Here is a 72,089-nt window from a genome sequence, read left to right as displayed (position 1 = left end):
AATGACACAACCTATCAAAACCACTGGGGGATACATCTAAGGCAGTTCTAAGAGGAAAGTTCATAGTGCTAAATGCCTACATCAAAAAGTTTGCAAGAGCACAGACAATCTAAGGTCACACCTCAAGGGACTAGAGAAACAAGAACAAACCAAACCCAAGCCCAGCAGAAGAAAGGAAATAACCAAGATCAGAGCAGAACTAAATGAAATTAAAACAAATTAAAAAATACAAAAGATAAATGAAACAAAAAGCTGGTTCTTTGAAAAGAAAAATAAAATTGATAGAACATTAGCAAGATTAACCAAGAAAAGAAGAGAGAAAATCCAAGTAACCTCATTAAGAAACAAAATAGGAGATATTACAACTGATACCACTGAAATACAAAAGATTATTCAAGGTTACTATGAACACCTTTATGCAAATAAACTAGAAAACCTAGAAGAGATGGATAAATTCCTGGAAAAATACAACTCTCCTACCTTAAATCCGGAAGAATTAGATACCCAGAACAGACGAATAACAAGCAGAGAGATTGAAATGGTAATTAAAAAATTACAACAAGAAAAAGTCCAGGGCTAGATGGATTCACAGCAGAATTCTATCAGACATTCAAAGAAGAATTGGTATCAATCCTTTTGACACTATTCCACACAAGAGAGAAAGAGGGAACTCTCTCTAATTCATTCTATAAAGCCTGCATCACCCTAATATCAAAATCAGGAAAGGATACAACCAAAAAGGAAAACCACAGACCAATATCCTTGATGAACATAGATGCTAAAATCCTTAACAAAATACTAGCTAACTGAATCCAGCAACATATCAAAAAGATAATCCACCATGATCAACCAGAGATGCAGGGATGGTTTAACATATGCAAGTCAATAAATGTGATACACCACATAAACAGAATTAAAAACAAAAATCACATGATCATCTCAATAGATGCAGAAAAAGCATTCAACAAAATGCAGTATTCCTTTATTATTAAAACTCTCAGCAAAACTGGCATACGAGGGACATACCCCAATGTAATTAAAGCCATCTATGACAAACCCACAGCCAACATAATACTAAATGGGGAAAAGTTGAAAGCATTCCGTCTGAGAACTAGAACAAGACAAGACACCCACTCTCACCACTCTTCAACATAGTAATAGAAGTCCTAGCCAGAGCAGGCAAGAGAAAGAGATAAAAGGCATCAAAATCGGTAAACAGGAAGTCAAACTGTCACTGTTTGCTGACGATGTGATTACCTTAAAACCCTAAGGACTCCTTCAATAAGCTCCTAGAACTGATCAAATAATTCAGCAAAGTTTCCGAATGTAAGATTAATGTACACAAATCACTAGCTCTTCTATACACCAGCAGCAACCAAGCAGAGAATCAAATCAAGAACCCAGTTTTACAATAGCTGCAAATAATAATAATAATAATAATAATAAAAAAATACTTAGAAATATACCTAACAAAGGAGGTGAAAGGCCTCTACAAGGAAAACTATAAAACACTGCTAAAAGAAATCATAGATGACATAAACAAATGAAAACACATCCCATGCTCATGGATGGGCAGACTCAATATTGTGAGAATAACCTTACTGCCAAAAGCAATCTACAAATTCAACATAATCCCATCAAAATACCACCATCATTCTTCATAGAGTCAGAAAAAACAATTCTAAAATTCACATGGAACCAAAAAAAAAGCCTGCAGAGCCAAAGCAAGACTAAGTAAAAAGAACAAATCTGGAGGCATCACACTACCTGATTTCAAACTATACTGTAAGTCCATAGTCACCAAAACAACATAGTACTTGTATAAAAATAGGCACATAGACCAATGTAACAGAATAGCAAACCCAGAAATAAATCCAAACATTTACAGCCAATTGATCTTCAACAAAGCAAACACAAACATAAAGTGGGGAAAAGACACCCTTTTCAACAAATGGTGCTGGGATAATTGGCTAGCCACATTTAGGAGAATGAAACTGGATCCTCATTTCTCACTTTATACAACAATCAACTCAAGATGGATTAAATAATTAAACCTAAGTCCTGAAATTATAAAATTTCTAGACAATAACATTGGAAAAACCCTTCTAGACATTGGCTTAGGCAAAGATTCCATGACCAAGAACCGAAAAGCAAATACAACAAAAACAAAGATAAATAGCTGGGACCTAATTAAACTAAAGAGCTTTTGTACAGCAAAAGGAACAGTCAGCAGAATAAACAGACAACAACAGAGTGGGAGAAAATCTTCACAATCTATACATCTGACAAAGGACCAATATCCAGAATCTACAATGAACTGAAACAAATCAGTAGGACGAAATCAAACAATTCCAGCAAAAAGTGGGCTAAGGACATAAATAGACAATTCTCAAAAGAAGATTTACAAATGGCCAATAAACATATGAAAAAATGCTCAACATCACTAATGATCAGGGAAATGCAAATCAAAACTACTATGCGATACCACCTCACTCCTGCAAGAATGGCCGTAATCAACAATTCAAAAAACAGTAGATGTTGGCATGGATGTGATGAACAGGCAACACTTCTACACTGCTGGTGGGAATGTAAACTAGTACAGCCACTATGGAAAACAGTGGGGAGATTCCTCAAAGAACTAAAAGTAGAACTACTATTTGATTCAGCAGTCCCACTCCTGGGTATCTACTCAGAGGAAAAGAAGTCATTATTCAAAAAAGATACTTGCACACACATGTTTACAGCAGCACAATTTACAATTGCAAAATCATGGAACCAACCCAAAAGCCCATCAATCAATGAGTGGATAAAGAATCTGTTATATATATTATATATATAATATATATTTATATATATATTTTATATATATATATAGTGGAATAATATGCAGTCATAAAAAGGAATGAATTAACAGCATTTGCAAACCTCAATGAGACCAGAGACTATTATTCTAAGGGAAGTAACTCAGGAATGGAAAACCAAACATTGTATGTTCTCACTGATATGTGGAAGCTAAGCTATGAGGATGCAAAGGCATAAGAATGATAAAATGGACTTTGAAGACTTGGGGGTAAGAGTGGTATTGGGGCGAGGGATAAAGGACTACAAATAGGGTACAGTGTTTGCTGCTCAGGTGATGGGTGCACCAAAATCTCACAAATCACTACTAAAGAACTTACTCATACAACCAAATACCACCTGTATCCCAATAACTTGTGCAAAAATAAAAAAATGTAAAAAATAAAGTATAATTCCAATTTCTTCTTCTTTTTTTTTTAATGTGGCTCTCCAGTTATCCCAGGACAATGTCACCCCTTTCAAAATCAATTGACCACAAATGTGGTGGCATATTTCTGGATTTTCAAGTCTATTTCATTGATATATTTGTCTCTTCTCATACCAGTACCACACTGGCTTGATTACTATAGCATTATAGTAAATGCTAAAATCAAAAAGTGTAAATCCTTCACATTTCTTTTTCTTTTTAAATACTGTTTTGGCTAAGCCCCTTGAATTTTCTTCTAAGCCCCTTGACTTTTCATGAGTTTTAGGATCAGCTTACCAATTTATTCAAAAACGGTAGCTGAGATTTTTTAAGGAACTGTGTTTTCTTGTAGTTTTATTACCATAGTCTCACACGGCAATTTAATCTACCTCTCATATGATACTTAACACAATTTGTTTTGAAGTATAGTTGTTTATATTATAGTGTTATCTCCTTTTCTAGATTGTAAACTTCATGACAGTGGAAGCTGTATCTTATTCTTTAATTTCCTGAAAAGTCTTAAAAAATATTTGCAAAAACCAGATACTTGAAAATACTTAGCTTGTAGAAAATTTTTAAACTAGAACAGGCTGAAATCTAGTTAATAAGATATTTTTGGTCTTCTTCAAAGTAGATTTACATATATCCATTGTCAATTTGATCAAGTATTGTCAAATAAGGACATGACCAGTTGGTTTTACAATGTATGTATGATAGACTTGGGAATACCATTCTCCACTTTCTATCTCTATGCTTGTAAGTTTCACTTTGAGTACCAGGCTTGTTCATAGCTGCTATTTTATTTTAATCATTTATTCAGTCTTTGCTTTCTGGCTGACTTGGCTTAACCATGCCCCTCCCAACCGAATAAAACAAAACAAAAAAACATGGAAGTACACATATTAGTTTTTTTTTTTTTCCAGGAGTTCACAGAAATTTCAGTAAATGAATATAAGCATAATTTAAAATGGTTTAAAAATAGAAATATGCTGGTGGGTCATGATTCATCAGCTATTCATAAACAGCAGGAAAATAATAGTTACTCTGTTCATGCCATCTTTTTGGCTAATGAAGAAAAAAAAAACACTTCTATGTGTAGCAATTTTCCAGCCAAAAATAAATGGGTATCACTTTTAGGTTTTAATTGCCACATCTGTTTTTCCATGTAGTCATGGCATTAACACAATGGGACATGACTTAATGATTAGTAGACATAATATGCATTATTTTCAGCTCACAGAAAAATCTTGCCAAGAGACTCCCACACATGGAATAAAGGTCCAGGGAGTTTTTCAAACTGTAACCAATGCTGGTTCATCTATACCACGGTTAACAATGAATTACTTGACACGTCTCTAATTAAAACTACCAGAGTGGTGTTTCTAGTCAATAGGAATCACACTGTGATCGGTGTGAACACATGCTTGCCAAGTTTCCGATTATTGTATGGCAATATACACCCAGCTGGTGTAGAGTTCTTTATATTTGATCCTCTGACACTTAAAATTGACACATGCCTGACTAGCTGTTCACTGTAGTAATGTATGCAATTCCCTGTTTTCTACTTGTATATTCCGAGCCACCTACTAAAAATTATTTTTTTGTAAGTTAAGCAATTATTCTGATCTGCATAATTGCATACTCTCCAAGTCCATTATCTACAAATCACATTCTATAGTTTTATATAAGTATGTCTCCAATTATTTACAAGTAAAAGATGATTTATAATGGGATATGCCAACAGGTGTGGCAAAATATACAAACAATCCAACTCAATTTGTAACCAATATACATTCAATAGTCACTGCATACTTCTTGACTTCTTGATAGAGACAGACATTATTTTTAGATCAGCGTTCAGTATTCATTGCCATTTATTAGTATAGTCTAAACTCCTCACTGATTATTTCAATATCCTCTCAGCCAGCCCTAGCTTTGTGATATTCTGCAGTTTTCCTTTTTTTCATATTATTTCTCTATTCTCCACTCAGACATATTAGACAGTGTCATTCTAAGGAATGAGTATAGGGACTGGAGACAGGAAGCCTTCACATCAGCCACCAATTGGTCCTGGGTCAAGTCTTCATTTGCATAGGGTGTAACCTTAGTTCAGCCTCCAATTGGTTGCAAGCCATCTTCATTTACATAGGGTGTAGCGAATAGAAAACCTCTGATGGGTACTTAAACTGCAGAAGATTTTGCAGCCGGTGCTCTTGAGCTGCTTGCTCCAGCCTTCTCCCACACTTTGGAGTGTACTTTCACTTCAATAAATCTGTGGTTTCATTGCTTCTTGTATTGTTTCTTTTGTTGTTCTGTTCTTTTGTTGCTTTGTGCATTTTGTCCAATTCTTTTTTCAAAATGCCAAGAACCTGGACAACTGGTAGTCAAGACCTTCCACCAGTAACAATTCCATCATTTTACTTACGTGATGTTGCAGTATGACATGCAATGCAAAACCAGTGATACTATGATCCCTCCAGTTCTTGTGTGGCCTTAGGCAGATCAGAGAAATTTCACAGAGTGTCTAGGCTTTCCTCACTAAATTTAAGACGACATTAACTTAGCTTGCAAAGTTTTTAGATTTAAGTAAAATAATGTAATTATAAGCATTTTACATATGTAGTTGATTCAGTTTATTTCTTTATCATCTGCCTTTATTTCTGAGGTTCCATTTAAAAATAGTCTGTTATTTATTACCCAGAATCTCACCTCCATTTTAGATTTAAATGTAAAGGTGTTTGAGCCACTGCAATGCCAAGTGAGCCCACTGGTTATCATTAAGAAGTTCCACAAAATTGTACTATATTTTCAAAAGCATACCAGGCCAGATTTTCAACTCAAAATTTGGTTTTGTCTGTCTCTTAGACCAGTTCAAACCTGAAGATCTTTATTCACTCTTAAGCAGCATACAATGGACTAGTGGAAAATGCTAGAGTTTTTATTCCATTTTCAGTGAAAAAAATAATTGTCAAGTGGCACAGATACTTATTTCTCTGACCATCATATTCTTTCTCTGTAGGAAGCCACATAGAAAGTAAAATTATAATCAGAGGATTGCTTGGTGATCCTGGAATCAGAGCAGAGCTTGCTGGATCTTTGATTGCAGGGCTTAATGGCCTCTTGTTTTGACAGGTGGATGTGCTGCATTTCCACAGATACACCTGCCTCCCAACTAGAGCAGGTTTGTTCCTGGGTCAAGCAGTGACAGGGCTGCCATAGAGCACAAAATTAGTAGGCACCATTCACATGCCAGTTTGTTTTCATTTTACCACCTGAAATTGTCTAACAGTGGTCATGGTTAAAAAAAAAAAGCCTTTTCCCTAAATGATTTTAATACACCCTTGCCAGTGTTATGTTTCCTTGACACTCTTTTCTTTCTTTCTTTCTTTCTTTCTTTCTTTCTTTCTTTCTTTCTTTCTTTCTTTCTTTCTGTTTTTACTTCCAATGATTGCCAATTCTCTTCATAATTGGCTCTTTTCTTTTTTCAAGTTTTGCATTGCATTACCTGTTTTTAAATTGTATCTTATTACTGTCAGAAAAGCCACCTTTGCAAATCCTTTAAAATGACTTTATAGGATAAACATTTTATTTAATGTGACATTTGGTTACATTTTAAAATTTTGATATGATTTGGAATGGAGCTTCCAAAAGAAGCAGTGACCAAGGCTATAAGGGTCTTTAAACATCCTTGCACCTTACAATCTGAACCTCCCTTAGCCAAATCCTCTTAAATTGCTTGCCAGGAAAAGAAAGCACTTTTTGTTCTAAGGGAAATAGAAGGTGAGTTACTAGACTCTACAGCACACAAAGAAATTTCCCCTAACTTTGCAACTAATTCTATAGTCAACAAAAGGTAAAAGCACTGTATTCTATCCCCTGCCATCTTATACTGTGGTGATGTATGTTAATGGTTTGAAAAAATTCTTCAGTAATAAAACTTGTTCACCTTTGTTTAATATAGGGTTTTCCTAAACTTCTATGATTCTGATTTTTTGGTAAGACATTAAAATTCTTTGCCACAGACTTTTAAAAACAGAGCGCTATTTTTTATTCATTTCTGCAGTGAACATTATTGACATCAGGTAGAGAAAGTACAAGGTAATAATTTTGAAAGAAAAATCATTATATCAGCTGTTTGTATGTTTTAAGATTCAACTTAGAAGGAGGCTTCCCAGGTTTTATGTTGCACTTACCCCTCACAGTCCCATGGGCCTGGCTTAATCTGGGCTAAGATGAACACTCAATGAACGGTCTGGAAGAGCTACAGATACTAGATGCTGAAAGCTTAAGGTTGCATCTTTTATCACTTCACAACAAAAATCAATCCACCAGGAATTAAATGCCTGTGCTGGTGGACATCTGCAATTGACTTCTCTCTACTATGGAACTCTTGTGTTTGGCACACAGTAACCAAGAGCTGATGGATTTCTGCTTTTCCAAGGCTCTCTCTCTTTCTCCCCTCCCAACCCCCTCCACACAAAGATGACAGATTTTTAAAACGGATTGAAAAGCATTATGACAAGAAAACTTTAATATATTCTTGTTATACATTTTCACAGATTTTTCTGTTATGAGAGCCTCATCTCCTTAGGAATTTTATGTCACTTTAAATAAAAATATCTCCAGAATCTTTTATGACAAGATTTTTCTACATGAATGCATCCACCCAAATGCTTCATTAATTTGTTTACCAAGACATATTGTATAACTTTCAGGTTTCCAGTTTAACAATCCAAGTATCTTATGGTATTGATTTGCCTAATTAACCAACTCAAATACTTTTTTTTTTCCTGAAAATACGATGCAATCCCTCTATCCTGCAGCATATGTGAGGGAAAAGATATATACTTTTTCTTATCAGTCTCTCTTTTTTAAAAATGAGGAATATTGAAGAAAAGGAAGAAGCCTATAATCTCAGAAATAAGCTGGTTTAAAATACACAGAAAAACTTTAAAATGTCAGGACCTCCAGAAAAGAAGTCATGGCTCTCCTACCATTTAAATGACTCTCAGTGCTACAACTCTATATAACAATAACATCCCTTAATACCATGTAGAGGTCAAAGTCTTTCAATATTCTCTCCTTTTCCTTTGGTCAGCATAAGATCCCTTTGCATTTTAATATAATAGTAATTGAAGCCATTTTTTACCAGGTGCAATGGAGCCATGTATCTGTAAAGGGAACTTGTAAAGTGTTATTGTAATGTGGTTTCTAAACAGACTTCCTATAAGATAAAAATCAAATTTTTGATAGTTAAAATAATAAAATTCCCTAAATTAGGGCTCCCCAAACAGAGCTAAGTATCAAAACATCCTAAGAATATCTTCACAAATTGGGACTTTGCTGAGTGCCTTAGTTTTTCAGGTGTAAAGTTATTGTGGTTCAACAGGCACTCAATGTTTAGTGGCTTCCAAGAGAGGAATTTGCTGTATCGGATAATGGCAAGAAGAGACCAGTGATTTATGTGCATGAAATTCACTCCAGGTTGGGCTACATATTCCCTTTATGTGCCTGCAATATCCTATATTGAGCTTTATCACTCATCTAACCACACTGCTTGGTAATGCTTGTTATTTTTTCATCTTCTGAGTAGACTATGAATTCCTTGTTAATCATATAATGGGCATCTTTGTATCCTAATGCCCAGTAAAATGTCCAGAACTCAATGAATGTTTTCTCAATTACTAACTATGGAACTTAACCACTGCCATCATCACCACCTCTACTAAAGCAAAAGATGTGGCACGCTCTTTCTCTTTTCTTTTATCTTCCAGGACATATCCTGATTGTTCCTTCAAATCTGATTTAAGGTCATGGAACTTAGCAGGATTTTGATATAATGAATATTTATTGAGACATCCAAGTAGCCATTGCTTTTTATGCATTATCCCCCCTAATCCTTACACAATGTAATTAAACAACGTAAGGCTCATTTTATAGATGATGAAACAAGTTCAAGACAAGTTTGAGTAGTTAACACTAGCAGAGTTCGGATTTGAACTGAATCTGTTGAACTCTAAAGGCTGGCATTTCCCCAGTATTCTGTGCTGCATCTTTTAGAAAAAAAAAACTCATTTTACAGACAAAAGAATTGAGGATTAAAAATACTTATTAATTGTCTGACTCTAGATGACTGAATAATGTTGTTCATTACTGAAATTTTAAATTCCAGACTGAAAATCCGATGGAATTTCTACTGAAAATAACATAAGAATAATGATTCCCATGGTCTCCACATTCTCTGTCTCACATTCTGTCATGGGCCTTATAATCAGGCCCAAAGACTAGAATTTTCAGCGTGATAATCTGGTATTTTTTTGTGGCAGAGGAGATAGTGATGGTAATAGCAATGATGCTGGTGATGGGAGGGTAGATGGTGGAAAATACTCATTCTCCCTGGTTCCTTTCAATGCAGCCCCGTCTTTCCCAGGATTTAAGATTTGCTCTGAAGGCAAAAGAATGATACAATGGACTTTGGGGACTTGGAGGAAAGGGTGGGAGGGGATGAGGGATAAAAGACTACCAATTGGGAATAGTGTATACTGCTCAGGTGATGGGTGCATCAAAATCTCAGAAATCACCATTAAAGAACTTACTCATGTAACCAAACACCACCTGTTCCCCAAAAACCTATGGAAATAAAAACATAAAAATTTTAAAAATCGCATTTGCTCTGATTCTCATCTTAGTTAACAGAGTTCCAAATGGAACTTTGATATCCATGGTCATTTCCAAGATGTACTGCTTGAGCTGTTTGTCTGTTTGTGAATGTATATGTGTGTTCTATGAGTGTATGTAAAAATAAGGGAAATACTGAAAATAAGAAAGAGTTTTTGGGGAAAGGGAGAGAGATTATATAAGGAAAAAAAAGCATAAGCATGGGAGTCACTATTCTAAGATATACTGTTCTACAACAAAATTCTTTCTGGTAAGTCAAGGTATAAAGTTAAATTCAGCTAACTCCTGTCGTGTAAAGTTTCATGCTTTGCAGTGTTTCATTAAACAAAAATCACCAGATGGAAAGAACTTTGGCTAAATCTATTATTTGAAATGCTAATGATTTTGATTTTCACTATTCAAAGGGACATCTTTAATCAACAGAGAAAATTGGTTCTGTTTCTGCAGATAGGAGGGAGAAGGCTTATTTTTAGTTCCTTTTATCATACAAAGATAAGCTGAATTTAAAATGGAGAGGTCTGCTCTTTCACTCAAGCCTTAGTTTTCTAACAGTGAAACAAAGGGACGAAGTTAGTCATTTCATCCCTGTGGTTAATTTTTGCCTTAAAAATTTCACCGCTATAAGTACAATATTTAAAAAATGTGAGGAGTATAGCAATAAAGGTTAAGATTGTAGCTTTGGCATCAAACAAACCTGATTCAAGTTCCAGTTCCACTCTCTCCTAGCTGAGGGAATTTGACATGTTATGTAATCTATGTAAGGCTCAGGTTAGTGGTGTCATAATCGCAATAGCATTTAGGCAATTGCTCAAAGTAGGAAACCAATTCTTAGCATGTCTTTCTTAAACCCTCCTCTCTTCAACACCCAATCCAATCCAAAACCCTGGCAATTCTGTATTTCAAATACATCTTGAATCTACCCTATGTTAGTTTTTTAAGGGTGCCATACCAAACTGCCTGAGTGAGTGGCTTAAGAAACAGAAATGTATCCTCACAGCTTCGGAGGCTAGAAGTCTGAAGTCAAGGTGTTGGTAGGCTTGGTTTCATTCTGCTGTCTTCTGTTTGGCTCGCAGATAGCCACATTTTCCCTTTGTCTTCATGTGGTCTTGCTGCTGTGCTTCTGTGTCCTAATCTCCACTTAAAAGTAGACCAGTTATATTGAATTAAGGCCACTCCTATGACTTCATATGACTTCAGCACCTCTTGAAAGACCTTATCCCAATTATAACCACATTCTAAGAAACTGGGGGTTAGAACTTCAATGTACAAGTTTTGGCCATGCTATTGACCTCATTCTTTAACTGACTGACTTCTTTCTTCATATGTTGGTTAAAATTTTGTAAAAATGAATACTGGGCCAGGTGTTGTGGCTCATGCCTGTAATCCCAATCCTTTGGGAGACCAAGGTGAGTGGATTGCTTGAGCCCAGGAGTTTGAGACCAGCCTAGGCAACACAGTAAACCCATCTCTACCAAAAAAAAAAAAAATTTCCAGATGTGGCGGTGCACACCTGCAGACCCAGCTACCCATAACGATGAGGCAGGAGGATAAAGCAGAAGGATTGCTTGAGCCCAGGAGGTCAAGGCTGCTTTGAGCTTTGATTGTGCAACTGCATTCCAGCCTGGGCAACAGAGCAAGACCCACGTTTTCAGACTCAGGTACACACCCAAGATCCTGATGCTGGTTGTTCACCTGGGTCATGACTGGAAATTGCCCTCCCCCTTGGACCTTTTGCAATTTTAGTACAGATGGGGTTTCATCATATTGGCCAGGCTGGTCTTGAACTCCCGACCTCATGATCTGCCCACCTCGGCCTCTCAAAGTGCTGCGAATACAGGCGTGAGTCACTGCACCCATTTCATTTCAATCCCCAAAGGACAAGCTACATTAAAACATCAACTTTTCCTTTCTTTTTACTTTCTTATGGTTAAACCAGTTAAATGTGGCTCATTTTCAATAATAGTCCAAATTTCATACAGAACATTTGTGAAAAATATCAACTCGATATTACCAAAAGTACCAACTTAATATGATAAGACAAAAAAAACTCAGTGGTATAATCTAACTAGCTAATAATGGTCTAAAATTCATAGTAATATGAAAAATGGCAGGTCTGGTTATGCTATTTTAAAGTTACCTTTACTTCAATGTCTTTATATGATTTGAAAAATAAAAAGGAAAATATACAATTGTATTCTCACCTTGTACAAATTTTTTTTTAAGTTTCATTGTTTTCTTCAACACTGAGAGTCATGACAAATTTCCCTGCAATTTCATTTTCTGAAAGAATGTAGAGAGGAACGCATTTTATTTATTTATTTATTTATTTATTTATTTATTTATTTTAACTTGCCAAACATTTATTATGGGAAGTGATAATGTTTCAAAATTTTTCTGCACTTTTATATTTTTTAATTCAGCATGATTTTGTTTTCCTGTTCTAGTTTTTCTACCTTTACTGGAATAATTTTTTACTTATTGTGCTTTTCTCTCTTTTTTTATTATTATACTTTAAGCGCTAGGGTACATGTGCACAATGTGCAGGTTGGTTACATATGTATACATGTGCCATGTTGGTGTGCTGCACTCATTAACTCGTCATTTACATTAGGTATATCTCCTAATGCGATCCCTCTCTGCTCCCCCCACCCCGCAACAGGCCCCGGTGTGTGATGTTCCCCTTCCTGTGTCCAAGTGCTCTCAGTGTTCAGTTCCCACCTATGAGTGAGAACATGTGGTGTTTGGTTTTTTGTCCTTGTGATGGTTTCCTGAGAATGATGGTTTCCAGCTTCATCCATGTCCCTACAAAGGACATGAACTCATCCTTTTTTATGGCTGCATAGTATTCCATGGTGTATATGTGCCACATTTTCTTTTTTTTTTGAGACGGAGTCTCGCTCTGTGGCCGAGGCTGGAGTGCAGTGGCGCAATCTAGGCTCACTGCAAGCTCCGCCTCCCGGGTTCACGCCATTCTCCTGCCTCAGCCTCTCCTAGTAGCTGGGACTACAGGCGCCCGCCACCACGCCTGGCTAATTTTTTTGTATTTTTAGTAGAGACGGGGTTTCACTGTGGTCTCAATCTCCTGACCTCGTGATCCACCCATCTCGGCCTCCCAAAGTGCTGGGATTACAAGCGTGAGCCACCGCGCCCAGCCTGCCACATTTTCTTTATCCAGTCTGTCACTGATGGACATTTGGGCTGGTTCCAAGTCTTTGCTATTGTGAATAGTGCCTCAATAAACATACGTGTGCATGTGTCTTTATAGCAGCATGATTTATAATCCTTTGGGTATATACCCAGTAATGGGATGGCTGGGTCAAATGGTATTTCTAGTTCTAGATCCTTGAGGAATCGCCACACTGTCTTCCACAATGGTTGAATTAGTTTACAGTTCCTTCAACAGTGTAAAAGTGGAAAGGAACACATTTTATATATGGCAGAATACACAGTTAAATTCAATCATTTGGTCAGAGATAATCACAAGGTTGTTAAGCATAAAGTAGCAGATACTATAATTATAAGGTGTCAGGAGAACTTAATTTAAAAGTTTAAAGCAGCAAACAGTTTTCAGGTTATTCTGATTCCATGAGGCTTTAAAATGTTTACTGATCACTCATGATGTGCAAAATTAAGTAAGGCAGGTGATGAAAAAAACAGTTAAACAAAATTTCTCCCATTGAAGGTTAGAATCGGAAAAGAGAGGATAGGATAAAATATATAGTACATTGTACATATGGCAGAAGATAATGCAATCCATAAAAAGGAGGCATGCAATAACTGTAAAGCAACTCTTAAAAAAGGGAGAGACCATATTCTGAAACAGAGTGGGAGACAGTGGCCCAGGACAGTCTGATGGAGACTGGGACATTTGAATTGGGACTGGAAGGAAGTACAATTTCAACAGAGTGGTAGAAACTCTTCAAAGAAGAGTAGCGTAAGACTAGAAGTAGACAAAGTCATGTTTAGACTAATAATGAACTGTACTTTTGTTCAGTTTAAGGCAAGATTGGGTGAGAATATTTCTTGGAAGTAAAGTATGGAGGCCTCTAAAGCCATATTAAAAATTTTAACTTAATTTCATAACCAATAAGGAGTTGCATGATTGAGGCTCTGCTTACGAAAACCAATCTGTCAATTGCAATTAGAAGTAATTGAAAGGGAGAAAAGTGTGGAAAAATAACAGTTGTTTAGTTTAAAGTAATAAGGGTCTGAGATAAACGTGTACACTGGAGTGTTAAGAGGTAACAAAGATGAGAACTATTGAAGAGGCAAAATTTACAGAACTTTCAATAATTCTGAAGTATAATATGCATGCCCCTAAGAGCCCATATCTTAAGTTTACTCTGAAGTATACATAAACTCACTTAATTTTCAAAAACTAACACCCAGATCAAGGAAACGAATATTACTAGTAGCCCCAAAAGACTCCTGCTTCTATTACTGCTTCCACCAATTATACTGACTTTTAACAGCATAGACTATTTTCAATTGCTTTGATACTTTATATAAGTAAAATTATCTATTAGGTCTGTCTTCTTTCACTCATTATCATCCTTGTGAATATTTATGCACATTTTTGTGTGTTGGGAGTCTCATTGCTGTGCAGTATTATACTATGTAGGCAAACAATAATTAATTAACCCATTCAAATGTGTGTGGGCATTAGAGTAGTTTCCAGTTTGCAGTAATAACATACAATGCTGCTATGAGCTTTTGTGTTCATGCATTTTGGTGAATATATCTAAAATTTCTGTTGGATATATACCTCAGGATGGAATCAATGGATCATGTACATATGCAGCTTCAGTAAATAATGACAGTTTTTTCTAAAGTATTTACCAATTATTTCTGAGGGCTCTGTTCTGTTCCATTGATCTATATCTCTGTTTTGGTACCAGTACCATGTTGTTTTGGTTACTGTAGCCTTGTAGTATAGTTTGAAATCAGGTAGCATGATGCCTCCAGCTTTGTTCCTTTGGGTTAAGATTGACTTGGTGATGTGGGATCTTTTTTAGTTCCATAAGAACTTTAAAGTAGTTTTTTCCAATTCTGTGAAGAATGTCATTGGTAGCTTGATGGGGATGGCATTGAATCTATAAATTACCTTGGGCAGTATGGCCTTTTCACGATATTGATTCTTCCAACCCATGAGCATGGAATGTTCTTCCATTTGTTTGTATCCTCTTTTATTTCATTGAGCAGTGGTTTGTAGTTCTCCTTGAAGAGGTCCATGATCAAGTGGGCTTCATCCCTGGGATGCAAGGCTGGTTCAACATATGCAAATCAATAAATGTAATCCAGCATATAAACAGAACCAAAGACAAAAACCACATGATTATCTCAATAGATGCAGAAAAGGCCTTTGACAAAATTCAACAACACTTCATGCTAAAAACTCTCAATAAATTAGGTATTGATGGGACGTATCTCAAAATAATAAGAGCTATCTATGACAAACCCACAGTCAATATCATACTGAATGGGCAAAAACTGGAAGCATTCCCTTTGAAAACTGGCACAAGGCAGGGATGCCCTCTCTCACCACTCCTATTCAACATAGTGCTGGAAGTTCTGGCCAGGGCAATCAGGCAGGAAAAGGAAATAAAGGGTATTCAATTAGGAAAAGAGGAAGTCAAATTGTCCCTGTTTGCAGATGACATGATTGTATATCTAGAGAACCCCATTTTCTCAGCCCAAAATCTCCTTAAGCTGATTAGCAACTTCAGCAAAGTCTCAGGATACAAAATCAATGTACAAAAATCACATGCATTCTTGTACACCAATCACAGACAAACAGAGATCCAAATCATGAGTGAACTCCCATTCACAATTGCTTCAAAGAGAATAAAATACTTAGGAATCCAGCTTACAAGGGATGTGGGGTACATAATTTTTAAATAAACTTTTTAGAATAGTTTTAATTTATAGAAAAATTATGAAAATAGTTTAAAGAGTTCCCATACACCCATATTCATTTTTTTCTATTATTAGTGTGATACATTTGTTACAATTAATGAATCAATATTGATTCATTTTTTATTAAGTTCTTACTTCATTCAGATTTCCTTTTTACATAATATCCTTTTTATTTTCCAGAATCTCACCCAGAATACAAATTACATTTAGTTGTTATAACTCCTCAAACTACTCTTGGATGTGACAGTTTCACAGATATTTCTTGTTTTGGGTGAACTTGATAATTCTGAGAAGTGTTGGGGAAATAATTTTAGAATGCCCCTGCTATGGTCTGATGTTTCTCCTCCTGCAATTCAAATGTTGAGACCAAATCCTTAATGCAATAATATTAAGCAGTGGCATCTCCAGGAGGTAATTAGGTCATGAGGGCTCCACCCCATAAATGGGTTTAGTGCCCTTGTAAAAGAGGCCTGAGGAAGCATGCTTGTGCCTTTGCCATGTGAAGATGAAGTAAGAAGGCTCCATCTGTGAAGCAAAGCAAGCCCTCACCAGACACCAGATCTACTGCTGCCTTGGTCTTGGACTTCTTAGCCTCCAACATTGTTAGAAATAAATTTCTGTTACATATAAACCACCAAATCTAAGGTATTTTGTGATATCAATCTGAATGGACTAAAACAGCCCCTCATTTGGGATTTGATACTTTTCTCATGATTAGATTGGGGTTATGGATTTGGAGGAGGAAGACCACAGAATAAAGTCCTCATTACAGTGACTCAAGAATACATACGATCAACATGACGAATCACTGTTGGTGATTGCCTTGATCACTTAGCTGAGCTAGTGTTTGTCAAATTTCTCCACTCCAAGTTTATTCCATTTTTCCCCCTTTCTGTACTGTCTCTTTTTAGAAGGGAGCTAATATTGTTCAGCCCACACTTAAGAGGCTGAGGGTTACCATTCACTTCCTTGAGTGTAGATACCTACATAAATTATTTGGAATTCTTCTGGACAGGAGATTTATCTATTCCTCTCCATTTATGTATATATTCAGTCATTTATGTCATTATGGATTAATGGATATTTACTTTTCATTTTTGTTTGTACTTTAATGTTACTTTATTTTGTTGTTCTAATGATTCTAGCTTTGGTCACTGGGAACTCTTTCTGTTGGCCCCTGTGACTCTTTTACATGGAGACACAATATCCATCATTGTGAGATTTTTTTCTTTTACCGTTTTCTTACTTTCTGGCACTAGCATATGCTCCAAGGACATTTTGTATATTTTCCATCCTAGTCTAAAGACCAGCCATTTCTGTAAGGAGTCTTTGTTCCCTTATTGGAGAATGGCATTAGAAATCAAGATTTGGGCATGGGGCATAACTGTTGCTTCTGCAGCATCATTGCTTCCAGGCTTTCTCAGCTGATGGGCAAGGAAATATGTGCATACTAATGTATTTATGCAAGTTACATTTTATATGTCACATGTGGGTTACCTCAAGCTAAACGTGAGTTCACATTTGATATCTTCAGTATATTTCCAAGTTTAATCCTTTATGACATGCATCATTCTAGCCTCCTTTCTTTGCTTATTTCTAATCTTCCATACCAAGAGTGAGAAACATTGCTCCCAATTAAGTAAATACATCCTCTGTGTATTTACTTAATTTCTCAATTCCAGTATACATATTTAGTGGTTTCAGAATTGTTAACCTATAGCTCTGTGAGAAACAACCTTATCTACTAGAGTATAATGCTTATGTTTTGTCTTTATTCCTACGGACCATATTCATATCCAAATTCAGAACCATTTTCTCCCACTGTAGTAATACAGTTAGATTCTTTTGTTGCATTCAGAGTTCCATTCTAAGATTCCTTGACCTCTTGAATGACTTTTAAACATTTTCATACAATAGAGTTAAGTATTTGTACTGTAAAATTCTATGGGTTTTGACAAATGCATAGTGTCAGCCAGTCACCATTATAGTATCATACAAAATGTTTTTCAACACCCTAAAAGCAATCCCTACGTTTCACTATTCAACTCTCCTCCTTCCAAATCCTTGGCAAAGACTGATTGGTTTTCCAAGTCCAAATTTTGCCTTTTTCAAAATGTAACGTAATTGGCATCCTATAGCACATAGCCTTTTCAGACTGGCTTTTTTTCATTTGGCAGCATGCATTTAAGATGCATCTGTATCTGTTTATACTTTGATAGCTCATTCCTGTTTTAGTGCTGAATAGCATTACATTATATGAATGTACTTGAATTTGTCTATTTACCTATGTAAAGACATCTTGGTTGTTTTCAGTTTGAGGCCATTATGAATAAAGCTGCTACATACATTTGTATATAGGTTTTGTATGAACATAAGTTTTCAAAGCACTTGGGCAGATATCTAAGTGTGCAGTTGCTAGATTATATGGCAAGACTGTGTTTAGCTTTGCAAGAAACCACCAGTCTTCCAAAATGGCTCCACCGTTTTTTATTCCCACCAGGAATTAATGAGAATTTGAGTTGCTCTGCATACTTGTCATCACTTGGTATTGTCAGCCTTTTTTGTGTGCTAAACAGTCTAATAGGTGTATAGTGGTATCTCATTGTTGCTTTAATTTGCATTTTCCTACTGACACACGATGTTAAATGTCTATTTGTATGCTTACTTCCTATCTGCATATCATCTTTGATGACATGTTTGTTCAGAACTTTTGCTCACTTTTTAATTGGGCTTTGTTTTTGTTGCTGAGTTTTAAAAGGTTTTTCTGGTATATTTTGGATATAAGTCCTTCATCATATATTTGTGTTGTACATATTTTCTCCCAGTCTATGAATTGTGTTATCGTTTTAAGAGTGTCTTTTGCAGAGCAGAAATTTTTAATTTTAATAAGGTTTTTTAGATTTTTATTTCATGGATCATGCTTTGGTGATGTATCTAAAAACTCATCAACAAACGCAAGGTCAATTAGATTTTCTCCCATGTTTCATCCTCCAGAAAATTTATTGTTTTGCATTTTAAATTTAGGTCTCTCTCTTAGTCCATCTGTGCTGCTATAACAAAATACTTGAGGCAGGGTAATTGAGAAAGAAGACAAATTTATTTCACACAGTTCTGGAGGTGAAGTCCAAGATCAAGGCATCAGAAGGTTTGATGTCTGGTAAGGGCTCCATCTTGGCTTCTAAGAAGTTGCCTTACTGCTGCATCCTCTGGAGGGGTGAAATGCTGTGTCCTCAATGGGTGTCATGAATGGCAGGGCTAGAAAGTAGCAAACTCCTTCTGTCAAGCCCTTTTATAAGGGCACCTTATCCTGTTTATGAGGGCAAGGACTTCATGACTCAGTTACCTCTTAAAGGCCACACTTCTTACTACTGTTGCATTAGGAATTAAGTTTCAACATAAATTTTGACAAAAGCATTCAAACTATAGCAGACTCTGATCCATTTTACATTAATTTTTGTGAAAGGCCTGTACATATCTGTTGTAGGAGTGTTTGCTTGTGTGGCTGCCTCACGTGGCAGCATTGGATCCTTCTCAATTTCTTTAAGCAGTGAAAAAGCTTAGATGTAGAGTTCTACTCTCTGTAATTTGCTGTAATTTAAACTTAAGCACAAAAACATTTTTTTCGGTGTAACTCTAGATTTTTTTCAGTGCGCATGTCTATGCTAAAATTTAGAGGCACTGGACATTTAAAAAGTTTCTCTATAACTTTACATAAAGTTTCTGGCTTTCTCAAACTAAGACTAGATACCTTGCAGAAAATGAAATAGAAAATTTGAAATATTCCATATCTTATTTAGAAATTTTCATTTTCCTTGAGCCATGTAAAATTATAAACCAATGTTTATAATTATTTGGGGTTTAATAAAAAAAGTTCATTGATCACATTTATAGTTCGTATTCTTAGTGATAAAGTGAGATCTTTCCAGATTTATTTAAGATTCTATTTTCAATTTTTTTAAACATTTCCAATTCCAGTTAACTTACACAATTTTTTAAGTAGAAAAAAAGTTTTACTGAATACAGTTAAGATAGTTGGAAGCTGGGATCCTAATTTCCTCCCCAATTTAGAAAATGAAAGAGATATTGGGGATACATTTAAGAGTGAGCCAGGAAAAATCCTCAGACTCTCACTTCTACCATAGCATTTTGAAGTAAGAAATCATACAGAAAACTGCTATAATATTGGCAACATGGAGTGAGATTATCAGTGAGGGAGGAAAACAGTAGTTTTTTTATCAATCAAGAGGAAGTCCCACATGTTCCCAAGTAACACTTTTCATCATACTCCTTTTAATAACCAGAGGATATACCTTTTAGTGCTGTGGTACCAACACAGCCCTTAGTAAGTGTGGAGCCTATGAATGTCAAGTAAAGAAAGCTGTCAAAATGAAATCAGAATCCTTTGAAAATATTCACCTTTGCAGTGATGTCATTCTAACTATGCAGTGCTTTTAACTTTTTAACATGTTTCTAAATATTAAGCATGCCAAGCTCTGAATTCTAAGATACAATACCTCAATAGATTCAAATCTTAGTGGATTGGACCTTGACCTGGATATAAGGCTTTCCCTTTTACTAAAACTGAATTTAGACATAAAAGCTTTTTTTCTCTTTCACTATGGAATAGGAAACTTGGCTTACCTAGTGTCTAGCATCAGCTATGACTTTAAGAAACATTTTCTTGCCAGGATTTTGATACCATTCATTACTGTCTGCTGACTGGTAGAGAATATATATGAGGGAGAAATGCTCAGAAGATTCTAGCTTGTGGTAAATCTGATAGGAAACAGGTCAAATATAAATCATAGCATTGACAAGGAAGACAACCCTAATTAGCATTTCTATTTATGCTTAATTTTTCAGCATGTTAAGAGAGGGAACATGAAGATGAAACTGTAACTGCTTGGTGGCAGAAATAATCTGTTTTCTGGCAATTTTTGAAAGCATCAACTAAAATAAGAAATTATTAAATATAGATATAAGTTATTTTACATCATACTTATGTAAGTATCAAATTTTGATTAAGGTCATCTTTAATCCATAAAAGAAAAAAACTAATACGAATGGGTCAAGAAGAATAATAAAATGATAGGGGAGACTCAGGAAAACAATGGATGTTATTATATAATAGTAAGAGAAATCACTGAGTTAGGATTCAGGAGGACTGAATGTTTGTTTTAGCTCAGCTGCTACATGGCTATCTGATTTTAGGCAAAGTGGTCACTTCATCTCTTGGATTCAATTTCTCCATGTTACATGGGGGTCACAGCATCTGAGATCTTTTCCATCTTTCAGTTTCTCTGAATACATAAGAAGAAATAACACAGGTGAAAACATTTTGAAAAATATAAAACTCTACACAAGAGCAAGATGTTACTGTCATTGGTGAAATTTCTTACCTAAAGACAACAGGGGCAGATTTCACAGCTGTTACTGACAAGTGGGGAGATTCTGCAGGTGGGTCATGTAGACATGCTGCTCCAGGCTGAGCCTTGCAGGAGTGAGGAATTTCACACCCAAATAACTGCTAAGAGGAACAGTGCCAGTGATGGCTTCCATGCCTGGGAGTCTTTACAGCAATGTACACAGGACTAGGAGGGCAACGTTGCAAAACCTCATAATCTTGTAGCCCCTTCTTGAAAGCAGAAATATAATAGGACAATTTCCATAGCAGAATTTTACTTCTTTTAGCATCCAAAAAGATCAAAGAATTCCCAGGCATCTCTACAGATTGGCCTTCTTCAACTGGCCTCTCTAGCCCTTTAAGAATCAGCATTCTCATGAACATAGGCTTCTTTATTCCTTAGAAAAAAAGATAAACAAAATGTGATTGGTTATTATTTACTAATGTTTACACACATACACTTCATCTGAGAAGTCTCAGCTCCAAATGCAGTTGATGAGGGCTGGAAAAGTGACAAAATGAACACTTGTTTCACTTCAAGTTTCCCTAGGCCCTTCTTTCCTACTGTCCCCACCCCCTTGCCCCCCACAGCTATTTAAAAGATGCCATTTTTATTTATTTATATACTCATTAAACAGGTAATAATTTACATGATCATCAAAATGCTATAAAAAATCTATTAAAAAGTTTGCCCTGTTGGATGTCCTCTCTCACCACTCCTATTCAACATAGTGTTGGAAGTTCTGGCCAGAGGAATCAGGCAGGAGAAGGAAATAAAGGGTATTCAGTTAAGAAAAGAGGAAGTCAAATTGTCCCTGTTTGCAGATGACATGATTGTATATTTAGAAAACCCCATCATCACAGCCTAAAATCTCCTTAAGCTGATAAGCAACTTCAGCAAAGTCTCAGGATACAAAATCAATGTGCAAAAATCACAAGCATTCTTATACACCAATAACAGACAAACAGCCAAATCATGAGTGAACTCCCATTCACAATTGCTTCAAAGAGAATAAAATACCTAGGAATCCAACTTAAAAGGGATGTGAACGACCTCTTCAAGGAGAACTACAAACCACTGCTCAATGAAATAAAAGAGGATACAAACAAATGGAAGAACATTCCATACACATGGGTAGGAAGAATAAATATCATGAAAATGGCCATACTGCCCAAGGTAATTTATAGATTCAATGCCATCCCCATCAAGCTAGCAATGACTTTCTTCACAGAATTGGAAAAAAAAAAACTACTTTAAAGTTCATATAGAACCAAAAAAGAGCCTACATTGCCAAGACAATTCTAAGCAAAAAGGACAAAGCTGGAGGCATCGTGCTACCTGACTTCAAACTATACTACAAGGCTACAGTAACCAAAACAGCGTGGTAGTGGTACCAAAACAGAGATATAGACCAATGGAACGGAACAGAGCCCTCAGAAATAACACCACACATCTACAACAATCTGATCTTTGACAAACCTGGCAAAAACAAGCAATGGGGAAAGTATTCCCTATTTAATAGATGGTGCTGGGAAAACTGGCTAGCCATATGTACAAAGCTGAAACTGGATTCCCTTCCTTACACCTTATACAAAAATTAATTCAAGATGGATTGAAGACTTAAATGTTAGACCTAAAACCATAAAAATGCGAGAAGAAAACCTAGGCAATACCATTCAGGACATAGGCATGGGCAAGGACTTCATGTCTAAAACAGCAAAAGCAATGGCATCAAAAGCCAAAGTTGACAAAGGGGATCTAATTAAACTAAAGAGCTTCTGCACAGCAAAAGAAACTACCGTCAGAGTGAACAGGCAACCTACAGAATGGGAGAAAATTTTTGCAGTCTACTCATCTGACAAAGGGCTAATGTCCAGAATCTACAAAGAACTCAAACAAATTTACAAGGAAAAAACAACCTCATCACAAAGTGGATGAAGGATATGAACAGACACTTCTCAAAAGAAGACATTTATGCAGCCAACAGACACACGAAAAAATGCTCATCATCACTGGCCATCAGAGAAATGCAAATCAAAACCACAATGAGATACCATCTCACACCAGTTAGAATGGCAATCATTAAAAAGTTAGGAAACAACAGGTGCTGGAGAGGATGTGGAGAAATAGGGACACTTTTACACTGTTGGTGGGACTGTAAACTAGTTCAACCATTGTGGAAGACAGTGTGGCAATTCCTCAAGGATCTAGAACTAGAAATACCATTTGACCCAGTCATCCCATTACTGGGTATATACTCAAAGGATTATAAAGGCACATGCACACATATGTTTATTGTGGCACTATTCACAATAGCAAAGACTTGGAACCAATCCAAATGTCCATCAATGATAGACTGGATTAAGAAAATGTGACATATATACACCATGGAATACTATACAGCCATAAAAAAGGATGAGTTCATGTCCTTTGTGGGGACATGGATGAAGCTGGAAACCATCATTCTCAGCAAACTATCCCAAGAACAAAAAACCAAAAACCGCATGTTCTCACTCATAGGTGGGAATTGAACAATGAGAACACTTAGACACAGGAAGGGGAACATCACACAGTGGGGCCTGTCATGGGGTTGGGGGAGTAGGGAGGGAAAGCATTAGGAGATATACCTAATGTAAATGATGAGTTAATGGGTGCAGCACACCAACATGGCACATGTATACATATGTAACAAACCTGCATGTTGTGCACATGTACCCTAGAACTTAAAGTATAAAAAAAAAATTGAAAAAAAAGTTTGCTCTGTGTGTCCAATTTATCTCCTGAGCCTTGCAATCAGCCTTTTTAGTTGCTTCTATATCTATTCAGTGTTTATGTATATCAACACAACTGTTTGCATGTCTTCTTATTTCTCTTCTTTATCACACAAAAAAGTTGTGTGCCAAATACAGTCTTGTGCTCCTTGTCCCCAAACTTTTCTAATATAGCCTGCCATTTATGCACTTTATAATGTAACGGTCACATGGTTCCATTTATAGTAAGCAGAAAAAGCCGAGTCTGATTCATTGAAAGGTTATTGCCCTTCTGAGGAAGAAATTAAAACTATGTAGCAATTCTAATTTTAAAGTAAATTGTGGTGCTGTGGCATAGCTGTGACCCTAAGCAACAATCTCATCTAACAGTCTTAGAACATTCTGCTGGCATTTGATGTCCTTAATAGCCCAAAGAAACCACATAAAAGTGCTTTAAAAAAAAGACTTGTTGAATTCAATTAAATTTAGAAGAAACTTGGCTGTTTTGCTTTTGTTTCACTTTTGATTCAGTTTAAAAACCGTGAGGATGAGGAAAGTAGCTTAGATGTTAAAACTTAAGTAATAAACAGAAGGGGAGAACACATAAGTGTGAAAAACTGTCAGTCTATCCATCCATTCATGCATGCAGCAAGAATTACTGAGCTCCTGCTATACTCCAGAAATGATTCCACACTCTGGGGATACAGTGGTAAAAATGCCAAGCTCTTAACAGCTTGATGCCTGTATTCTAGGCTCTAGCATATTCTATTACCCTGTACAAAGGCACTATGATCTGCCACCAAAATTACTGCTCTGCCTCCTATCTCATTTCCTCATTTCTATCCATCCATCCTTTGGTCTGCACTCATAACAGCAGTCAGACTTGTTCTGTTAAAAAACAAAGGCCAGATGATGGCATCCCTACTCAAAATCCCCTGATAGTTTCTCATCCCCTTTGAGTAAAAGCCAACGTTCTTTTAAGGCCTACACGATCTAGCTCTCTTACTGATCAGTGAAACTACATAATGATACATTTAGATATAAAACGTTATAAAGACTATGAAAAATGTAGAGTAATATATAACAGCATTTCTCTTTCCACTCAGCAATATTAAGTACTTAGTCTGTAGTGATTACTGATGCTACCTCTTGAGATTCCAGGTATGAGAATGGTTATGACTGAGCACTAAGTGCAGGCATTGGCTTAAGTAACCATAGATTTCCTTTCATAAAAGCATTGACATATTTAATGGAAGTGGTAGATAAACATTCATTATTTTTGCTGTACCATTGTCCTATCTATCCATTAAGCAAATACTCAAGAAAGCACAGCAGAAAAAAAAAAATTGGTTGAAAATAGTAGATTTAGGCAAGACTGAATTGAAGATCTTTAATTCTTTCCCTTGGAATTTCTCAGAGTTCAGAGACAGGCTCAATAAAAAAACAATTCAATGCCTTAAATCAAATATAAATCAATGCCTTAAAAAATACTGCTTTATTTTGCAAATGAATGAAAAGATCCCAACTTTATGTTTCCCAAAACACCAAAAAGAGGATTAAAAAGGTGGTTGGCTATATTTGTTTCCAAACAGAGTCAGATATTAAATATTACAGATAATTTTCAGCCAACTGACAGGAAGACTTTTAAACTATAATAGTTTTATATCCTTCCGTGTAACTTTTGGTAAAGTGGATTATACTGCTAGGATTTCCAGACAATATACTAAAAAGAAAACCACTCTCAATTCCTTGAAAGAAAATAGTTCATACTATTTACCACGGCTGCATTCTGAACTTTAAATGCAAATAGTATGGTTATGCAATAGACACTCAAAAAATCTATTGAATGAATTAATAAACAAATAGATCCAAATAAGTCTTTCTTGCATATTTATTAGTAGAAAGAAAACAAAGAACCAGGACCATCTAGGAGATTTACCTATATTTGGGATAGGAACCTCTCTTCCTCTGGAATTCCTTGCAGGGACATGCATTTAAGTTGTGCTTTAGATCCCATGAAGCAGCATGGGGGTGCAGAAAGAGAAGGCTGGTGGTGGTCAGAGACTCCTGAGCTCATATCATGGCATCCTGTTTGCTAGCTGACAAAACGATCTGATGTGTGTTAGTTCTGTGGTTCCATGTTGCTATCTATAAAATTAGCCTAACACTACCTCCCTTACAGAAGCATAGTGAGGATAAAGGAGGTAACACCTGTACAGATCTCATGGTCTTTTCATTTAGGTTCTCTCTCATTGAAATACTCTTTTCTCAACACATTGCTTAGCTATTTCCTTCTTTTCATATTTTTTCCATACGTTATTGGGATACAGGTGGTATTTGGTTACATGAGTATGTTCTTTAGTGGTGATTTGTGAGATTTTAGTGCACCCATCATCCAAACAGTATACATTGCACCCTATTTGTAGCCTTTTATCCCCCGCCCCTCTACCACTCTTCCCCCCAAGTCCCCAAAGTCCATTGTATCATTCTTATGCCTTTGCATCCTCATAGCTTAGCTCCCACATATCAGTGAGAACACATAATGTTTGGTTTTCCATTCCTGAGTCACTTCACTTAGAATAATAGTCTACAGTCTCACCCTGGTTGCTGCAAATGCTGTTAATTCATTCTTCTTTTCCTCTGGGTAGATACCCAGTAGTGGGATTGCTGGATCAAATGTTAGTTCTAATTTTAGTTCTTTAATGAATCTCCCCACTGTTTTCCATAGTGGCTGTACTAGTTTACATTCCCACCAGTAGTGTAGAAGTCCTCCCTGATCACTCCATCCACACCAACAGCTACTGTTTTTTTGATTTTTCTATTATGTCCATTCTTGCAGGAGTAAGGAGGTATTGCATTGTGGTTTTGATTTGCATTCCCCTGATAATTCGTGATGCAGAGGAGTTTTTCATGTTTTTTGGCCATTTGTATATCTTCTTTGAGAATTGTCTATTCAGGTCCTTAGCCCACTTTTTGATGGGATTGTTTGTTTTTTTTCTTACTAATTTGTTTGAGTTCATTGTAGATTCTGGATATTAGTCCTTTGTCAGATGTATAAATTGTGAAGATTTTCTCCCACTTTGTGGATTGCCTGTTTACTCTGCTGACTGTTCCTTTTGCTGTGCAAAAGGCTCTTTAGTTTAATTAAGTCCCAGCTATTTATCTTTGTTTTTATTGCATTTGCTTTTGGGTTCTTGCTCATGAAATCCTTGCCTAAGCCAATGTCTAAAAGGGTTTTTCCAATGTTATCTTCTAGAATTTTTATAGTTTCAGGTCTTAGATTTAAGCCCTTAATCCATCTTGAGTTGCTTTTTGTATAAGATGAGAGCTGAGGATCCAGTTTCATTCTCCTACTTGTAGCTAGCCAATTATCCCAGCACCATTTGTTGAAAATGGTGTCCTTTCCCCACTTACTGTTTTGGTTTGGTTTGTTGAAGATCAGCTGGCTGTAAGTATTTGGGTTTATTTCTTGGTTCACTATTCTAGTCCATTGGTCTATGTGCCTATTTTTGTACGAGTACCATGCTGTTTTGGTGACTATGGCCTTGTAGTATAGTTTAAAATCAGGTAGTGTGATGCATCCAGATTTGTTCTTTTTGCTTAGTCTTGCTTGGGCTATGTGGGTTCCTTTTGGTTCCATGTGAATTTTAGAATTGTTTTTTCTAACTCTATGAAGAATGATGGTGGTATTTTGATGGGGATAGCATTGAATCTGTAGATTGCTTTTGGCAGTATGGTCATTTTCACAATATTCATTCTACCAATCCATGAGTATGGGGTGTGTTTTCATTTGTTTGTGTCGTCTATATTTTCTTTCAGCAGTGTTTTGTAGCCTTTCACCTCCTTTGTTAGGTATATTTCTAAGTATTTTTATTTTTATTTTTGCAGCTATTTTAAAAGGAGTTGAGTTCTTGATTTGATTCCTACTTGGTCACTGATGGTATATAGAAGAGCTACTGATTTGTGTACAATAATGTTGTATCCAGAAACTTTGCTGAATTCTTTCATCAGTTCTAGGAGCTTTTTGGAGGAGTCTTTAGGGTTTTTGAGGTAAACAATTGTATCATCAGCAAACAGTGACAGTTTGACTTCCTCTTTACTGATTTTGATGCCCTTTATTTCTCTTGTCTGATTGCTGTGGTTAGGACTTCTGGTACTATGCTGATGAGGAGTGGTCTGAAAGTAAGCAGCCTTGTCTTGTTTCATTGCTCAGAGGGAATGTTTTCAAGTTTTCCCCATTCATTATTATGTTAGCTGTTGGTTTGTCATAGATGGCTTTAATTACATTGAGGTATGTCCCTCGTATGCCGATTTTGCTGAGAGTTTTAACCATAAAGCGATGCTGCATTTTGTCAAATGCTTTTTCTGCATCTATTGAGATGATCATATGATTTTTGTTTTAAATTCTGTTTGTGTGGTGTATCACATTTATTGACTTGAGTATGTTAAACCATCCCTGCATCCCTGGTATGAAATACACTTGATCATGGTGGATTCTCTTTTTGATATGCTGCTGGATTCAGTTAGCTAGTATTTTGTTAAGGATTTTAGCATCTGTTTTCATCGGGGATATTGGTCCGTAGTATTCTTTTTCGGTTACGTCATTTCCTGGTTTTGGTATTAGGGTGATGCTGGCTTCATAGAATGAATTAGGGAAGGTTCTCTCTTTATCTTGTGGAATAGTGTCAAAAGGATTTTTGCCACTTCTTTCAATGTCTGATAGAATTCTGCTGTGAATCCATATGGTCCTGGACTTTTTTTTGTTGCTATTTTTTAAATTACCATTTCAATCTCACTCCTTGTTATTGGTCTGTTCAGGGTATCTAATTCTTCCTGACTTAAGCTGGAAGGGTTGTCTTTCCAGGAACCTATCCATCTCCTAGTTTTTCTAGTTTATGTGCATAAAAGTGTTCATAGCAGCCTTGAATGATCTTTTTTATTCCCGTGGTGTCAGTTGTAATAGTTGTTTCCTTTCCTAATGAGGTTATTTGGATTTTCTCTCTTCTTTTCTTGGTTAATCTTGCTAATGATCTATCAATTTTATTTACCTTTTCAAGGAACCAGCTTTTTGTTTCATTTATCTTTTTTTTTTATGCTTCAATTTCTTGTAGTTCTGCTTTGATCTTTGTTATTCATTGTGTTATTTGTGGCCTGTGTATCTTGGGTGTTTTGTCTTTTGTTTTTGCTTTTTAACTTGTATTTTTGTTTTATAGGTCCTGTGTGATTTATGCTTTAAAGAGTTCTCTTTTGATGTGTTTCCATGATTTGTTTCAAGATTTAGAGCTCCTTGTAGCAGTTCTTGTAGTGGTGGCTTGGTAGTGGCGAATTCTCTCAGCATTTGTTTGTCTGAAAAAGACTGTAACTTTCCTTCATGTGATGCTTAGTTTTGCTGAATGCAAAATTCCTTGCTGATAATTGTTTTGTTTGACAAGGCTGAAGATAGGGCCCCAGTGCTTTCTAGCTTGCAGTGTTTCTGCTGAAAATTCTGCTGTTAATCTGATAGGTTTTCCTTTATAGGTTACCTGGTGCTTCTGTCTCACAGCTCTTAAAATTCTTTCCCTCATCTTAACTTTGGGTAACCTGATGACAATGTGCCTCAGTGAAGAACTTTTTGTGATGAATTTCCCAGGTGTTCCTTGTGCTTCTTGTACTTGCACGTCTAGGTCTCTAGTAAGGCTGGGGATGTTTTTCTCCATTATTCCCCCAAATATGTTTTCCAAACTTTTAGATTTCTCTTCTTCCTCAGGAATACTGATTATTTTTAGGTTTGGTCATTTAGCATAATCCCAGACTTCTTGGAGGCTTTTTCATATTTTCTTATTCTTTTTTCTTTGTCTTTTTTGGATGGGTTAATTTGAAGACCTTGTGTTTGAGCTCTGAATTTCTTTCTTCTACTTCTTCATTTCTATTGCTGAGACTTTTCAGAGAGCATTTTGCATTTCTATTAGTTTGTCTGTTTCCTGAAGTTTTGATTTTTTTTTCTTTATGCTATTTCCTTGAATATGTCTCCCTTCAATTCTTGTATTGGTGTTGGATTTCCTTGCATTGGGCTTCACCTTACTCTGGTGCCTCCTTGGTTAGCTTCATAACTAACCTCCTGAATTATTTTTCAGGTATTTCAGGGATTTCTTCTTGGTTTGATCCATTGTTGGTGAGCTAGTGTGATTTTTTGGGGATATTAAAGAACCTTGTTTTGTCATATTACTAGAGCTGGTTTTCTGGTTCCTTCTCATTTGGGTATGCTGTGTCAGAGGGAAGTTCTAGAGCTGAAGACTGTTCAGATTCTTTTGTCCCATGGGGTTTTTCCTTGATGTAGTACTCTTCCCCTTTTCCAATGGATGTGGCTTCCTGAGAGCCAAGGTACAGTGATTGTTATCTCTCTTCTGGATCTAGCCACTAGCAAGTCTACCAGGCTCCAGGCTAGTACTAAGGGTTGTCTGCACAGAGTCCTGTGACATGAACCATCTATGGGTCTCTCAGCCATTAATACCAGCACCTGTTCTGGTGGAGGTGGCAGGGGGTGAAAAGGACTCTATGAGGAGTTCTTAGCTTTGGTGGATTAATGATTTATTTTTGTGTTGGTTGGCCTCCTGCCAGGAGGTGGCATTTTCCAGAAAGCATTAGCTGTAGTAGTATGGAGAGGAACCAGTGGTGGGCAGGGCCCTAGAACTCCCAAGAGTATATGCTTTTTGTCTTCAGCTACCAGGGACGGAAGGGAAGGCCCATCAGGTGGGGGCAGGACTAGGCGTATCTGAGCTCAGACTCTCCATGGGTGGGTCTTGCTATGGCTGCTGTAGGGGAAGGGGGTGAGGTTCCCAGGTCAAAGCAGTTGTGTACCTAGGAGGATTATGGCTGCCTCTGCTGAGTCATGCAGGTTGTCAGGGAAGTGGGGGCAAGCTGGCAGTCACAGGCCTCACACAGCTCCCAAGCAATCCGAAGGGCTGGTCTCACTCCCACTGTGCCTCCATCTAACAGCACTGAATCTGTTTCCAGGCAGTGAGCAAGCAGGGCTTGAGAACTTGCCCCAGGCTACCCACCTCCCAGCTGTGAAAGAAAGGGCTTTGGTTCTTCCCCTTGCCTGTGGAGTCTGTATGCCAGATTCATGCCCTCCCCTGTTGCGGGGTGATCAGACCCAACACCAGGCCATGGGGGCTACGAAGTCCGGCAGAGTCAGAGGAATGAGACGAGACAAGTTACGAGTACATAGGGTGCGTCCAGGGGGCTAATGCTAGTATGGAGGCTGCAAAGCCCCCGAGTTCTGGGAGCCCACACTATTTATTGGTAATCAAACAAAGAAGCAGGTGGTGAGAATGTGCAGACATAGGGGTAGGCAGATGAGGACATGAGGATGTGGGGGTAGAAACGTAGTGACACATCAAGTGTAGCTGTGATGGTTTAGCATATGCTCTGCTACTTGAGATAATGGAGAGCAGGTTCTTTTAACTCAAGATACAATTGATCCTGGGAGAGCAAGGAGCAAGAAGCCAGCAAGTCTGGACACATTCCAGAGGCCACGAGGGATTTTATGCCCTGAGCCCTGGATTCTCTCCAAGCCACAAGGGGTATTATGACCTGAGCTTAGGTTGTGGTGCAGCAGGACAGCCTTCCACCCTTTGGCACAGAGCTTGGTGTTCCATAGGCCATGAGGGGTGTTAGACCCTGGACCCAGGACATGTTCCAAGATTCTTTTACATTATGTCAGACAAGCAAGCCCTGCCTCAGCCCTTCTACCAACATCCCCTGAATTCTGGCCGGGAGGCATCTCACCTGGTTCAAATTGTTACAAAGTTCAGCTGGAGACTTCTCTGTGGCATTTTTCCTGCACCTCTGGCTGCCCTCCTGAAGGATCCCTGTGGTTCCAGGAAGGAATGGCCTGCTTGGGGACCCAGTGGGCTCCCAGGGCCTTTCCTGCTGCTTCCTCTACACCTGTATTTTGCTTAGCTCTCTAAATTGACTCAGCTCCAAGTAAGGTCAGGAACTTCTCCTGCAAACTAGACCTTCAGTTTCCCCGTGGGGGTGTATGTTTGGGAGTGGAGGATCTCCCTTTCCCACTTCTGCAGTTTGGGCACTCACAGTATTTGAGGTGTCTCCCAGGTTCTGCAGGAACAGTCCGCTTCCTTCAGAGGGTCTGTGGGTCCTCTTGGGATTCCTGCAGTCATTTGTTCTTGCAGTCATTCCAGAGCTAAAATTCCATGATAAGAGCCTCCTCACGCTGCTCCATCTATCTGAGTCAGAGCTGCAATCTAGTCCTGCCTCCTGTCTGCCATGATGAACTTTGGTGAAGCAGCTGTTTCCTTCAGGTTTTGACACAAATATTTCCTTCTAAGAGATACCTTCACCTATCTCTCAGGGTCCCCCTCTTGACTTATCTCTATTTTATCACCCTTTTAACATTTTCTTCATAGCACTTACTAGTATCTGAAATTACAGTCAGGTGCCACATAATGATGTTGGGGTCATCAATGGGCTTCATGTACGATGGTGGTCCCATAAGATTATAATACAGTATTTTTACTGTACATTTTCTATGTTTAAATACATAAATACTTGCCAGTGTGTTACAGTTGCCTACAATATTTGGTACAGTAACATGCTGTAAAGGCTTATAGCCTAGGAGCCATAGGCTATAGCATATAGCATATGTGTGTAGTAGGATACACCCTCTAGCTTTGTGTAAGTACACTATGATGTTCACAAACAGATGAAATCACCTAACAATGTATTTCTCGAAATGTATCCCCGTTGTTAAGTGACACATGACTGAATGCTGTTTCCTTGATTATGATCTGTCTCTTTTACTAGAATGTAACCTCTTTGGAACCAGGAACCTTGTCTACCTAGTTCACTGCTTCATCCCCAGCCTTGAAAAGTAAATGTGCTGTATGAATGAATAACAATTTCTAGCTCACAAGTGTTATTCAATACATGTCAATTTACCCTATTTTCCTAGGGCATGGCCAATATTTAAAATAGTTCAGAACATACTGCAAGTGATCAATATTTATTGATATTGATCATTGATTATTGAAACTTATTGATAATGGAAAAACATAGGAAAAAATTTTATACTGCAAGAACTTCTAGATTCAGTCCTGAAAACATGCCCTTTAGCATATTTACTTTGATTTTCACAAACCTATACATGTGGCTATTTTTGCTTGCAAAATATGTTCTCATCTGAATGTGAATCCATATGGCACTTCCAACCACCAACTCTATATAAAATTGGATAACAAAGTCCCTGGAGGTTTAAGATAAGTAACGTCTTCAGCCAAAAATTCACTTCAGAATGGTTAGTTTTCTTCTTTGTCTTTGTTTATCATGTCTTATGAGTGATGACTAGTTTCAAAAAGACTTTTATTTTACTTTTTGCGACGGGCAGTAGTCAGAAAAAAAGGAATTGATCTTGGACTTGAAGAAACAGCCCCAGAGGTGAGAGACTTAGTCGTTAACCTGCACAGCCTCTTTCCAGCCTCTTCACAGATAACAAGAGCTTTCAGAACAAGAAACTTGTATATTCTGTGCAGCTCAAATAAAATTAAGAAGCTGAACATCAGTTGACAAAGAGTAAAAAATAATTGGGAGTTGACAGGAAAATAAACTCTCATTTATGAAAATGTAGCTTATTCCACAACACCAGATTTCAAAAGATACAGAATCCTGTTGCTCCACAATTCAATTTGTCCTACAGTAAGAAACTTTAATTTATAAATTACTATAAGTCATTTCACTGCATATAAGTGTTTTATTTACATCCAATAGTACAAAGTATTTATGGTATTTCTTTGAAAAATTACAATAAAATATTCTTTATAAAGTAGATAACTAATGCCCACATAAAGAACAAGAAGTAATGCAAACTTCAAACATGGCTAATCATAATGAAGGTGGAATGAATCCAATATAAAATTTTTTGGACAGGTCTTTGGTTTACATGATCATTTACTCTCCAGCCAAAATTACATTTAGTCCTTTAATTTTTCCAGCTATCAAAATAAACCTGAGGTTAATTGTTTTCCAACTCTGAGTCCTGAATTGCACACTGTCAAAAATGGACCTATAAATGCTTTTCAAATTTACTATCTTTTCAAAGAGGATTAGGTTTTAGTTTTTAAAAACTGTTTTAGAACATGAATTGCCATTTCCTGGGAGGGGCCTATGTAGAAACTTAGGAAACCTCCAAACTATGGCAGGTTCACAAGTGCATTGTCCCTGGCATAGATTTCCTTATACTGAATCCTGGCTCTGCCATTTACTAGCTGTGTGACTGGAAAAGTTATTTCATTATTTAGTTCTTCAATATCTTCATCTGTAAAATGGGTATAATGTGGAATTATACCTACTTTATATGATTATCTGTAATAGTTCCTGTGAGGATTAAATTACTTAATCATGGAAACCTCACAGAACAGCATCTGCCATGTAGTAAAATCCAGTAGTATTTCACTTGTATTTAATGATAACAAAGGCTTTTTTGGCTCTGAAACCAGAGTAATCAAAGGTAATGAAAGAAAGAAACTCAGTCCTAATCCTTCTTTCCTCAATGACTGCTAAGCTGATATGAGCATAGGGATCCTGCTGGTCATTATTCCTGACTGAATGGAAGAATCTGCCTGTAGTAGGAGAGGAAAAGCCAACAGGCAAAGAGAAATAAAGACAAGGAAAAACATTCTGAGGGCCAGTTCTAGCCCTGAGGCTCTAGGAAGGGCTTAGAACTTTATAGCTGTTTCTCTGATTCCCCAATAAATTCCTTTTCATTTTATTTTGTTTGTACTGAAGTTGGGGTTGTTTTTCTGTTACTTAGAAGTAACAGGTCATCACTGGAACATGGGACTAAGTTACTGACACCTGGATGAAACAGGCAGAAAGATCACACGCTTACTTAAGGTTTGTCAGGCTGTTGGGCCTCAGTCTAACTCCAGAGTCCATTTCACCAGGCCCTTTCCTCGGGACCTTTGACACTGGGAGGGACAGAAAGATGGCATAGGACGAACTCAGGAAAGTGAAGTAGGAAGGGAAGAAATCATAGAAAAAGAAACAGGTTGTCTATGGCTCTGGGATGAATAACTTTTTCCCCAAAGTGGGACTTCAGAATTCTAACAGTAATTCCAAATAGGAGACTCCACAGTATTCAGAACACAGAAAAATCGTTTAAATAAAGGTAGACCCATACAGGGACTATTTTGGATTCTTACTTATACATAAAACCAACTATTTACTAAGAAGTTTGGCATGTTAATCATTTAAACTGCCCTAAGAGGAAAATTTGAGTTTCTGGTGACAGCTGCAATCTACTCTTTTATAACAAAGTTCAAGGCTTATGGCTGAGATTATTCTTTTATTCTTGCAGGACTTTGAATCACATAATTTAATGATACATAGCACATCTGAGGCCAATGCCTAAAAGTATCAGAGTTCTCAACTGATGAACCAAAAAAATAGTACATGAACTAATAAGGAAAAGTTGAGAATGAGTAAATTCACATATTATAAAGTATATAACATCATGAAGGTGAGCTAAATGTCCAGTTCTCACAACATGGCAGCATAAGAGAGCAGAAATGCCTGCTGTCTAAGCTACCAACTGCTGTCTAATATCAATTCTAATTACAATAAATGAATACTTTTAAAAAGACAGCAAAGTAGGAATCCATGAATCAGTTTCCCCAAAGTCCATCTGCGGCTGACTTAAAATGCAACTACAAATTCTTCCCTCTTCATCCAAGCCCTTTGGTGGTACCCTTCCATGGTGACTGGATTTGGCTATGTGATTTACTTTGTCCAACGAAACAGTGGCAAACATAAAACAAGCAGCAACTTGAAAACTACTTGTATATTGTGGTTTGCCCTGTCTTGATCCTCTTGGGACCCCTGACAAGGCCACCATGTTAAAATTTCCAGGCTAGCAAGGTGGACACATATAGTCCAGGCTTCCCAACAACTCCAGTCGATAGGTGGTCACGCTCCTTTGTTTTGACATGCAAAATGGTTTAGCTGAACTTGTAGATGTAACTGAGACCAGCAGAAAATCACGCAGTTCAGCCCTGTCCAAATTTCTGACCAACAGAGCTATGAGCTAAATAAATAGTTGTTGTTTTATTTATTTATATAACACAATATTTGTGTACATATTGTACTAGTTGTAAATAGTTGTTTAAACTATAATGATTATTGCTATTCGGTTTGTAATTATAAATTTGTTGATATTCACTTTATGTTGTGTTCTATAAGAGCAAAAACAAGATACTGATTTTGAATGTAAAATTCTATAGAATTGCTTAGTAAGGATAATAAACTGCTATACCAAATCATATATGAGTAAATCAGTGCAAATTAAATCATGTTTTTGAGAAGCACAAGAACTATTTCATTATGTATAAGATTTGTCTATTTTTAATTGGCAAGGTAGATAACATAAATGAACACTGTCAGCCACAGATAAGTGAGTTGACTGTATTTGTCTTCAGGGTCAGACAGTACTGTGGGTAGATGGCATCCAATAATGGTCTTGCTTATTTATGTGGATAAAAAAGCATCCCTTCCTTGATATCAGCCAAAAAAAACCCAGCAAAAAATCACAATCATACCAAGCAATATAATTAATGAAAACAAATGAGAACAAAATAAATGCTAGCTTTTTAATATTATTTGATGTGCTAGATTTGGAAAGATCTAGGTAAAAATTTAGGTATGATGGTCCACAATTTAAAAAGAATCAATATGACATCAAACATTAAATTCAAACTAAACCTCAGTGACTCAGAGCTCCAACATCTTCAGAGAGCAGCTTTGGAACTGACTGCCTGAAGAATTTATCGATATAACTGCAAGACAAAGGATATTGTTTTGAACAGGGTAAATGGCAAAAGAGAAACAAGCCGCAACTACAACTGCTGATGTTGCAAAGAGAAATGCCTTTTTATCTTTAGCCTTGATTTCTTTTCATGTCTTTATTTTTCTATACATATTAATATGTGATAATATTTTAATTTTAAATAGCACCAGACAGACATTCACTGGTGATGTTTGTCAAATGTTTTATATCAAAGCAAATCACCACCACTATAATTCTAATTATCAAAAATACGAAGTAGAGAATTTTCTTTTTACATCTGACATAAACACACACACGTACACACATGGGCATGCGCATACAAATATATTTCTAAGAAATGTTTATTTAGAACATTACATTGTTTATTTAGGACATTACTTATTTTTAAATGTTAAATGTTTCTAAATAATAAATATATATAAATTTCTAAATAAATATTCTGATGTATTTCTATAAAAGGAATATATGTTACATATTAAAATCAATAATACAAACATTAATAAGTATATTAATAATATGAATAAATAAATGCAAAAAAAGCATTAATAATACAAAGTATTAATAATACAAATATTGCAAAAATTGAATAAATTGATATGGTTTGGTCATGTTAGTGACCATATAAAGTCTACACATTGGTGAGCCAAGATTGTGCCACAGCACTCCAGCCTAGGAGACAGAGTGAGACTCCGTCTCAAAAAAAAAAAAAAAAGAAAAGAAAGTCTACACATTGATTGGTTGATCTAGATCCTGACTCTCTTCTAATCCATAGCCTCCCCGCTGTTTTTCTTTTAGGAAGGCATTCTAGTGGAAAAATATATTGGCCTTTGAGCATTAAGGTAGTTGCGTCTTAGATAAAAGAATAGAAAATAAGTACTCCATACAGTGTTGCTAGACTAAAATTTAGTAGACTTAAATTTAACCAGAGTTTTGTATTTAAATAATATAAAATTATTCTAGTTTGGTCTCTTTGGGCATCTAGTTATTCATATTCATTAAGTCCGTCAAAAGCTCTTTCTTGAACATTTGCTATGTTTATATGCTGGCTATTTGTGAATGTGACAGACACAGTCTTTGGATTCATGAAGCTTATAGTCTAGTAAGAAATACAGATAAATAAGTTAGCAACTTCAATGGTGTGATGATGGCTATAAGTACAGAAAAACATATTCAGTTATGAGGAGGAGAGCAATGTCATGAAAAGCTTCCTGACATTATATATCCTTTTATATCTTATCTTTTCATTGCATATTAAGTTATGCATACTGCTACAGCAAACTGCAAATGAAGAGCTTCAGGTACTTGGCAAATAACCATTGATTGGTCCAGTTATTATATTTTTATGGGAGCCACAAGAAAAAATAGGGAAAATAAAACCACACATATATACTTGTATTTATTACATTAAAATGTTTCTGGTTGTTATAAAAATGGCATATTGCTATATTGGCTGTATCAACAGATATTGTTCTTGTTCATACCTCCTTATCATGAGAGCAGCTAGAATTGTTTCTAAATAAAGCTGAAGCAACATGAGAATTACATTTTTAATGTAACCTATTCTGCTATGCTGGCCATAACTAAGGACCATCAACTGGCATCTGAGTCAAAGGAAAATATTCGTGGGTTATATTGAGTGAGTCCTAGTATGGCTCAGATGGAAGCCTGTTGTGTGTGTTGTGAGTGGGAACCGGAGTAGACCAATTAGAATCTCTGTGGGTTTCAGTGTGGGGAAGGAGACAGAAGATGAAAAAGAAGGTAGATATTTTGAACTCAAGTTTTATCCCAAGTCTCACTTCTTGATGAGGCTTTGATGTACATTCCAATGCTAAAAGTTCTGGGGCCCACCAGGGAGAGACTATGTAGATGGAAGCAAAATATCCCCTCCTAACTCATGTTTCTCTACTCTCAACGACTTTCCTTATTTCTTCCTTGCATCGGTAAAATGCCCAACTAATGTAATTCTAAATAATGTACCAAATGTAACATTTATTTTAGAACATCAAATGGAACATTTAGAACATTTTAGAACATCACTATTTTGGGAGGACAAATAATAATTAGCAAGTATACAAAAAAGTGACCAAAATCTGTGTCTTTTCAAGTTAAAGAAGGAACTGACATTTTAAATGATGTAAAAAGCCATTTTAAAATGTTCCTGAAGACAGCAACAATGAATGATTCAATTATCTAACACTATTTAACATCATACAAAAATTATGATAAAAGTTGATAAAACTATTTGGTGTATTGCCTCAGTCATATTAAATAAATCATGCATAACCCTTACACTGTGTGCAATTAACAGCCATTTAATAATTTTTGTATGTATTTTCCTTTCTCATTTGATCTAATAGGTTCACACAGCACGTTAATGGCAGAGCCAGGACTTGAATCCAGGTATTCTGACTCTAGCTCAAGTGTTCTGTATTTATAGCTGCCTTAGTATTTTAGACAAAGACAATCTATCAAAATTTAGTGTGTAGCGGAAAGTTGGTTGGTTTTTATTTTGTTCAATGTATTTCTCCTTTATTTATTAGAGAAAAGTTATTTAAATAATTACAAAATAGTTATCAATTCGAATATTTTAAAGGTTTTGATCTTGGTTAATTTACCCTTATCAAATATTAAGCCTAAATTACAAAACCCTTAAAAAATATGAACTCCAAATTCAATTAGAATTTTTTTCTTAGATGCCTGCTGATTATTTCTCATAATAAGCAGTTTTCTTCCAAAAACTACACCATTATTTCAGTTTGATGAAAATTTGTTCCTGATGGAGGAAAACTGGATTTGGAAGATAGAAAAATTAAGTTAATCCTCTGACATTGTAATGATAAACATTTAACTCAGAATTTACTGAAAAAAAAAATTAGAGTATATCTAGAGATTCAGATTACATGCAAACAGGTTTACAGTCTTCCAAATTGCGTTATTTGTCTTTCAAGATTGAGAAAATCTCATTGGATGATCAATAGTTCACAGAATTTTTCATATGTTAATAAAGAGAAAAAATTAACACAAGGAAAGGTCCAGTATAATACCAAACATTATAAAACAGAAAAGATCCATAGTCTATCAACTTTCTAGCTACACAGAATTCAAACATCAAGCTGGGTGTCAGGTTGCATTATATGTAACTCAAAACCATTTGGAGATTTGGAGAAACTTCCAAATTGCATTCCTTTCAGAAAGCTAAAATCCATGACTATTTAAAAAAATTTACCTTCCATGTCACTCACATTACATAACAAATAGAATCACTTTGCTTTCAGTCTTTATCAAGTAACCTGCTCTATAGCACAGCTATCAGAGAATGGCAGGCTGCTTTTCTAATGGCCTGATTAAGGGAAACAAGAATTTCCCATACAGAAGCTTTTGGAAGCCTTTTATTACTGTATATACATTACTATATTTTTATTACTCTCTCTATATTACTATATATATAAAACAAATTCCACATTTATTAAAACTATTTATAAATTCCAGGTTTGACTGGTATTCCAATTGGAAAGAAAGAGAAAATATCAAGGTTTCTAGACATTCTTTTTTTTTTTTTTTGAGATGGAGTCTCTGTCACCCAGGCTGGAGCGCAGTGGTGCCATCTCCACTCACTACAAGCTCCGCCTCCCGGGTTCACGCCTTTCTCCTGCCTCAATCTCCCGAGTAGCTGGGACTACAGGCGCCCGCCACCACGCCAGCTAATTTTTTGTATTTTTAGTAGAGACGAGGTTTCACAGTGTTAGCCAGGATGGTCTTGATCTCCTGACCTCGTGATCTGCCCGCCTCGGCCTCCCAAAGTGCTGGGATTACAGGCGTGAGCCACCGCGCCCGGCCCTACATATTCTCTCTCTTTTTTTTTTAAGATGGAGTCTTGTTCTGTTGCCCAGGCTGGAGTGCAATGGCATGATCTCAGCTCACCGCAACCTCCGCCTCCCGGGTTCAAGCGATTCTCCTGTCTCAGGCTCCAGAGTAGCTGGGATTACAGGCATGCGCCACCATGCCCGGCTAATTTTATATTTTTAGTAGAGACAGGGTTTCTCCATGTTGATCAGGCTGATCTCGAACTCCTGATCTCAGGTGATCCACCCGCCTCGGCCTCCCAAAGTGCTGGGATTACAGGCGTGAGCCACTGCACCAGGCCTTATATATTCTTAATTATGGGGAATAGAATGCAGCTGTGATTATCTGCTTCAAGCTTCTAACCACATGTTTTCAAAATGCTCAATGACAAAAATAAGCAAATATATTTGCTTAAAGCTAAAAATGTTCAAAGAATGCATTTAAAAAAAGAAAATGAAAAAATCACTGGCATCTGTGACATTATGAAGGTAAGTAAAATGGTACCAAGTTCCTGTCAGACTAATAACTGGAAAAGATGTCCAGGAGTGCCACCTTGAGAGAAAATTTAAGACAATGCATTTTGAAAACAAAATTGGCATAAAGGGTTTCAACGTTGCTCATCACAGTTACCCCAACTAAAGAACATCACTGTAAATTTTTATAGTACAAGTGAAGAGATAAGCATGGTCTTTCAACTCAGATCCTATTATATTCTTCTGTCTTTTCTTATCAGTATTCCACATGTATTTCATTCCAATGTGCCTCCTGGATGAGATATTTTAATGGAGAAAGGTATTCTTAGAGTCATTGGTATGTGAAGAAAGGATTCCTCTTTTTTTCTACCCTTTCTGGTGGTTCCTTTCTCTGTCTTCAGTCTTCCTACTCTCTTCCTTCTTTTCCTAGCAATACCCCTTAAGTTCTCATGCTCATGATCCCCAGAAATACTTGTGCTTATGTGTGGGCAGGCAGTGTGTGGGTATGTGTGGGGGATATGGTCAGAGAGCGGGAGGGAATAGAATAAGACATTCTCATATGCTTTTATAATATTAATAACCAATTAGCTTTAATGTGTTACTTTTCCTTGCATTTCCTGCATTTTATGATACATTTCCCTGCATTTCAAAGAACAAAATTTATGACCAAGACATAGATTTCTAGATGTGGCTAAGTAAAAACTACTGACTTAGATCAAGATCATCCCCTCCCACGGTTCTCCACAGCCCAGGGCCCGTTTATACCTCTGAAACTTTACAATGCATTTGGCCCAAAGACCCAATGTATACATTACACACACACACACACACACACACACACACACACACACACACACAGTGAAGATTCTAGGTCAAGCTAGTTTTCTTCATCTAAATTTAATTTCTTCACTAGACCTTTAGAGAGTGATAGGGTGTCAAGGAAAATATAAAAATTACAAAGAACAGTGCTTACTGAGAAAGACTGATAGGGTACCTGTTACAGCTTATGAAACATTTCTCCTAAGACTGCATCTCTCCTCCCGGCTTCAAACCTTTTCAGGCCAAGTGTTTTAGGGAGGGCTCTGAAACTCCTCATGTTTCTGATGGACAGCAACCTTCTCTCTGGCTTCTGCATCACTTACAACAGGATCTACAGGAGAGTGGAGGGCCTGTCTCACAGAGCAATTCTTCTTGTGCTAACTGAAACCTGGCTATCGAATCTAAATAACTATTTTTCTCTCCACACCCATTTATCTGTGGGTCTGTGTGTGGGACATATGCTTTCCTTGCTCCTCACTGTATACAGCAGAGCACTGTTCTTACTTTCTTCCTAAAAATAACCTCAGTTCTTTGGATGAACAGGCCATCAGATGATGCAAGTTTAGCAGGAATCAGTATAGCGCCCTGTTTAAGAGGGCATGTTCTGGAGCCGCATTTCCAGTTTGTAAACTGTTTCAATTCCCTATGACTTATTTTCCTTGTCAGTAAAAATGGGGGTCATAATAGCATTTGCCTTAGGGCATCTCTATGAGGCTTAAATAAATTCATGTTCAATATTTAGACTGGTGCCTGTAACATAGCACTTCATAAGTGTTGGCCACTGTCACCACCTGCTTCTCAGCCACATGGTAGTTTATTGTGTAATTTGTTTGCATCACGTTATTCTGCCTGAAATGCTTTCTGCAGTGTCTCCACAGGTTTCCATACAAATAATCTCCAATGTTAATTTCTCCATGAAGTATGTCTTTGTCCCTTCAGCCAGATGATGTGATTTCTATTCTCATGTAAACACCCTAGCTCTTATATTCCTCCTCAGTGATAATCATATTGTACTTTGCATTAGTTAGCCCCCATTAGGTGAGTTCATCTTGTCTGCAGTAGGTCACTTTTGTGTTTCTTGATACCGTTTTTTTCACACAAGGCACCCTCAAGTTGTCATTGCATTTAGTAACAAATACTATGACAAACTTTCTTAGAGGACCATATTAGAAGTTGATATGGTTTGGCTGTGTCCTCAACCAAATCTCATCTTGAATTTTAGCTCCTATAATTCCCAGGTGTCATGGGAGGAACCCAGTGGGAGGTAACTAAATCATGGGGGCGGGTCTTTCCCATACTGTTCTCCTAGTAGTAAGTCTCATAAGAGTCGATTGTTTTATAAATGGGAGTTGAGTGGTCCTGCATAAGCATTCTTTGCCTGCCACCATGTAAAATGTGACTTTGCTCCTCCTTCACCTTCTGCCATGATTGTGAGGCCTCCCCAGCCATGTGGAACTAAGAGTTGATTAAACCTCTTTCCTTTATAAATTACCCAGTCTCGGGTATGTCTTTATTGGCAGCATGAGAAGGGGCTAATATTCCAAAAACTTACTCTTGCCACCTAAACTATTTTCAGGAATTCTCCCTTTTAGTTTCACGAAACCAAAAGTAACACCCACAACTTCCTTATCTAATAAACAGAAAGACTATGCATAACACATGTTAACTACAATCAAGACAAGGTTCCTAGGCAGGTCATGGCAGAGGAGCTTTTATTATATTAGCTTTCCAGTAGATTGACTCATTTAAAAAGAGAAAAAAATCTTTTTGGAAACACTGAAGAGTAAACAAAAGAAGGCAGGAACTGGATGGACTCAGTTGAAAGATCTCACTGGGTGAGATCCATGTTTATATGGCTTTTCCCCCAGAGGGCACACCCTAGTTAGAAAGGTGCAATATGATTGGTTTGAGGTGTGAAAGGACGGAACCAGGACTGCTAGAGTAGCTGTAAATTAGGAGAAATCTCAGAAAAGAGGGAGTCACAGAAGAAGGGAATCCCAAAATCTGTGCATAAGTCCTGGGCTGAGCTCTGAGCTGCATATGATGGGAGAAACTCGAAGACACCCAATGGAAAGTAAGAGCTGGAAGTCTGCAAACACAGAGTAGGGACCACTTTCTTTTTTTCACCACAAGACCCAAAGACTGGGGATTGAACCCTGCCAAGTTAGATGTGTTTGGTAAATACTCTGAGCTTCCTACAGACCTAGCCTAAAAAAGAAACCCAAGCCCCAACAAGTTCAAGGTGGTAAGCCAGTAATTTAACTGCTTTCTATTATTATGAGAATAAAAGGAAGATTATACAGACACCCAGGCTAGTTATGAGCACACATCACAGGTATTTAAGAAGATTTGGTTCTATTTTAAAATGACTAATAAAGCTTAGCATTAGGTAGGTGGTAGACAGGGGAAAATGGCTAACAGGACAGTGTGAGGGAAATACAAAGCTTCTAATATTTGGTTTAGGATAAGAAAATGTGTTAAATAGACACAATACATTATAAAATATTATCAAACATGAATTTATTTAGAAATGAAATAAAAACATGCTATTTGAACAAACTTTTTTATAAAGAATAAGTTGACAGAAAAGCAGTTTTAAATAACATCAACTCACAAATGACTTTTAGAAGCCAAATAAACATTTCCATTTTAGAGAACAGTATGTAATACACAACCTAAAAGCATATAGAACACATATTCCTACATTCTTAAAAATAAGAGATTGTGATTTCACAGAGAATTTTTCAAAATCTAAAGTATGTCCTGTTTAACCAACAATTTGCTTCCAAACAGGAGTCTCTTTTGAGAAGCTAAATATTAATTTTCAAACAACGATTTCTCCATTTGGTAACTGGAATCATTCATATTAAAACAAAGGTCTTTATGTCAATGTATGTTAATATGGCTGAAGGCTCCAGCCCTGAGTTATTTTGTTTTTTACTTCCTTAAATTCATATTTACAACATATATCAATTTAAGGTACAATGACAAAAACAGAAACAAAAGACTCAATGGTAGATGAGAATCTATCTCCCTGTGGAAGAGGCAAAATTAGTGTGGACTTTATTTTTCTGACCTATAAAACTAGGAAGTATAATCACATTATTTGGGACAATTTTCCCTTCTAAAACGCCGTGAATTTGAAGGTAGATTTCATGCCTTTCTCCATAATATCAATAGAGTTAAGAATATTGATTTTGGAGTCAGGCTACCTGCTTACGAATCCCAGCTCAGACAGCTATTTTGTAATCTTGGAAAAAATACTTCACCTCTCTATACTAAGTTTCCCCATGTGTACAGTACTGATCTCATACAGTTGTTATGAGACTAACATGGGTAAATCACTTTATAACAGTGGCTGATACAATGTTACACGAGTTTTCAAATGAGATATCATCACTCATTGTTTGTGGGAAAAGATTCTAACTATGTCATATGAATGAAGTATGCCATATGAAAAGATCATATCATATGGGAAGATATATTAGGTTAAATCATCTAATGATTACAAAACTCAAAGTGAGTTTTTTTGTTTGTTTTTTTTACATTTATCTTAGCTTCATAAAACTCAGGAAACATTTGAATAACGTTATGATAAGTAGATATAAATGATTATAAATCTTTGTGGTTAAAAACAATAAAACACTATAAAAGAGTTTAATTCTGACTAATAAAAGTTTAACTACAACACTTGGAAATGTTGCACAATATCTCCACCTAGTGGACACCACCTTAAAAATTTTTACAGATAGTGCTCAGCCTTTTATCACTGGCAGAAAACTTTTCAAATAGAAGTAATTTCACTAATATAGAGGGATAAAAAATAGAAAATAAGTTAAACACTATATTACCAGTGCTCCAAAACATCATCGCTAAAATACCTTTTAGTAAGTTGTATAACTCAAATGTTTTTCTAAAACAGGGTGTAATAGAGTCAAACAGTAGTTTTGGTTTAGAAACTTAAAATATACCAAAGACAGCATGTAAGTCATCAGAAATACTTGACCATGACTCAGTAATTAATTTTTAAAAATTAGCTGTAACAAAATTAAGAATTTAAAAATCACAGAGCTTTAAAGATGTCAGATACCTTTAAAAGACATTTTACCTATTTGCTATCTAACTCTTGTATAGTATCTTTGATAAATAGAAATCTTATCTCCAATGAATGAGAATCTTACTTTTTTTCTGGGCCTGTTTCCCTAAAAAGACTAAACAATTAGAAGTTATGCTTTTCATGATTTGCAATCTAATTGTTGACCTCTGATTTACACTTCAGGCAATACAGAATTAAGTCCAATCTTTCAAATAATTATTCTTCAAGAGAGCTTATCAAGTGATAGAATTTCCACTTATCCAAATTAACATCCCACATAATTTTAGTCATTTATCTTACAACAAAATTATAAGGAGTTATCATGTTGTTCATGCTCTTTTGAACAGTTTCTAGCATTTTAAAAAATGACTATATCCAGTACAAAAGTAACATGCCATGAATGGTCTGGAAACTGCAGAGAGCAAACATGGATTTTCACCTCTCTCTCCATATACTACTTCTTTTGATTAAAAAAAAATTGAAAACAAACTTTTCATAGTGAGGCAGAATATGATGGTCAAAAACTCACAGGCTTGGGAGTCATACCAATCTATGTTCATTTAGTGACAGTGTGGACTTTGGGCAAATCACCTGACCTGCCTGACCTTCAGTTTCTTCAGCAGTCAAATAGAAATCAACATCTACCTCATAGAAATATAAATGTAGCATCAAATGAGACCGTATTTGTAAATCAGCTAGTATAATGCCTAAAACATTATAGGTGTTCAATGAATGATGGCAACCATCATTACTGTTACTTTTTCTCCCTTTCTTTTTCATCTTGTATATGCCATACACACACATATATGGTTCAACTAAACTGAATTAAGTTTCACTGTGAAAAACCAATACATTTAATATTTTTCTTGTTGGAAGCTGGCACAGTGGCTCATTGTAAATCCCAGCACTTTGAGAGGCCAAGGTGGGAGATCACTTGAGGCAGGTGTTTTGAGACCAGCCCACACAACATAGTGATACCCTGTCTTAATTCTTACAAAAAAAAAAAAAGGAGAAATTATACATGTACACACACACACATTACATATATACAAATTTGTATATATAAATACATATATACAAATTTGTATATATAAATACATATATACAAATTTGTATATATAAATACATATATACAAATTTGTATATATAAATACATATATACAAATTTGTATATATAAATACATATATACAAATTTGTATATATAAATATATATTTGTATATATAAATACATATATATTTGTATATATAAATATATGTATTTTCTTTTCCTTGTTAGAAAAATACTGTATTGTTTTTTGGTCTGATGGTGATAGGCTGAGATAAAATTTAATTAACATTAAATTCATCAAAAATTTATCTCTTAAAAAAGCACAATATACAGATATTATATTGTGACAAAATTTCTTACCCTAGAAATAACTTTTCAAATCTCAAATATTAAATATTAATGTTGACTCATGGATATATGTTAAAAATATGTCCTCAATCTCTATTTTTATTATAATTTTCTCAGTTACACAAGTTTTTGTATATTGGAAACGTCAGTTGTCAACATTAAATACATAAAAATGCCCTATATAAAAAATAATTAACAGCTATTCCTAGAGTGGTAAAATGTAGCCCAACTAAAAAAAAAAAGTATTTGTAATTAGTTGAAATGTCTTTTACCTTTAAATTCTTTAACCTGTTATTCATTGAAGGTTACTGATTTTTCTTATTTTAAATAAAAAGCAATTATTTTGAAATTATACCCTATTGAAGAAACTTTCCCTTTAAAGTGTTATAACCTCTTAATGGTTGAAAGTTATTTGTTTTTCTTATTTTAAATAAACAGTAATTATGTTGAAATCATATCCTATCAAAGAAACAACATATTTACAAGTAAATACATGTATAAGCATTAAATGCTAGCAGGGGTCTCCAATCTTTTGGCTTCCCTGGGCCACACTGGAAGAACCGTCTTGGGCCACACATAAAATACACGAACACTAATGATAGCTGATGAGCTAAAAAATAAAACAAAATAAAATAAAATCACAAAAAATCTCATGTTTTAAGAAAGTTTACAAATTTGTGTTGGGGCCGCATTCAAAGCTGTCCTGAACTGCATGTGGCCTGTGGGTTGAACAAGCTTGCACTAAAGCAAATAAAAATTGTTAACACTGGGTCAGAAAATTACGCAGAAAAATGTTTAGGATGACTCTTATTATGAAACACGATTTACTTCCTAAAATTAGCCACGGTTATATAGGATATTTTTTCTATTCACTTCACTCTATACTAAAAACTTCATTCAGTATATATTTACTCAATATGTATCATATGACATACTTATAAATATTATGAGTATATGGCAGGAATTAATCCTTTTTAAAGTAAGGTTATACACATACCAATCAGACACTGACTAGAGTTAGGACAAATACTATTCTCATCTGAAATGAGGACTAAAGACTAAACCACTTGCCTTATTGATCCCAGAGCCACAACCAAATATAAAAATCTTAACTCCCATGTTAAATGTTTTTTTCTACAAGCCCATGGTTCCTAAGTCATATTTCAATTTCCATTTAAAAATTTTCAAATTTATATCACAATTCTTACTTGCTTCACTTTTTAATGAAATTCCAATTACTTCAAAGATAATAAACGCTTGCTAACCTAATAAACACAAAATTTATTTCTTCATATGAATAAATATTTTATTTAAAAGTGAGTCCAAAATAACAGTCCACTATTTAGGTGGTATAAATAAAAATTGTAGATCCCTTCCTCTCTCCTCTCTTCCAACAATTCTAAGGAAAACAATACCAAGGCAAGTGGCAATTAAGTTCAAACTAGAAATACATTTCATTAAGCTATGTATTTATTAGAAATAAATTACATTAGGCTATTTATACAAGTTATTTTATGACTGGCTATGCACATTTCAGAAATAACTCTAAGAAGACAAAGGCCAGACAGCCAAAATAATTTATCTTGCCAAAATGAGATGCTATGTTTAAACTGAGAGATACTATCTTTCCAAATCATTTAAATACATAGTCAGACGCAGTTCAAAAGATTCCTGATTGTCCATTAATGGAAAACATAAATGTAACAAAATTCACAGCATACCTGAATCTTACTCATGCTACCTAAACATAACATATCTCTAGAATTTCACAGAAGATAGAATCAGTTCAAAATGATGTATTACTGAACCTATAATGATTTATGGACTAGATAGTTTTATGACACTTTTCAAAATAGACATACTCACAGACTTTAGTAATGGTAACTGTAGGGCTCCACATGCCCTCAAGCAGGGCAATATTTTTTTTCATAATCACCTTATTTTAATCAATTCAGCTAAGTCTAATGTTTAAAAATTCATGAAAAAATATCTACTCAATAACTTTCGAAAACACAAATATAACTAAGAATGTTTCTGAAAGCCAGGATCTAAACACCTAAGAATGGTCTTCTCAGTTGTTTCAAGTGAATGACTTTGAGTTTAGTATCATTTCTTGAACAACTAAAGGCAAAATGATCTGTTGTGCCAAGTTCTTACATAATCATTTTATCTGTTATCTATTTTGGAAAATTCACCAGCAAATGGCTATCTTTGAATTGCCTAGAAAATTTAACCAAGACATTTATCTTAAATTCAAAAGTATTGATGAGCATTCCTGTTTTAAAATAATAAATAGTTGAAAATAGTACCTTTTAATACATGGCATTCTTTTCTTAAAATACCAAGTACTATATTTTATGTATTTTATAAAAAATGTGGAAGATTAATCTGTTTCTCTCTGAATGTAGATTTTCACCAAAACATCTCTTAAAACAGCAGGGACTCAACACTTAAAAATGAACTAGAACAGCTGGGCACAGTGGCTCACACCTGTAATCCCACCACTTTGGGAGGCCGAGGCAGGTGGCTAAGGTCAGGAGTTCAAGACCAGCCTGGCCAACATGGTGAAACCCCGGCTATACTAAAAATAGAAAATATTAGCCGGGCGTGGTGGTGGGCACCTATAATCCCAGCCACTCGGGAGGCTGAGGCAGGAGAACTGCTTGAACCCGGGAGGTGGAGATTTCAGTGAGCCAAGATCGTGCCATTGCATTCCAGCCTGAGGGACAAGAGCGAGACTTCTCTTCAAAAAAAAAAAAAAAAAAAAAGATATAGAACAGTGATCCCTCCAAAGAGCAGTCTTCTTTAATTACAGAGTAAAATATTTTCCTCAATTTTGCCAGACTAGATCAGAGTGGAAGCTTCTCCTCTCAGAAGTATTCCTAAATACAAACTCCTTGCATTAATATTATCAGACAAAAAGTTATTTTCCCTAAATTACACATTCTTTTTTCAATTTTGAATTCCCGGATTTAGTTCTCCATTATAGTAAATTAAGGACAAAAGTATAATTTCTTTGAGTGTCCTCTCTCATCTAATTTTTAGGAAGTCTGGGTAAAACACATTTTTCTACAATCACTGTTATAACTAATGCCAATCTATTTTCTGAGTACTAGAGTACAACCAAAAAATGGTCTGCATTTATTACTCAAATTATACTTGTAATTTTCACCTGCACACAATTTTATATTTGTAAATGTAGACTCATCACTTAAAACTCAGAGAAGCAAAATTTGACATTGAGGGGAAAGTAATTTGTTTACTTATAGCTACTTTTAAAGTTTAGAAACATAAAATTATGTTAAAAGATGAGTTCTATTCACAATTCTAAGTTTACATGTCAAAGTTAACATGCCCAAATAATACTTTCCTGTAATGGAATGACAACCCAAAAAATACACTCAAAATAATAAACACAAAATTCAAAAAGTAACACAAAATAATCCTACCCTAGCAGTTGTTCCCTAATCTACAAAACAAAGTCAGACCAAATGATTTCTCAACTTTCTTTCAATTCTGACTTTTTTTATAGATAATGGAATCAAACACTAGTCACCTTTAGCTTTATATTACCTAAGAGGTCACTTATTTTTTAACCTCTCAGTAAAGATACTGAGAGTTATTTAAAAGGTATCAGCTAAGATATTATCTCCTGATCCAACAATCCCACTTCTGGGCATTTATCCAGAAGATTTGAAATCCGTATGTCAAGGAGAAGTCTGCATTTTATGTTCATTGCAGACAAGTCACAATAACCAAGTGATTCGATCAACCTAAGTGTCCATCAATGGATGAATGGATAAAGAAAATGTGGCATATATACACAATAAAATACTATTCAGCCTTTAAAAAGGTAGAAATTGTGTCATTTGCAACAATATGGATGAACCTGGAGGACATTATGGTAAGTGAAATAAGCCAAGCACAGAAAGACAAATACCACATGATCTCACTTATTTGTGTAATCTAAAACAATTAAACTCACAGAAGTAGAGAGAAGAATGATGGTTGCTAGAAGCCGGGGATGTGGGAATAGGGAGATGATAATCAAAAGAGACAAAGCCTCAATTAGATAGAAGGAATATGTTTGACTTTTTTTAGATCTATTACACAACATGGCCAATACAGCTAATAATTAAGCACTGTACATTTCAATACTGTTGAGAGTAAATTTCAAATGTTTTCATCACAAAGTATGTCAAATATTTGAGGTGATGGATAGATTAGCTTTATTTAATCATCCCACATTATATTCAAAAATCATGCCACTTTTTACCTCATAAGTATATACAACTATAATTTGATATATAATAAAAAAAATTTTAAAGGTAGTCTCCTAACAATCATATGAGGATTATCCTAAAATGTCCTTTAGTAACTGTCATGGACTGAAAAGTATCCCACGAAGAGACAATGTCTACTCAGAACATGTGAATACAAACTTACTTGGAACATAATTTGTATTCAAACTTACTTGGAACTTGGGTCTTTGTAAACATAATTAAGGGTCTCCAGACACAATCACCCTAGATCAGGGAGGGCCCTACATTCAAAGACACTGTCCTTAAAAGGTAATGAAGAGAAGACAGAGGGAAAGGCGGTGTGAAAGCAGAGGCAGAGACTGGAGTGAAGACTGCTGTCTGCAATACTTGGACAAGATTTGTCCATAAGCCAAAGAACTCCAAGAATTGCAGACAGCCACAAGATACTAGGAAACAGACATAGAATGGATTCTTCCTTAGAGCCCCCAGAAGGAACCAACTCTGCTGACACTTTGATTTTAGACTTCTGGCCTCCAGACTGTGAGGAAAATTGTTGTAAGCACCCAAGTTTGTGGTCATTTGTTATGGCAGCCCTAGGAAGCTAATACAATATGTATTTCAGAAAGGAAATCCCCCTTTTAAAGGATTATAATCAACACAATTTGTCTTTGGCCATCATACATTTCATATTAGGAATTAGTGAAAGAGCTTCATCATTTCTGGATTGTAAACAATAACCAACAACTTGATGCCTAGACAGACATATATGAGTCTCTACTTTATCATTTACTATCTATGCATTTCTATTTTGACTTATAATTAAAATTATAGTTACTGAAATGTTAAGCAACTTTTCAGTCAAGAATATCACCTGACCATTTGTAAATATTTGCTAATACATTGTTATTAGGTTGGTACAAAAGTAATTGTGGTTTTTGCCATTACTTTCAATGGCAAAAACCACAATTACTTTTGCGCTAACCTAATAGTTCTCTCTGAAGAGAATAAATTAGTTCCAGTAATACGAGGCATACCCAGTATTAATAAACTTATACATACAAAACATTCCCAAGCTTTTTGAGGGGCCAACATTATGAGAGCGATATGAGAGATCTGAAAACAATTTTATTTTCCCTTTATTCAGGCCTTTGAAGCAGGTCTTTAGCTTTCTCAGTTCTTTGCCACTTAATTTTTTACATATGTTTAAAATAGATATATATAAAAAACTAATGTAATTTGAGGACCACCACTGCACCTAAAAGAAATTCCATGTTTTCCACCTATTCAGTTGTTCTTTATAGAAATGGTCTAATTATTAAGTCCATTTTTACAGTTCAAAATATCACTGATATTACCACATAAACCTTTGAATGTCCTGACTATTTGGCCACTGAAAAGTCTTGTTCAGAAAGATGTAAAAAGTTATGAAATTAACAATTGCATAGCAACTCAGTTCACAAACAAGTCTGGATGTGGGAGGCAGAGTTATGTTAAGCCTATAAATGACATAAGGTAAAATGAAGTAACGAAATTCCAGCAGTTTCTGAGGAACTATAACAATGAATAAGCATATGAAAAACAGTAAATTCCAAAAAATTGACTTTGATTTCAATGAGTCAGCTATACTCCAACCAGCAAATATATAGGCTGGAACTAACAAATATTTCACAATTTCATATCTTTGAAAAACTCTTTTCCACACATAGAAAGTATAATGTCTATTGTCTGCTAGCAAGTATTTATGAGCATAAGTGAATTTCCAAACTACAAACACAGAGACTAAGGTAACCACCAAAAACAGAATTCTACGTTTCCAAACAAAGGAAAGAAAAGTCTTAATTTTGCTAGGAGACAGGAGATGAGGAAAGGAAAAAAAGAGAGTAAATGAAAAAAAGTAGAATAGTTGAGGAAAATGAAGACAGGCTTCATGACTACTCCGATCGCCAATAACAATTCCACCATTAACTACTACAAAAGCACAAAACAGAAATCCCAGAAGGATGTAGGGCCAAGTCAAACGGAAAAGCATACTCAAGTTTTTAAAGGACATGGAATAAGCCAAAAGAAACTGAAGAATTTTTCTGAATTCTGCAAATGGTCCTTTAATAGGTGGAAGTCTGTCTTCCTTCTTTTGTAGCTCAGTTTTCCAAGCCTCAGTTAACTTTTGTGCAATGACATTTCCTGCACAGAAGACAGCCCAGATGATATTTGTTTGCCGAAACATGAAGCCACAAAATCCAAGGAAGGCTGAAGTTTTATGATTTCCATAAAGACACATCAAATATGCAAAAAGAATAAAAAACATAGATCCTGCTTCTGTATAATAAAGGAAGTTAAAAAAATAAAGTGTTGGAAATACTGCTAGTGTTAATGTTGACAAGACTCTCTGGATACTTGAGGCAGCCTTAGAGGAAGAAAAAACAGATAAAATTATTTTCATGATAAAAATTGCTATTTCTGCTTACCTACTGAAGAGATTTATTTAAAAACTACTCAACTACTCAAACCTTATTTAAATAAAATTAATCAATATTAATCTTATCTCTGGCTTTGCAAAAACACAATATACATTTATAAGAACACTTCCTGGTACTTTTTATTTATACCTATCAGTTTGGAGACCATGTGTATGCCAAAGCTTCTATAGCTTAACACAATTTGAATCAGGCTATGATTAGTTAAGGAGTTACTGAGTGCAAGATACCGACTAAGTTCTGTGGGGACTATGGAGACAAATAGGACACAATGCTGGCTCCATTTCCCTGAGCTTATGTTTTAGTGCCTTCAATAAGGATTCACTTAGCCATAATCACCACTTTCTTTTAAGGAAATCCTTCATAACACTACACAAGGGAGAATGTAAACATGCATATGGTATTTATGTTACCATATCCAGACTTACTTTTTCAAGATGAAATTTTCATGATGAAATAACGGTATTTTTCTGAAAAGTGAGCCAGTCTAAACTTATATATCTTCTTTTGGCCTTTCTGACATGCTATTTCAGAATTTGAAAGTGTTATTATGTTCTTGAATTGTATACTCCACTTAATCTAAAGCACTAAATCAGACCATGTCATTTCCTTGATTAAAATTAAGGTCTCTCCATTACATGCTAAAGTTCAAAGTCCTCTCTGTGACATATGAGGGCATTCATGACCTACTTCTCTAGCCTTACATCCCTCTACTTTCTAATCCTGTAATTCCAAGACCAATTCCCTGCACCTCATTGTTCAATGCCTTTCTTCCTTTGCTTATGCTGTTTGTCTCCCCAGGATTAATTCCCCACCCTACACAGCCCTATCTGTTCATCAAGACTCAGCTCTGGTACCATCTTCTCTGTGAGGACTTACTGAATGCCACATACTCCCCTCCCTCCCAGAAAAGCAGTAAGTGTTCCCCTGCTCCTTCTCTGTATCCTCATAGCATCTTATGTCTACCACTCTATCATAATTGACACTACTGAAATCATCTCTTAAGGTTAAAAATGATTATTAGAGTTAACATTTACTGAGCCCTTACTATATATCCGGCACTACTCGAAGCATCTTCCATTTATTGTTTCCTTGTTCCTTTGTAACAGTTCTATAAGGCAGATTCTATTGTTATTCTTATTTAATAGATGAAGACATGGAGCCACTAAGTGTTAACCCGCCCACGGTCACAAAACTGGTTAAGTGGCAGGGAGAGAATTCTAACCCAGGCAATTGACCTCCGGGGCCTGCACTGTTAACACATCAAAAGTCCTCAGGTAAAGTCTGTTTTCCCTAATGAATATATACGTTTTACAAGAAAAAGACTGCCTCATTTATCTCTGTAGTCCCAGTCCCTAGCACATGGAATAAGCTCAGTAAGTATTTATTGAACTGGTTTGACTCACTTAACAAATATTTACTTTAGATTTTACAAATAAGTTATTCAAGTATTTAAATACAAATTTATTCTAAAATAGGGATGGAGGATTTAAATTTACCTTTACATAATATACGAAAATACAAAGTTACAAAGTGTTAAAGACATTTTTCACCAAATCTCATAAAACTAATTCATTGTAATTGTGGACCTGACTACACACATAAACTTGGAATTAAGTATTTTGAAACATACCTTGTTTCTGGGTTGTACCTTGCAGAAAAGCAAATATAGTAAATAGAAGTTGCCAACACTGAAGAGAAGATTAACAAATCTGAGCATCCCAATGGAGCAGACAACATGTTCAGACCATCCAAAGATCCAAATGGCAGGTTTGACCACTCCAACTGACACCAGGTACAAGCCAGGTAATGTAGTAATCATGGGATCCCACTTTAAAAAGAAAGAAAATGAAGTAAAAGCAAGAGGTAATACGAACAAGACAGACACAAATATGTCAAGCCCAAGTCTCATCTCCAGCAACAATCAGAAATTTTGAGAAGTTATTCTATGACAAGATTAAGTAAGTCCCTGGCAGAACAGGATTAGTTTTTCTTATTTTTTGCCCCCGGGACCAGCTTAGTGATGGTTCAGGTAGCAGCAACCAATAAACAACAACAACTTAAAATCTATTTCTATTTTCCAAGAAATGTTCTTTAAAAGCCTTTACTTTGATAAATAAATTGCAAATGTTCCAGTTTGTAAAAGCATGGAAACATTGTTCGGGACTCTAAGTTTAGGAAAACATTTGGACCACAGGCTCCATGATGACAGCTAACATAAACTGAGACAGAAATTGTGCCAAACCCTCTGTATTGTATATGCCCTATAGTAAAGATTATTGTCATTTTGCAGATGAGTAACCTGAATTTCTGAAACTCAGAACATCTCCAGGATCACAAAACTAGTAAATCACAGCACCAAGATTTAAGATCAGATCTTTCTCTAAAACAGACTTTATATTTCTAGCCAGTACCCTATATTGTTTCACCAGAAAAGCAGGGGATGTTTATTTTGATATTTATATGTACATACTTGCACAGTAAAATATATATTCAAAAATGATGTGACTTGACTGGTTGCCAGTTTATCCAGTTAACAGATAGTTCACTAAAAATACCCAGGGAAGGAATTTGTGATTATAAATTGTCATTTTTGGTAGCTGAAGATCCCTCCAGTCCACCATATCCCACCCCTAAAATGCACAGTGAGGCGCTTGACAGGTGAGCTAAAGGGAAGTTTTCTGGTATTTCCAAGGAGCACCCGAATGCCTTTAATCCTGAGACAAGGAAAGACAAAGTGGGATCGATATCCTCAGCTGCCAAGAGGAGCGCTCAATTCCCCATTAAGTATTCTCCCAGATCACTCCTTCCTGGGGGACAGATCTGCTGTTTATTCATTCATTTAATAAATATTTCACAGATCTCAGAGACAGGAACAAAACACCATACCCAGTTTCTTTCATGTTCTGAGGTGGGGTGGGGTGGAACGGGACGAGTTAAGTCTAAGAATGGGAGAAGGAGCTGGGGACGCTGGGACCTCTCAGGCATCTCCTGGGGTGGGGACAGGTCGGGCACCCCACCTGGGAAAGGGAGAAATGGCCCTCACAGTAGCGCTGCGCCTGAGGCAAGTGGAAGATCTCGTCCATGTAGGGCTCTCGCAGCGCCCGGCTGAAGGCGGAGAAGAGGAGGCAGGACACTAAAAACGTACAGCTCAAGGCGGCCGAGAAATAGTAACCCTCTAGCTGCGCCATTCCTGCTCCCACAGCCACTGCCCAAGAACCCACTCCTGGAAAATTCTGAGCCCGGAAACCTGAGCTGGAACCTTGGGCTCGAAATGGGCGCGCTAGACGGGACTAGCCAGAGGGGGCCACATACCGGAAGGCAAAGGATGCTGGGAGAGCGCGGATCCGGAAAGATCGGCGCTGTTTCCCGGAGTGACGGGTTTAGATAACGGACCGGATGACTACCCTCTCCATCACATTACCCGGGGCGCACAGTGTCAAAACTTCCGGAAAGGGCGGGTCTCGGATTTCGCCAGCGCGGGAGGTGCGTGGCTTGCTGCTTTGGAAAAAAAAAAAGCCTCTTCTTAGCTTGGATTTTTTTTCCTGCTCATTTCCATCACTTACAAGAAGGTGGCGACGTTTCCCCACGTTTCCAATGCCAAGCCCTAAAATTAACACATTTTTTTCCGCCGTTATTTCTGTTCTTTCTCTCCGGTGATCCGAATTAATTAAACCCTCAATTCCAAGACATTTCATTCCATCAACTTTGGAGTGTAGGAAGGGGGCGTTGGTTGTGATAGCAAAGACTGAGACTTTCTGATGAAAACTTGAAGAACCAGAGACCCGTCATTGCCCAACGAACTTCAGTGAGAGGAGTGTTTGTTCGTTTGTTTGTTTGTTTAGGTTAAAAGAGAACTGTTTCAAAATGTGGATGCTCTCAGAGGATTTAGTAAAATTGACACTCCTAGTGCACTCTCATAGCCATATTACCCTGTAGGATTTGGAAAAAATATATATATTTTAGAATTTGGGATGTTTTAGGTGTGCCTGTAAATTTGGTTGTTAATATCTATAAGGCAGCCTCCTGTTTTTCCTACTAAATCATAAGCGTGAACATCTTAGTGGGTGGCATTATACATCCTTTATGTCTGTAGTCCCCCAAATGGCTTTCACACAGTAGGCACTTAAATTTGTGGACTTTTATAGGCTGTGTAGACATCATCAAATTCCTATATTCTGGGATTAGGTGTTGGGGGCAGGAGATGAGGTAAATAATTTGAAGAATGCCGAAGATAAATTATGTGTTGTAATTTTTTTGTCTTGAGCATGGTTGGCCATGTTTTCTTAGAAAAAGTATCTCTCAGGTAACCTCAGTCAGGTTGCCTTTGGCAGGCATATATCAGAATTGAGTCGGGATTTAAGGTTGCAAACCTCAGAGTTCTCAATTGAGCTCTTTTTCTGGGTTAAACTAATTCAGTATTTCTGAACTTAAGAAAGTTTCTTAAATCAAGCTGACTGCCTTTCCATTCTGTCTCCGCCTGTTTCCTCAATGATAAGAGGAGGTAGTGGTGAATGAGGGCTGGGATGGGAATATTTACATTATTAGAATAAAATCATGTCAGGATCCTACTCTGATGTGATGCTTAGCTTTGTTTTAACCATTATCTCCCATTTTATTATTGAGTCCCTGCTGTACTTATCTGTTTAAGTCACTTGTAACACGTCTCCAGATGATTCAGTCTTCAAGAGGTTGATGTGATCTAAGAGTAATTAGCCCCTGACCTATTGACCTGCTAAATCGTGTTATATATACTCTGCAGCTTACTGACCCACCCTAGAAATAGTGCGTCGTTTTTAAAGCGAGTAGAACAAGAGTAGACATTTATGCTACCCATTTTTCTTCATAACAATTGCCACCAATAGTTTATGTTAAACATTTGACTCCTATACATGCTGCACACATCCCTTTACATAAAATGGAAAGTTTCAAGGAAATATGGGGTTTTAGAATGGCTAGGGATCTTTATTAATAATCTACTTGACTTCATTTTATAAAAGAAGCTGGTTTTTAAAAAATGAATAATTTACCTAAAATTACATAAAAAATTAGTGTCAGAACCAAGTGTAGGAAAGAGTAATAAAATAACTTCATAGCTTTATAGGTTAAAATAATCTACAATGTATACTGAATTGAATGTTTCACTAGTCCCAATAACTTTATATTTACGTTCCACTCTCTGTTTCCATACACCAATTTGAAATACAAGTTTCATCTTTTAAATAAATGTTCGTCTTACAGACTAATTACATCAAAATCTGCTGGGGGATCATTGTGAAAAACTAGATTCTAGAGAGCCATCTCAAATCACTGAATAATAATCTTCATATTCGGAAACGATTGATGTAAAACATATTACCTAAGAATGCTAAGAAGCTCCATGGGCCCAGTAGAGTTCTTCATAGAGTACTTCACTCATTTGTTAGTGAGTTACTTTTACTATCTGCAAATCAGTGAAGCTGTTGTCACTTTTCTACTCTTAGATTACAACATCTTTGATAATCTTGAAATGCTTTCCAAAGCTCTGCTCCTAAATCAAGACCTATTAAAATAGCTACCTCTGGGGTTTTAATGAAATAGATTACATTTTATTAGACCTATCATTTAAAACTAGATCAGCATTAATTCCAACTTAGATTTTCCATTCAGAATTCCAACTGCCATTTTCCATAGATGTTTGTGAAAAAGAGTCATTAGGATGAGCAATCCCATTATCATTGCACATCAACTATTTATTTGTGCTACTTGAATTATGATAAATAAGTTATGGCAGAAAAATGGGCAATTTCTGTTTGGGTTCTAAGGATAGGTTGTTTTAGCAAGAAATAAATCTTTTTTGGTTTATAAGCCATTAAGATTTTGACTTTATTTCTCCTGTATAACCTAGCTTACTTTGATCAATTAAGACATTCCTAATTTGATGAACTCAGATAACATTGCATATACTTTAACTGTTTGAAACAGCCATATCTGAACAGTGAATTTCTCCAAAGGCTGTAACTGTAATAACTTTGAAGTATTAGTCCAAGAAACATCCTGCCTCTTATTGCACCCCTTTTCACTTGTTGCTGAATGAAAACATTGGCCACTTGCTAATCATAGTGATGGTTTACTCATTTCTAGGTGACAATTCGTTCTAGCTACAGCAGAGTACTGCACCCTGGGCCAAAAATCACAGATGATAACCTCTAAAACGCAACTCTACCCTTGAGGTCAATCTTAACATATCGATTTAAAATCTAAATTTTAAAATTAATGAATCAAAAAACACACACAACATTTTATTACAAAAGCATTAGCAAGTATTTTAGCTCTACTGAAAATGTCTTGAAGATATTGTGTAGGGGACTGGTTAAACCTAAGTAACACACACACGGAGAGACTCTTCTAAAAAACAATAATATTTATTTGGGATTGAGCGTTACAGTGAGAATACAATGAACATAGTCAGGGAAGTAAAAGAAGACAAGGGATTTTAAAAGAAAAATGAAGAGGGTTACATAAACTGCTTTGAGACAATTATCCTTGGCTATAAGGACTGGTAAAAAGGGTGGCATCAGTTTGAGGTTGGACAGGCAGTTGCTGGGCAAATGTCCTCACAGAAGTAATTTTTTGTGAGATTGTGGTGGCCTTTGTGCAAAGTTGTGGTTTGTTCAGTCTTTTGTTGTCAGGCATACATGCATATAAACCCTCCCTTTCTGGTCTTCCTTAGCTCCATTTTTCAGGATTTTTATGCAAGTGGCCCCATTTTGATTCTGATAACTTTCATAGAACAAATCTTTCTGGTTTGTGGCAGACTTTCCAGTTTTACTCTTGAAAGTCTCAGGCCAGGTAAATTCTGTAGTCTCAGACAAAGAGAGATGGTTGGTGATACGGTTTGGCTGTGTCCCCACCCAAAATCTCACCTTGAATTATAATCCCCATAATCTCCATGATCCCCACGTGTCAACGGAGAGACCAGATGGAGAAAATTGAATTCTTGGGGCAGTTTCCCCTATGCTGTTCTCATGATAGTGATTGAGTTCTCATCTGATGGTATTATAAGTGTTTGATAGTTCCTCCTGCATTCATTCTCCTTCCTACCATCTTGTAAAGACAGTGCCTTGCTTCCCTTTCGCCTTCCACCATGGCTGTAAGTTTCCTAGGGCTCTGCAGCCATGCTGAACCGTGAGTCAGTTAAAACTGTTTCCTTTATAAATTACCCAGTCTTCAGCAGTTCTTCATAGCAGTGTGAAAAAGGACTGATACACTTGGTCATTTAGAAAGATATACCATACAACCCAAAGCAAAACTTCCTAAATGTTTTTTTGTAACAGTGGTTCTTAAAGTGTGGTCCCTGTACCACAGCATTAGTATCACCTGGGAACGTGTTAGAAGTGCAAATAATTAAGTCTTGCCTTAGACCTACCGGAAAACAAATTCTGATAGCAGATGGAGCCAAGTAATACATGTTTTAACTTTCATTTTGTTAATTATGATTCCCTTAGATTCCCAGGTGGACCTGATGGACATGAAAGTTTGAGAATACTGCTGTCCTCTACATTTCCCTTGCTTTTCTGATCACTCATGCTGCTTTGTCCCCTGGCTTCTCCGATTCTTCATCTGCAGGCTTTGCCCTACCAAGAAACAAAGTTCATTGCCAAGGAACATGTAGGCCATGTTCCTCCTCAGCAGCTGAAGAAGAAGAACTTAAATACTTACAATTTAGTTACACATATTTATATTGAGACAGATGTCTTTTCTTTCAAAAAACTATATCAAGGGGAACTGTGCTTTTTTGCTAAAATAAGTAGCTGAAACACCATAGTCCTACAGCTATTGCTGCCAGTTAGATAAGAAACATTCCAGGAAAAGAAACTTCATGAATTCCTTTTCCTTTAAACTGCATTAAATTTAAGAGAATCATAAATTGATTATTAAATGAATTGCACTATTATACTGATGAAATTACAGTACTATTACATCAACCAAAGTAAAAAGTTAGAAGACATTGAATTAATTTTAATTCTTAAATAATTTTACAGTTTAAGAGACACAGTAATATGATCTTACTAATTTTAAAATTTCAGACGTTAGAGTGAGATTTATGATACAATTGTTATTAATGAAAAGAGAGTTTTTGTGAAATATTGAGGAGGGTTTCTGATTAATTCCCTTTTGGCTTTAGAAGCAGAGTAAAACAAGTGGGCACCCTTAGGCTGAGCATTAGGTACCCTGCACTGGCTGAAAGTTTGGCATACATTCAAAATATTACTCTTTAAACATGTGCATGTTCTCAATTTAGTGAGAATGGAGATCAAATGACTTTTCATTAATTAAATTTAAATACAGAAACCCTCATAGAGATTTTATTTTCACCAGACAAAGCAGAAACATTGAATCAGTAGTTTCTGATCTCCTGTGGTTCCTGTTCTTTCCAGATTTCCTTTTGTTCTTGCTTCATTTTGGGTTGGTTTTGTGAATGAAGCAACAAACTGTATTAAATGATTTACACTTATTTACTATAATAAAATGAAACACTACACTGTTTTTACTGCCTCCAAATGTTAGTTTCTGTAACTGCCAAATTTCAATGAATGCAAAAATGTGTGAGAAAGGTCTCTGCATTTAAAAACGTGCTTTTTAAAAACACATATTTCCACTAGAGGGTGCTGACAACTTCAACAGAATCAGGACCAATTTGTTACTTTTGCTACCAGTTAGGTTTTAGTTTGTTTACTGATTCCAGTTGTGTTTTAGTTTATGTTTACTGATTGCAGTATTGTTTATTGATCAGCACTCAAATATCTGCCCAATGCGACTGCCACTCAGGATGACTATGTAATTTTTTAAAGTTCATTATTTACAATATTAATAATTCATTACTATTATTTTTGGTAGTGAAAATGTCTTACAATAGTGATGTCATCATGCAAAAAAATATTGGAAGCAGGTGAGAAACCAGACTCTGATGGAGATACAGGCACACATGGCGTGATTGGCTGCCTCTGGGGAATGAACAACACACTGCACACTTATCTGGGCCCTTCAATCATGTGAAGAAAAAGCCTTAGTTCTCTGAGGAAGGTAAGACACTTCCACCCCAGGAAGCAGCCAAAGATCCTGGAGGAGGGAGAGAAGTAAAAATGTTTTGCCCTCAATGGAGTGGCAGGAAGGTCTCAGGCCTCCATCCTTCAGTAATTCAAAGCAGAGGTATGGTGCTCCTACTGGAGAGGCCGTGAACACTCCCTGGCTGTAAAACTGCCACACATGCAAGGCACAGTTTGGCTCCTATAGTGAGGAGGAACAGGAACAACTTGAAAGCCCTCCATTCCCCCACTCAGGTAGGGCGTCAAGCAGGATATGTCTACCACTGAAGAGGGGCCAGGAGCACTGAACCTACCTCCTCACCTCCCGCTATGAACCTGGCTGGCCCTGAGTGACAAGAAGTCAACTGCTCTGTTGGGGAATAGGACAAAGCGTGGGGAGAAAAATCCCTCTGAGGTGCAGGCTTGCAAAGAGTGCTGAAAGTTGAGGATAGAGCAGGAATACTGAGAGGAAGACTTTTGACATGCAGGGCTCAGCACTTAGCACAAGATAAAAACAGATCTCTACTAGAATTTGAAGTGTGTGTGTGTGTGTGTGTGTGTGTGTGTGTCTTGATTATATTACCTAAGCACACATTTTGTAGAGTATATACCTAGGATTGTAATGAGTGTCTCATGAAGTGGTGCATTTTCTAGGTTAAATATTAACAGTGGGTCTTCCAAAGTGGTTGTACCAATTTATACTTCAAGCAGTATATGAGCATTTTTATTCTTTCATATCTTTATCAACACCTAGTATTGTTAGTTTTTTGTTACCCATTCTGGTGCATATGTTATGGCATCTCATTGTAGTTTTAATTTGTATTTACCTAATGATGAATGAAAATAAGCTTTTTTCATATGTTTATTTGTCATTTGAATATTCTCATTTATAAAAGTTTAATTCAAGTCAATTGTCCAGTTTTTCATCAAGAAGTCCATCACAACCAATCCCCATGACATATGATTACCTATGTAAAAAACCTTCACATGTACTCCCAAACCTAAAATAAAAGTTAAAATAATAATAAATAAAAATAAGAAAAAGTCCAGAAATTGCAACATAGGCTTGTTATTTCAATTTACCAAGGTAACTGTCAAACTATTGAAAATAGTCAAATCTTGGGAAAACAAATCAGAGTTTGGCAAAGATAGTGACCTTTATTTAGAACAATTATAAGCTTATTGCACTTACTTTACCTTTGGAAGAAACACAGATGTTCATTTAAAAGTGTGTTTTGTGGACTGGTGCCTGTTCAGATCCCTGTATTACTATTTTTGAACATATAAGTACAGAAATTAAGAATAAGCTTTTAGAAATTTTTATAGCAGTGTGGCAGAGTAATTTTATTTTTGTAGAATTAATACTAAAAAGAGCTTATATTTTTATGTCTGTTTTTTCTTTCACTTTTCTAACAATTCATTTTTGTTATATTTCATAGAATTATTAATCCACGATAGGTTGGAAATTTAGAATAAAACTAGTTATTTACCCTGTGTAGTTTGAGAAATGTTCTATTACCTTGTAACAAATGAAAATTTAACTTAAAAAATAAAATAAAATAAGCAACTTTGTACTATGTCCAGAAGATGTGCAAGGTGATATTTTTGAACCGGTAACTTAAACATTTCATATAATAAATATTTAACATAGTGTTTTTGTTTAGCCAACATCATTTAGTAGAATGCTCAACACTCAAACTTAGCCCTTTCTTTTTTTTTTTTTTTTTGAGACGGAGTCTTGCTCTGTCACCCAGGCTGGAGTGCAGTGGCTCAATCTCAGCTCACTGCAAGCTCCGCCTCCCGGGTTCACGCCATTCTCCTGCCTCAGCCTCTCCGAGTAGCTGGGACTACAGGCGCCCGCCACCATGCCTGGCTAATTTTTTGTATTTTTTTAGTAGAGACGGGGTTTCACCATGGTCTCGATCTCCTGACCTTGTGATCCACCCGCCTTAGCCTTCCAAAGTGCTGGGATTACAAGCGTGAGCCACCGCGCCCAGCCAGCCCTTTCTTTTATTTTTGGGAATTCAGTGCTGAGTGTCAAGAAGGTTATTTATCAAGCAAGCATAAACTAATTTGGCTTTTTGTTACGTGCCAGAACTTTAATTTTTTTCATGATTATAGGTGTTCTTCATTGGTAGAGCACTCTACTTTTCCACCTCTGCAAACACGTTATCAGATAGCTCATTGCAGTGAAAGCAAATCTTAGCCAAATTCCTCAGAAAAATGGACACGTATTAATTATAGTGAGGCAGAAGCAGCCAATAAATCAGTTTGTAGGTTGGAGTTCCTTCTCTCTGCTTTCTGGTATCCTGGCCAACACTTTTATGTATGTTTCATTTCTTTTTTTTTTTTTTGAGATGGAGTCTCTCTCTGTCGCCCAGGCTGGAGTGCAGTGGCGCAATCTCGGCTCACTGCAAGCTCCGCCTCCCGGGTTCACGCCATTCTCCTGCCTCAGCCTCTCCGAGTAGCTGGGACTACAGGCACCCGCCACCATGCCCGGCTAATTTTTTTTTTTGTATTTTTAGTAGAGACGGGGTTTCACCATGGTCTCGATCTCCTGACCTCGTGATCCGCCCGCCTCGGCCTCGCAAAGTGCTGGGATTACAAGCGTGAGCCACCGCGCCCAGCCGTATGTTTCATTTCTAAGCAGATGTGATGATAGTCTTACACTACAAATGGCAAACCTTGTAATCAGCTCTTGAACTGAGACTTTTTTATTTCTCTGTCTCTCTCTCTCTCTTTTTTTTTTGTTTGAAGTTGAGAGAAATTAAATCAATACTTTTGGCTTTCTACTGCCATGAATCCTGTTATACCATTCCCAACTATTTCCTTAACTTAAACAGCAGTAATGGCCGGGCGCAGTGGCTCACGCCTGTAATCCCAGCACTTTGGGAGGCCGAGGCGGGTGGATCACGAGGTCAGGAGATCGAGAACACGATGAAACCCCCTCTCTACTAAAAAAATACAAAAAATTAGCCGGGCGCGGTGGCGGGCGCCTGTAGTCCCAGCTACTCCGGAGGCTGAGGCAGGAGAATGGCGTGAACCCGGGAGGCAGAGCTTGCAGTGAGCCGAGATTGAGCCACTGCACTCCAGCCTGGGCGACAAAGCGAGACTCCGTCTCAAAAAAAAAAAAAAAAACAGCAGTAATACCGGCAATCAAAAACTTGTTTAATAAAACATATATTATTTACTACAACTTAAAATGTCTATACAGATACAGGTTTTTAATTTGAAAATTATTTTTATTGAGATATAATTTATGCACAGTAAAATTCACACGTTTTAAGTATATGGTTCTATGCATAATCCCTCATGGGTATAAGTGAAAGTCTTGCAGATAGATTTTCTTTAAATCCTAACTAGCCAGATACAAATAGTTGAATCAAATTAATTAATGTGTTAAATGGCTAATCAAAATATTTTTATTCAACTTACCTATTCATAAACCTCTTAGTTCTCAATGTAATATAAAATATAACAGCTTTACTGAAAATATTACATACTTTCATTAATGGAAAATAAGTAATTATCACAAATGCATTTGGGTCAAATGCTTATGCACTTTGTAATCACCTTATGTTCAATGCCACCGACCTAGGCAAAAAGCTGCAAACATAAGAATTTCTGTGGAAGGCTATTCATTTTTTAACTTGATTATTCATAACACCACTATTAATTATCTTTCACTATATAAATAATATATAATTAATTGTATTAATATATTTCAAATAATATATTTTAATACACAATTAATAAATAATATTCTTTATGGAACATTACTACCTCAAACAGTAGAAATCAACTGTGTATTACATTCAAGCAGAAATGTAAAAAGCCATTAAACAATTAACTCCTGCACTTTTTCCTCTGCCATAAGAATGTCAGGTACTAAATAGGGACTGTATCTTTAGCCTTTGTCCTGAGATGGAAATTCAGAGTCATAGCAGCCAACCCACAGATGCCTACAGTACTATGAGTGAGAAATATATGTTTGATGTTGTTGCTACTGTAAAGCCACTTAATATAGTGCATTTATTATATTGCTAACATTATTTGCCACGTAGACACTTGATAGCAAGTAACATACTTGGTGCTTAACACAGTATTTTTGATTCAGAATTTTGATTCAGTAGTCTTTAATAACTACTGAACTATTCATTACTCATTGATAACACTTGAATAAATAAAAGAACTGAAAACTGTCCTAGGATATAATGTCACCTAAGTTTGGGAAGAAGGAAAGTAGTTAAAGTCATTGAGGGCTACTTGAGGAGATGGGAATAGATTGGGTCTTAGGAAACTAGGAACATCGTGAAGCCATTAGCGCAACCCTGTGCATTGTCGTTTGCCTAAGAATCTGTAATTAATTTAGTCTAGAAAACAGTTTGGTGGAGCTTGAGTAATGAGTCTTTTGCTTGACATGCTCCTAGTAAATATGTAATAAATATCTGTTGATCATAATGCCATTTAAAATAACATTTCATAAAAAATATATCCTGACTTATTAAAATAAAGAAATAAATCAGAACCTAGGGATACTTCATCAAAGAGTATAACGTTTCTTTGATTAGCACGTGAGTAATGTAAAAATTCCATGTTATTAAATCAAGGTCACAGCAACACAAATTTACTTGGTTCATTTATTTAAAGAATACATTTTAGCTTTATTTATGATGGTTCTAAGTATGCTCACAAATGTATTGCCTTATTTGGAAAATTTAATTTAATCTCTGCTTTGGGAGATCTTAGTATTATTAATGTGTAAGGATAAATCTGAAACAGACTCGTGAAAATGAGAGCATTAACAGCATAGGCATTAATACCTCTGCTTTTCTCTTTTAGCAACTTCAATTCACCAGGTATTTGAATTAATACAGAAGTTTATATCCAGAGGAGTTAAAGTTGTTATAAAATCAGTCTCCTTGGAACTGCTACCATTTATCTTTTTCAATATTGCAGGCAGGTACTATTTCAATTATTTGACACATGGAATTTTGGAAGAATAGTAAACTGTAGCACATCTTTTATTTGTGTCTCAGAAAATTTTTCTGGATTCTACAATTGTTCCAAGGCCAAATAACTTGTCAGTCCAAACTGCACCAATTACTACTAGTATAAGAGGACTCTGTGACTACATTTTGGTCCTTTATATGATCTCCTGAATTTTATATTGACCTGCTAGTGAAGAATATTCTGACACATTGCAATATTGACTTACTAATAAATTACTACAAATATAAAAGAGAGACCAAACTTTGTTTACTTTATTGCTATAGGAAGTCAATTTATAGCATTTCATTAAAGAAAAAACTCCATGTGAATCTTTGTTATTGACACATAGTCATTCAATAAAATAGGTGATTCATATATTAACTATAGAAGATTTAAACATTTACAATTTAAAAATTTGACAAATTTCTGAGAAAGTTGATATACCTGAAAAAATACTCATAAACCAGATGCTTTATCCCTAGTGTTAGAGAGAGCTTCACAAAGATGCTCAGGTTTAAAATTTAAAATAATACAATTTAGTTAGATGTCAGAAAAAAGGAGATGTGGGTAGGAGGAGGGAGCATTCCATTTAGAGATATCAGCACAAGAAAAAGTAAAGAGGTATGAAAATGTGAATGATTTGAAGAAGTGCATTCAAATTTATTTTCAGAAGAAAATTTAAAAGTAGAGAAATAGACAATTTTAAAATCATAGGTTATTTAAATCCCCATAGCAGCCAGTCATCTGTTCTAAATACATCACTTTGTTCAAGGACATCAATATTACTGCAGGTTCCAAGATGAGTGAAAAACATACTAACTCTTTAAGAGTCACTGTTTTTCAAGAATATTTATCTATTACATATTTTATGGTCCACAGTCATGCCCATTAATCCCCTCATTCAAGGTAATTCACATTAAACTAGGTAGCCAAAATGAATGTGGTTAGGTGAAATTTTTTTTATTATACTTTAAGTTTTAGGGTACATGTGCACAATGTGCAGGTTTGTTACATATGTATACATGTGCCATGTTGGTGTGCTGCACACAGTAACTCGTCATTTAAAATTAGGTATATCTCCAAATGCTATCCTTCCCCCCTCCCCCCACAGGTGAAACATTTTTATCCACTCTTTTACAAGTACTTGTAGCCTGAATAAGAAAAACTGAATCTTTCCAAAGATGAGGACTGAGACTACTTCTAAATCAACACTTTATTCTGGTTTTGAAAATAAAACTGTGCTAATGGAAAGCATTGTTTTCCAGCATGAATTAAATTATTGTGGTCTATATTTCCTGATGGAGAGAGTAGGTTCCTGGCAAAATTATGTTACATTTGCATTTTGATAGCATACAGTTTTAGGCTGTTCCCTTCAAATTCAGAGAAATACAAATATATTAGAGTATTCTCAAGAGAAATATAAATATTCCATTATATTTTACCAGGCACATTCATGGGACTTCCAATACAATCTATAGTTTTTGTAAATCAAACAGCCAAGTAATGAAATATATTATTTTCCAGAAAGTAGGAAACATACATCTATTTCATCATTGATAAGCTTATTTCATTTGTCTAGCATGTAAATCATTAATCTCTTAGAGTTGTGTTTATTACAAGAGGATTTTTTAATACCAACATGTGAAGCTTATATAAGATAAAGGTAAAATATTTAGATTGTTATCAATATAGTCTCAAGAGTAAAAGCTTTAATAAACAAACATGGATTTACAACACAAACAGCATGGGGATAATTTTTCAAATTACATAATGTTTTCATTGTTTGAAAACAAAACAAGAACTACACCACCAAAAAGAGTAAGGGTTCTTTTCCACAGCAAATGCCCTAGTTTAGTAAAAGAAAGATTTCATTGTTAAAATTAGAATTTGTATATAAATTTGCAGAAACATATTTATTCTCTACAGTGAAGTTAGTAGATATGTAAAGACATTAATTAGTACCAATAACAACATGAATATTGTACCTTTGATGTTGTCTTAGTTTCCATAAAATCTATTATTTTGACAGTGTTCCTTTAGCATGATTAATAAATCAAAATATTTTAACCTAATAATTGATGGTCATTATTCATAGAACAACAATAATTAAAATTTGATTTGTTTATTTATGATAAACATGGTGAAATAATTAGCTATATGAAAAGCATTTATTTTAAATAGGTGCATGTATCTTTTGATAAACAAAAGATCTACACATTTTATCTCTGTCCCTAGTACCTTTATTCCATCACAGAACTTCTTAGTTTGAAAACATAATTTATATACACGGTTTGACTTTTTTTTTTTTTTTTTTTTGAGACGGAGTCTCGCTCTGTCGCCCAGGCTGGAGTGCAGTGGCGCAATCTCGGCTCACTGCAAGCTCCGCCTCCCGGGTTCACGCCATTCTCCTGCCTCAGCCTCCCGAGTAGCTGGGACTACAGGCACCCGCCAACACGCCCGGCTAATTTTTTGTATTTTTAGTAGAGACGGGGTTTCACTGTGTTAGCCAAGATGGTCTCGATCTCCTGACCTCGTGATCCGCCCGCCTCGGCCTCCCAAAGTGCTGGGATTACAGGCTTGAGCCACCGAAACTGGAATTTCAATCTTTCAACAAGTGTTTATTTAGCACTAAGCACTAGGGAAAAAAGCAGTTAATACAATAGAAATAACTCCTTTTCTCATAGCCAACCATCTACTATAGTGTTTCCTAAGCAGCAGTTTTTTTAGACGCTGTCTAAAGGTACATAATTCTCTATAAAAATTTTAAAACAAAACTTTCCAGAATAATTAAAATGTATTTTATGCTGTCTAATATGATAACCACAGCCACATGAGACTAGGGTAGTTGAACAGAGACTTTTATTAAATTAATTAATTAATTTTTTTTTTTTTGAGACGGAGTCTCGCTTTGTTGCCCAGGCTGGAGTGCAATGGCTCCATCTCGGCTCACTGCAACCTCTGCCTTCTGGGTTTAAGCAATTCTTTTGCCTCGGCCTCTCGAGTAGCTGGGACTACAGGCCTGTGCCACCACACCTGGCTAATTTTTGTATTTTTAGTAGAGAGGGGTTTCACCATATTGGCCAGGCTGGTAAATTAATTAAATATTAACTTAAATATTAATTTTTTATATTAACTTCTCTTTAATGGCTAGTGGTTATTGTACTAGCAAGTGCAGTGCTAGATGTTCTTAGAGTTGATACTGCAATGTGAACTAGCCACTTGTGTTTGATTTTATGTTTATACCAAGGCTGGCAATGTGTGGAGGCCCAATGATAACATGGCTGACCATCCTACTTATAAATGTTTCCCAATGCATAATTTGAATATTGAAAGATGGTGAGAGCTTTTGGGTATCATAAAACTACAGCAAATATGAACACTGGCCTGGTACAGTGGCTCATGTCTGTAAACCCAGCACTCTGGGAGGCTGAGGTGGGCAGATCGCTTGAGCTCAGGATTTTGAGACCAGCCTGGACAACATGGCAAAACCCCATATTTACCAAAAATACAAAACATTACCCAGACATGGTGGTGCACGTAGCTACTTGGGAGGCTGATGTGGGAGGACGGCTTGAGCCCAGGAGGTGGAGGCTGCAGTGAGCCGAGATCACACCACTGCAGTCCAGCCTGGGTGACAGAGTGAGACCCCATCTCATCTCAAAACATACTTATACACACACACACACACACACACACACACACACACACACACACAGTAAGTAAGAAAGTCTAACTGGAAAAGTCCAATGGCATAGTAGCAAGTATGCAATTTAGGTTACAAGCATTGCTTAAGTCTATTAATTTGCCTTGTAAATT

General features: G+C 36.1%; 1 protein-coding gene across 6 annotated transcripts; it reads right to left on the bottom strand.

The window, feature by feature from the left end:
- Positions 1 to 12,684: 12,684 nt before the first annotated feature.
- On the bottom strand, positions 12,685 to 57,554 carry LOC129465464 (dol-P-Glc:Glc(2)Man(9)GlcNAc(2)-PP-Dol alpha-1,2-glucosyltransferase-like). 6 transcript variants are annotated; one of them, XR_010116411.1, is made up of 4 exons: positions 57,234 to 57,530; positions 55,847 to 56,044; positions 21,259 to 21,661; positions 12,685 to 15,207 (listed from the first exon to the last, which is right to left on the bottom strand). XR_010116411.1 is itself a non-coding variant. In XM_055247559.2 (3 exons), the coding sequence occupies exons 1-3, from the start codon at positions 57,402 to 57,404 to the stop codon at positions 21,656 to 21,658; spliced, it is 375 nt and encodes a 124-aa protein (XP_055103534.1). In that variant the 5' UTR covers positions 57,405 to 57,533; the 3' UTR covers positions 18,935 to 21,655. The 6 variants fall into 6 exon arrangements, 3 of the variants coding, with proteins under 3 accessions (XP_055103534.1, XP_055103533.1, XP_055103531.1); XR_010116410.1 differs by lacking the exon at positions 12,685 to 15,207 and adding an exon at positions 18,935 to 21,159; XR_010116409.1 differs by lacking the exon at positions 12,685 to 15,207 and adding an exon at positions 18,935 to 19,114.
- Between the last annotated feature and the right edge of the window lie 14,535 nt (positions 57,555 to 72,089).

This window comes from Symphalangus syndactylus, chromosome 17, assembly GCF_028878055.3.
Source record: "Symphalangus syndactylus isolate Jambi chromosome 17, NHGRI_mSymSyn1-v2.1_pri, whole genome shotgun sequence".
Classification (NCBI taxonomy): domain Eukaryota; kingdom Metazoa; phylum Chordata; class Mammalia; order Primates; family Hylobatidae; genus Symphalangus; species Symphalangus syndactylus.
This window is presented reverse-complemented; position numbering and strand designations above follow the sequence as displayed.

Bases quoted from the DNA above. Each gene is read 5' to 3' on its own strand.
- LOC129465464 (XM_055247556.2), bottom strand. From the start codon at position 57,404: ATGGCGCAGCTAGAGGGTTACTATTTCTCGGCCGCCTTGAGCTGTACG. The intron at 56,045-57,233 runs GTGGGGTGCCCG...TTCTTTTTAAAG, and splicing joins GCCATTTCTCCCTTTCCCAG to TGGGATCCCATGATTACTAC. The intron at 54,144-55,846 runs GTATGTTTCAAA...TCTTCCTCTAAG, and splicing joins AGGTACAACCCAGAAACAAG to GCTGCCTCAAGTATCCAGAG.